The sequence below is a fragment of the Numida meleagris genome, chromosome 3, assembly GCF_002078875.1.
Source record: "Numida meleagris isolate 19003 breed g44 Domestic line chromosome 3, NumMel1.0, whole genome shotgun sequence".
Lineage (NCBI taxonomy): Eukaryota > Metazoa > Chordata > Aves > Galliformes > Numididae > Numida > Numida meleagris.
The window spans coordinates 66,386,521-66,457,691 of NC_034411.1; the positions used below are offsets into that span (position 1 = coordinate 66,386,521).

General features: G+C 42.7%; 3 protein-coding genes across 4 annotated transcripts in view; all 3 read left to right on the top strand.

The window, feature by feature from the left end:
- Window positions 8,738-46,655, top strand: SLC22A16 (solute carrier family 22 member 16). 2 transcript variants are annotated; one of them, XM_021392568.1, is made up of 9 exons: window positions 8,777-8,853; window positions 11,879-11,965; window positions 28,777-29,253; window positions 31,297-31,414; window positions 33,265-33,814; window positions 35,352-35,479; window positions 35,843-35,952; window positions 36,440-36,539; window positions 41,549-46,655. In XM_021392568.1, exons 2-9 carry the CDS (start codon window positions 11,901-11,903, stop codon window positions 41,759-41,761), a joined length of 1,761 nt encoding a protein of 586 aa, XP_021248243.1. In that variant the 5' UTR covers window positions 8,777-8,853; window positions 11,879-11,900; the 3' UTR covers window positions 41,762-46,655. The 2 variants fall into 2 exon arrangements, with proteins under 2 accessions (XP_021248244.1, XP_021248243.1); XM_021392569.1 differs by lacking the exon at window positions 11,879-11,965 and having other exon boundaries at window positions 8,738-8,853; window positions 41,549-46,654.
- On the top strand, window positions 47,088-59,559 carry DDO (D-aspartate oxidase). The gene is made up of 6 exons (XM_021392032.1): window positions 47,088-48,401; window positions 48,911-49,144; window positions 50,582-50,787; window positions 50,925-51,033; window positions 52,067-52,243; window positions 53,797-59,559. Exons 3-6 carry the CDS (start codon window positions 50,613-50,615, stop codon window positions 54,362-54,364), a joined length of 1,029 nt encoding a protein of 342 aa, XP_021247707.1. The 5' UTR covers window positions 47,088-48,401; window positions 48,911-49,144; window positions 50,582-50,612; the 3' UTR covers window positions 54,365-59,559.
- The window catches only part of METTL24 (methyltransferase like 24), a 44,635-nt gene continuing 39,285 nt past the window's right edge, over window positions 65,822-71,171 (top strand). Inside the window, exon 1 of the mRNA XM_021392033.1 lies at window positions 65,822-66,082. Coding sequence (XP_021247708.1) covers window positions 65,822-66,082 — 261 coding nt within the window. The remainder of the gene's footprint in view (window positions 66,083-71,171) is intronic.

The following is a 71,171-nucleotide window of genomic DNA, read 5'->3' on the forward strand; positions in this document are numbered from 1 at the left end:
TGTGTTTGCACTGGGAAATCTCAGAGAAGCATGAGATGTGCTTTAAGTGCACAAAATCACTGGTCTTGTTTCCTGACTTGCTTGTATTACAGTTGTCAAAATACCAGGTGGTTTGGTTTAGTTTTGCAATCAAGCGCTTATGTTAAGACTTGTGTGTTTTGATGGTGTGCTTTGGAAAATTCATTTGTGTACCCTCCGTGATTTGTTCTGAACAGAAACAACATTTAGCATCTTAAAATAATTGTATTGGAAGGACTGGAAGTCCCTGAGCGTGGGCAGACCTAGTTCAGTCCCTCTCAATCATCCAAACAAATTCAGAAGTAACAGTGGCAGCATGCTAAGTAATTCCTGCTTTCTGCTGGAAATCTCACATAGGCCAGCGTGACGGGCTGTAGGAGGAATACTAAATAAACTGTTAATCCTAAAGGCTTGGCAAGGGCTCTCTGAGCATACCTGCCTCACTGTGGTCTTGCAGCTTATTGCAGGCATCAGCAGAACCAATGAAAGACAAACTGGGTCAACTGGGAGAAAAGCAATTGCAAAAAAAATCAGTGTAAGCCAGGTCATTTCCACTGCAAGATTTAAGAGGCAAGCATATGAAAGAGAGAATGAAATACACACATAAAGACAGCAGAAATGCTGTAAGGATATCGGCTTTGCTAGCATGTTGTCAAAGTTCATGTATTTTCACAGCAACATTTGTCCAAAGATCAACAGGACTCCACAGACATTGAAGAATCTGATGTACCCATCTCAAAAGTGAAAGGAGAGACAGCTTCAGCTGCTGCTGTGTTAAACCAGTGCTGGTTATTGACAGCTTGCCTAAGTGAAAGCAGACACTGCAAATGCATACTTTTTTTGGTGCAGGGTGTGTACTGCAGAATGCCAAAAGCAATCTGTTGTGGGATTCTCTGCGTAGACACAGATTACCTCATACAGGAAACCGAAGAGTTACAGTTAAGTGCACAATACCCCAATTACTAGCAAACTGTGACAAAGTGTGTCATTTTTCCTGCCTCTGCTGTCTGAGAGAGGACTGTTTCTTGGTAGGACTTCCCCTGGAAGTCCTTGCTCTGGTGTTGTCATCTGTGCTGCATGGTTTTAGAACTGTCTTCACTGGCTCCTGCTTCCCTTGCACCACTTACGTGTGGGAAACCCCTCTGGAGTATTACTTGATGAGAGAGGCTGCTCTCTATCTCTTCAGAAATGACACCTGTGGCAACAGGACTTTGTATGAGGTTTTCTATGGGGCTGTAGAGTTTAGAATTTGGTTTTGTTTTCCATCTATTTGTGAATTTTACCTGGCTCAGTGTTGCAGTAGTCTTTAAAGACTTAAAGTGTTTACTTGGCCAACGCCAGCCTGAGGTTAGATTTCCAGGCATGAGGGATGCCTGGATGTGTCTTTTGACATTCACCTGAACAAGCCTCTGTTTTCTTCGGCTCTTCACAACAATCTAAATGCAATCAGTGCAGTGAGTACAAACTTACCAGTGGCATTTAGTACTCTGAATTGGTGTGCAGTGTGGGAATGATTGTATAATTGTCTGTAGCCACATCTTTTGAGTCTGCTGACGAAGCTACCTTACATTTCCACCTCTGAATGAGAATTCTTGATGAGAGCACCTAATATTACCTGGACACATACCTGATTTTTGTCAAACACAAGCAAAATATGCCTCTCGTTTCTAGTACATTTCTTCTAGGAAGGAATTATTTTTCTCAAACCATTACACTTCACTGCTCTTCATGACTGTATTTAGATAATCTTACATTGGAAAATGAATGGCTTTTACTGGTGTACAGTGTGTAATTTCTGCTTTTCTGCTCTATTGGCCTGGGTGCTGTTTCTCAGCATACAGTACATACAGTATGTATTCCAGATCCTCGAGGCGCTTATGCTTGGCGGCCTTCCTGCTCTGAAATGCATGCTGCCACATCCTCAGTGCTGCAGACCACCAACAGACAGGATCTGGCAATCCAAAATGCAGTCGTTTAAGAAATTACTAGCCCTCAGATCCAACCCACCTTTCTGCCAGCACAGACAGACCAGCTAATAGGAGCTCTGTACCTCAGGCAGCCTGTTTCACAGGCCATATATTCACGGAGGCAGCAAGCAGGGGGCTGCGAAGCAGACAGCTGGTATTGGTGTCATCTTCAGTCCTAAATCTGTCAGATTGCTCCTGACTGAGTCCTTGGTTATTCATGCTAAATAGCTGAAGCTAACATGATATGCTGCCGTGTTTGATTTGCACTGTCAAGAAACCACAACGCTTGCTGGTGAGGTCTCAGAGGGACTCCAGGTTTCAGAGAAAGCTTCATATATTGGCATTGCAGCAGCAGTAGGAATTCTGTCATTGCCAGCGAGGTTTAACTAATTAGTTGCAACAAAGGATTTCTCTCATCAGTTTTCTCACTGCACACATTTTAAGGGCTCTATTTGCACACCTGTGAAGGATATAGACTTTCAACTTGTTTTAGTACTAACTCATATGACAAACCTCTCTGTGTAAAAGAATATCCGTATGTAAGAGAAGATGTATGAATATGAGAATGACTGTCTCTATCTACAGAAATATCCCATTTGATGATGTTTGATAGAAAATTTCAAGGGGTGGAGAATCCAAACATTCCTTTGGTTCATGGTTCCAATAATTACTTACACTTCCTGCCATTGTCATGGACCGTTTTTCTCATTTCAATAAATCTGGCTTTACGTTTCAACTTTTGGCTTATATTATCTCTGTCTTTGACACTACTTGACATCTGTATATATATCTGTATATTTTCCTTATTCAAGATTAATGCGGCAGAAATTCTACTCGCCTCTTAATTTAACCTCTAACAAGATCGCAGAATTAAACTGTGAGTTCCCTTCCCCTCTTTGATGCATTATCCTCTCAGTATCTTTTATTTCTGTCCTTCTGCAATACAGAAAACTGAGAAATATGAACCATCAAAACATAGCAAGTACAAAGAGCAGGGTATTCTAGATACTGCATATTCTAAAGCTGTCTTGTCTGTTCCCCAGTTAAATGTGGATTGGCATGGAGCAATGTTACAACCTTGCCAACAGTGCTGCTACAATCTTGTGTGCTGCTGTCTCGAAGGTGTTCTGTGCAGCTCACAAAGCAGAGCTGTCACTCTTCTGGTCACTTCAAAGTTGGGAAGTTCTGCTGGAAACCTCAGAGCACATGGAGCTGGAGAAAATACTGCCCAGAGCCAGCTAGGAGTCTTAGCTAGTATGTGATCACTCTTCCCATGGAATGAGAGGAAATATATTACAAGAATTATAACTGAAACAAAATTAAAGACTTGGGATTTTAACTGTACTGTGTTATGCTTAATTAGAGCTCTCTTTGAATTAAGCTTTTGCTAAAAGATGTATTCTTAAGATGTCTATCAAATTTATCTGATTTTTATAAGGCATCCATGGAGAAATCTGTCTTAACAGGGAGTTTAGCTTTTGCTTTCCATAAAAGACAAAGTCTGCATGGATGACTGGTAGGCGTAGTCCAAAACTGAAACAGTATTCAGATAAATTCTCATTACCATCTTGCTTCTGAACTAACGGGTTTCTGATTCAAGCTCTCGCACTGTTTTCCTGCCCATTCAACTTGCTTTTCTGAATTTCTAAATTATTTTTAGATTATTCAAGAAGGCCATGTAGTCGTGTTGGACTAGTGAAATTTCCATGATGAAGTACATTTTTCATATGAATCATATGCCTTCATCTGCACAGCTGGAGTAACTCCAGACAAAAAGGTACAGTGGAAGAAGTGTCCTAGAAAATATGAAGCTGAAGTAGCACACTCTGGAAGGACACAGTTAAATGGATCCTTGCAGAAGTCCACAATACAACTAGAAGTCGCTTGCTTGACTTTCATTGGAAGGGAACAGAGGCAGGTAACTTCCAAACAGGAGATGAGAAGGTTATGTTCAAGCTATCTTATGGATGGTTTTAGTGGTTTTTTTGCTTGACACAGCTGCAGTTCCAGCACTCCCTGTAATAATTGCTCCTCACCTGTGGGTTACAAGCCATGTCAAAAGGAGTGGGAAACAGATGGGTCAGAAATTAGGTAATCAGTTCTTAAATGGAGCCATGAAAAAGTGTTGGTGATGGTATCAGTGATCTACTTTGTTATTTAGGGTTCAGCTGTAATTCGAAGCTCAGCATGTGTGTATGTATGCATCAGAACACGTACAGAAATTCACATCAGAAGCACGTTCCTTGTACACGTCTCATATGTTGGTGACACTGTAATTTGACTTACCTGAAGGGAAGGACAGGAACACTCTGCACCAGTTGACACTGGATTTTTCCTAGTGGGAATGACAAACCAAAGGAGATCATTCTATAAGCCATCTCTTCTCCCATTACAAGTCATTAAGATCACTTCTTCCAAGGATTCAAGGACTGTGCAACATTGAATGCCTCTGTTGAGCACCAACTTATCTGTGAATGCCGGAAATGAGGTTAAGTGTGTAACTAAAGCTTTTTTGAGATGTGGCTCTGAATATTTCCTTTAATCCCTTGTGGGATTAAAAGACCAACACTTGAAACCTCTGGTATATCCTGGAAAAGCATGTTGAACACTCTGAATCTTCCCATCCCAGTGGTTTCTAAAGATTTTATAAGAAAGGAATCACAAAGTCCCTTCAGTTCCTTCTGCTAAAAAAAAAAAAACCCTAAAATTCTACACTGGGTAGAGCACGGATGTGGATGGTCTCATTTTGACACGCTGTAATTAGAGATATCTTCCACTTCTTCTTCAGATGTTGCTTGTATTTGCTGTAGCACAAGTTTATCATGCTGCAGGAAGCTAAAGTGAGCTGTGTACTGTCTGTGAACAAAGTCACCGAAGGACCTCTATGTTTTTAGGTCACTCTGATGAAAAACAGCTCTGTGAGGAATAACTGAGTAAAAGCATAGTTCCTGCTTCATGTAGAATTGCTGTAACAGGATAGGAGGAAGTCAGGCTTAAAGCATGCAGTGCATCTTCTGAGGCTTGAAAGAAAGAAGGTGAATCTGTGATCGCTGAATGTTTAAGAAAGCTGACATGGTGGACATTACATTAATAATGTTTGTAAACATAGACGTGAGAGTTTGGTATTAAGTTCAGTAGGAGCGGGTGCACATTTTCTATTTTTATTCTCATATGGGCAGTAAATCATATAATTATAGACTCATAGAATCATAGCATCAGAGAATCACAGAATGCCTTGGGTTAGAAGGGACATGAAAGCCCACTCAGTCCCACTCCTGCTGTGAGCGGGGCTGCCACCCCCGAGCTCAGGCTGCCCAGGGCCCCCATCCAACCTGGCCTTGTGCGCTTCCAGGGATGGGGCACCCACAGCTTCTCTGGGCAGCCTGTGCCACTGCCTCACTGCCCTCTGAATGAAAAATTTCCTCCTAACGTCTAATCTAAATCTCTCCTCCTTTAGTTTGAAAAAATTCCCCTTGTCCTATCACCATGTAAAGAGTCAGTCTCCCTCCATAGAAGCATGATATTATCAAAGATGCAGACATAGAGTTTAATATGTGCAAGAATGTTCCTGAGAGATCCTGCAAAGCGACAACTATGGATCTTTTTAGGTTTAAAAAATGGACTGAAAGGGACTTTGGTATTTCCTGCTTGATGTTTACACCAAAATCAGATCTTCCCAATACCTTAATGCTGTAGAAACCTAATGAGTTTACTTGGTGTAGAAGGCAAGACACAAAAAACAGGCAAAGGAGCAGGAAGGCATTATGTAGCCAGAGTGTTTACTATTCATTGCTGTTTGTTTTTGCAAACAACTATTTAACTAGAGCGGCTCTTGCGAAAAAGAAATGCTTTGTGAATATACCAGTGGTGTCTTCAAGCACCACTTAAACTTGAAAAACATGCTCCAGAAAAAAACAAGGTTGATTCAAATGAATGCTGACATTTTAAGGCAAAAACCAAGTTGTATATATATATATACATAAAGTAAACAAGTAAGTCCCTTAGACTTACTAGTTCACATACCCTAAGAAAGTAACAAAAACAAGCTTCAGACTTGGTGTTAAAAAAATCCTATGCAGATGTGGAAAGACAACTGTTGAGCTTTCTCAAACAGCAAAGCCTTCCAAAAGAGTATGAGATGAGGGGCGTAGCACCACAGTAGCTGTGAGAAGGAATCCATTGCTGGACCCGATCCTCAGATTCCTCGCAGTGCAACGTGCTGTTTGCTCATGACCAAGAAGTCTGACAAGCATCTGTTTTTTCCAGGTCTGCACTGGAACAGATTGTCACTGCACTGCATGAACATCTGCTCTGCACGGAGGTGCAGTTGTGCACTCGGTTGGTGCCAGAGCCTCTTAAAGACATACCTCCCTGCAAAAGTGGGGAAGCTGGCAGGGAAAGTGCTGTTAGAAGCGTTTAGGTCACATTTTGGAAAAGGAAGGCTGACTTTAGTGGATTAATAGGAAATGTCTGAGGGTTATTTCATGCAGCGTGCTGGAAATGTGCCTTCCATCACAGCATCACAGGATGGTTTGGGGTGGAAGGAAGCTTTGGAGTAGATCTGGTCCATCTCCATCTCTGGGGAGACCTGATAGTAGCCCTTCAGTATCTAAGTGGGGCTATAAGAAAGAAGGGAACAGACTCTTTAGCAGAGCCTGTTGTGATAGGACAAGGGGAAAATGGTTTCAAACTAAACGAAAGGAGATTTAGATTGGATTAAGGAAGTTTTTTACAATAAGGGTGATGAGGCACTGGAACTGATTGCCCGGAGAGGTGGTGGATGCCCCATCCTTGGATACATTCAAGGTCAGGCTGGGTGGGGCTCTGAGTACCCTGATGTAGCTGTGGTGTCCCTGTTCATAGCAGGGGAGTTGGACTAGGTGGCCTTTAAGGGTCCCTTCCAACTCAAATGATTCTATGGTTCTATGATCTCCTCACACAGTGTAAGAATGGCTTTGGACTTGGAGGAGGAGGAGGGAAACCTTAAACCTGAGGGTTGTACCAGCCACAGCTCTTCTCCATACCTTTCCTAATCGTCACACGGGAGTGACTGGTTGGCTAGAGTGTGTCTGTACAGCAAAGCCTGCTAGTGACTACCACAAAGGTCTCCTACTGTAACTTGTTCTGCTCATTCTCCAACAGCTTCAGATAGGTTATCTCATCCAAGCTGAGTTGTGCAACTGATACAATAGGAGGAAGAGATGCCATCCAAAGGGACCCAGACAAATACAAAAGGTGGGCCTGTGTAAACCTCATGAGGTTCAACAAAGCCCAGTGCAAAGTGTTACACTTGGGTCGGGGCAATCCCAGATATGTATACAGACTGGGTGAAAAACTCCTTCAGGGTAGTCTTGCAGAGAAGGACTTGGAGGTCCTGGTAGATGAAAAATACTTGTCATGAGCCAGCAATGTGTGCTTGCAGCCCTGAAGGCCAGCGGTACCCTTGGTTGCTTCAGAAGAGCCAGCACGGTGAGAGAGGTGATTGTCCCCATCTACTCTGCCCTTGTGAGGCCCCATCTGAAGTACTGCATCCAGGTCTGGGGCCCCCTGCACAAGAAAGATATTGAGCTTTTGGAGAGGGATCAGAGTAGGGCCACAATGATGATCAGAAGGCTGGAGCTCCTCTACTGAGGACAGGCTGACGTAGCTGGGCTTGTTCAGTCTGGAGAAGGCTCTGGGGAGACCTCATTATGGCCTTCAAATATTTAAAGGGAGATTATAAACAAGAGGGAAATCAACTTTACATGAGTAGATAGTGATAAGACAAGGAGGAATGATTTTAAGCTAGAGAAGGGGAGATTTAGATATCAGGAGGAAATTCTTTACTCAGTGGTGGTAAGGCCCTGGCACAGGCTGCCCAGAGAAGCTGTGAGAGGCGCTCAAGGCCAGGTTGGATGGGGCCCTGGGCAGCCTGAGCTGTGGGGTGGCAGCCCTGCCCACAGCAGGGGGTGGGACTGGGTGGGCTTTGAGGTCCCAAGCCATTCTATGATTCTATGATTCTATAATTCTATGATCTTGGCCTGCTCTGGGGAAGGCAGAAAATTAAGTCCAAATATAATTAAGGCTCAATGATAAATTAGAGTACTAATGAGTGATGCTGTATGGCATATGTTACATATTTTACATCTAGTGAATGATAATGCTATTTTACATTATGTGCCAAAATTTTGGGGAAAAAGAAATGATCATGTTACTCATTACAACATAATATAGCCCAATAACAGAACAGATCATAAGGCAACTAACAGTAACTCTCGTTAACGTTTAGATAATGTCCTGGGGGAAAAAAGTTTATACCCTCTTTTAATTGAAAATATCTGTACAAAGCACACTGGAGCCTGAAACAGTGGATCATTATTGATTGCCACAGGAGGACTGAAGCACATAATTGCTTTCTTTAATTTAATTTGGGGGGGGGGGGGGGAAAGCTGCCTGATGGGACAGGCAGAGCCCAGCCCTTCTGCGGTGAGACAGAGGCACACGGTCTGTGTGAGGGATGTGACCATCCTCAGGTCCGGATGAGGGACGGAACCGTCCCCACAGCAGCAGCACCGAGACCGCGACCCCCCGCACAGTGCCCACACGGCCGCTTTTCCGCTCCCCTGGCCGCCTGAAGCCCCCCTCCCCGGGCTCCGTGGAACGATGTGCGGGGGCTTCCCCTCGCCCCGCGCACGGCCTGGGCGCGGCGGGACGGGCCCCGCGGGGAGCCCCGGGCCGCGGGACGGGGCGGAGCGGGCCGCAGGGGGCGGGGGGCCGGGCCGGGCCGGTGGCTCTTCCCCGCAGCGCCGGGACGGCGGCACTGAGGCTGCGGTCGCGCCATGGCTCCCGGCTCCGAGCAGCTCTTCGACTCCCTGGGTCACTTCGGCAGGTAGTGGGGCGGCTGCGGCCCGTCCGGACACACGCACACACGGAGAGTGACAGCGCACAGTGCCGTGCATCGCACGTACACGCAGCATTCGCGTATAGCACGGGCTTCTCAGGGGCACTGCTCACACTGCCCACACCGCTCGCACCGCACCTCTAGGGTGTGAGCTCAGCACGCGGTGACACGAGTGTGTTCGGCGGCTTTGCTGATATTGGGCGTACTGTGTGCGATACATGGGTATGAGTGTGTGCATGTGCATCGATGGCCAAGGGCTTCCTATGGTCAATGGTGTGATGCACGTGACAGCGGTGTGGGGTGTGACTGAGTGTGTGCGTACTGCCCTGGGTTGGTAAGACGGGGTGCCTGGTTGTGAGTGGGATGTGTATGGCTGCTGGCTGGTGTGCAGTGTGTGGGGGTGAGCGTCTGGTTGCACGTGGAATGGAGCAGAGGTGGTGGGTGAGGAAGTGGAACTTTAGGATTTGTAAGATGAAAAGGTGCACGTCCTCTTGGCGTGTTCTGTTGTGAGCTCTGTTGGTGCGCTAATCCGCATGGAGTTTGCAGTGCATACTGCTCAGAGTAGGTGTCCAGGGCAGACCCTTGTGTCACAGTTTGGGTACAAGTTTATGGGTTGGATCACAGCATTGTGCTTTCTAGCACAGTCACTGGAGGGCTAACCTAAAGCGCTGTGTGGGCCTTCCCCCACTGGGACATTCTGAGCAAATCCCTGGAGATCCTTTTAATGGTAGAAGTGCACACTTGCACTGTGCAGCGGGATGGACTCTTAATCATAGAATCTTAGAGTGGCTTACGTTGGAAGTGATCTTAAAGATCCTATGATCTTAGAATGGTTTGGGTTGGAAGGGACCTTAGAGGTCATCTTTTCCAACCCCCCTGGCAAGGACCCCTCCCACTAGACCAGGTTGCTCTAGGCCCCATCCAGCCTGGCCTTGAGTGCCCCCAGGGAGGAGGCACCATGGGGGGATTCCAACCCCCAGTGTCCTGGGCAAGCAGTACTGGTATCGAGAACTGCTGCAGTTGTTGAGCATGGAAAGGCTTTTTCTTTGCTTAACTGGGATGTTCGCTTAAAATGAAATCTGCCAAGTTGTGACTTACACACATATCCATCTGGACAGTTTCTCATTCATTATCAGTTCTGGGCCAGCAACAAAAATATTTTGTTCTGTGTGTACTAGGAGGGAATTCCTAGCAAACATTATTTTGTTGTTGCTGTCACTCTTCTGCCTTACGCTGTTTGTGAAAAATGAGCATTTGACACTGAGTACTGAAATGAATGAAGCAGTTTTCCCAGTAGAGAACATTTATCAGTACTTCAGTGATAGTTTTCAAATATTTTTTGCAATTATAGGGAGAATAATTGTACAGCGATAACCTCACATCTGGGGGCCAGATTATACGAGGTACTGTTCATAGGAGTTGTCTTGGGTTTAGAGCCTTTTGGTTAGCTGCAGACTGCTGGAATGTACATGGTAAATGAACATACTACCTATAAAAAGTTGTCTGCTCCATATATGCTTGTTATTCTGAAGTAAGTTCTGATTTGTTTGTGCATCACTGTGATACTGACAGATAATATTTTCTTCGGTTCATGCAATTCTTACAATGCCGTATAAACCATGCACCGTGCATGGATTTATTAGGTCTGCCACAGCCAGACTTAGTGGTGCAAGCATGACTGTTACTACTTGGGGACTGTTCTGATTATCTTACGCTCTGACAGATGCAGTAAAGAATGGCCAGCTGTTTGTATGTGTGTAAATATATTTATGGAGAGAGTATACACACATTATATATACGCTATTTATAACACACTGTAAAATATATTATGTATATAATGATTCACATAGAATGTATGAAACTTTCACTTTAAGATAGCGTTGCAGAACTGACATTCACATGCGTGCTGCCAATATTTTGTTTTCCATTGGACTCTCCTTCGAAAGTCTCACTGATGCTGTAGTTCTTAGTGGAGTCTTGAGACATGCATGAGCAGCCATAAAAATGTATCAGCTGTTCTTTCCTGTGCACCTGAAGGCAGACTTTGTGCCTTCATGGTGGGTTGACCTTGGCTGGCTGCCGAGTGCCCACCAGCCTGCTCTCTTGCTCTCTCTGCACAGCAAGGCACTGGGAGAAGATCAGATGGAAAGCTGCTGGGCCGAGATAAAGGCAGGGAGATCACTCACTGATGACTGCACAGGCAAAACAGACTCTGCTTGGGGAAGATTAATTTGTTGCAATTGAAAACAGAGTGGCATAGTGAGAAACAAAGCCAAAAACACCTTCCTCCAACCCACTCCCTTCTTCTCAGGCTCAGCTTCACGTCCAAATCTTCTACCTCCTCCTCACTGACAGACACAGAGGAACAGGGAATGGGGGCAGTGGCCGATCTGTAACGCTTTGTCTCTGCTGCTCCTTTATGGTCGCTCTCTGTCCCTGCTCCACTGTGGGCTCCTCCATGGCTGGACATGGAGATCTACTCTGCACGGTGCCCAAGGGCTGCAAGAGTACAGCCTGCTCCTCCGCACCTGGAACACCTCCTGCCCTCCTTCTGCACTTACCTTGGTACCTGCAGGGCTGCTTCTTTCATATATCTCACTCCTCTTTCCCAGCTGCTGTTGCGCAGCAGTTTTTCCCTTTCTTTAACCTGCTCTCCGAGAGCTGCACCCAGCATCACTCATGGCTCAGCTCTGGTAGCAGCAGGTTCCTTTTGGAGCAGCTGGAGCTGGCTCTGATCTGATGAGGCGCAGTTCTGGACTTTGCTCAGAGAGGCAACCCCTGTCTTTGAATTTGGGCACGTGTAGCATTTGTGGCCCATCAATTCAAGAAGGTTGTTTTAAACATCGTTTTCAAGTCTGTTTCTGGTATATAAGATCACTGCTCACCATTGTAAAGGTGAATGAAAAAAAAATCCACAAGTCTTGTATGCCTCAGAAGGCCTTATTTCTAATGAGCTGCCATGCCTTAAAGCTCCCAATTTACCTACATTGAACTGCATCCTTCTTTCATGCAGCACTTCCTGACGGACTGTCCCTATGGACTCTCCCTCTCTGCCCAACTACTCTGAGTGCAGTAACCCAAGTGCAGGGAAAGGGGAAAGGTAAGTGACAGGCCTAAGGCTGGTGACTCAACTTGCTGTGCCCTGGTAGGTCTTTCAAGAAGCTTGGTGATTTTAGTCTACCTGCAGGACACAGACCTGACTTACCTGGTTGAGTGTGACCAGCAGTCTGTGTGTTTTGTAGCTCTGATCTACACCATCACAAAGTGCTGAATGGAGACAAGTGTAATAAGAAACAGAGGCCCTGGAGAGTGTCCAGAGAAGGGCAATGAAGCTGGTGAGGGGTCTGGAGCACAAGTCTTATGAGGAGCGGCCGAGGGAGCTGGGGTTGTTCAGTCTGGAGGAGTCTCAGGGGAGACATTATCACTGTCTACAACTCTCTGAAAGGAGGTTTTGGTGAGGTGGGGGTCAGCCTCTTTTCCCAGGTAACAACAATAGGATGAGTTGCGCCAGGGGAGGTTCAGGCTGGATATTAGGGAAAATTTCTTCTCTGAAGGAGTGGTGAGGTATCAGAACAGGCTGCCTGGGGAGGTGGTTGAGTCACCATTCCTGGAGGTGTTCAAGAAATGTTTAGATGTTGTACTAAGGGACATGATTTAGTGGGGAAATATTGGTGGTAGGTGGATGTTTGGACTAGATGGTCTTGGAGGTCTTTTCCAGTCATGGTGATTCTGTGATTCTGTGTCCTGATTAAAACTGAGTGCCTGTGCCTGTTAGTGTGGATGAAAGTGAGGTGTTGATTTCCCAGCTGGCACATCCAGGAGCTATGAGGTGCAGTCTGCATGGTGCATAGAGCTTTCTCCATGATTTTTTGTCCCTGGAGGTGTTCAAGAAGCATTTAGATACGGTGTTGAGAGACATGGTTTAGTGAGGTTATTGGTGGTAGGTGGGTGGTTGGACTGGATGATCTTGTAGGTCTTTTCTAACCTAGCTAATTCTATGATTCTATGATTCTATTTACAGTTTTCAGATCTTGGCTTATACTTTAGCTAAATGTGGGTGGTGGAAATTGTCAGGGAGACAGGACAGTTGGGTGTCGCTGATACTATTTCCAGGTTTTATAATGAAATATTTCTAGATTCTTGTAAAAGATTTTCTGTTCTTTTAAACTGTCCCGTGGGTTTGGTTTGCTTTTGCTTTTGTTCTTTTTTTTTTTTTTCCAAATAAACATAGCCAGATTTTCAAATGTTAGTTTTGTAAGTGAAGTATTGTACTAACTGTTGGACTGTTTAACAAATTGGCAATGACTGTTTTTTATCTTTATTGAAATGTTTGTGTATTTATTCAGCTTTTTTAACATCTTCATGTTGCTTTACACGAGCTTGTTGCCTTATGAATGGGGCTGCTACAGTGGGGACTTCAGAAACAGCCCTGACCAGGATTAGCAGTGGCCTATGGGAAGAGGAGAGAGGCAGGACGGGGTGACCACTGGGACACGATACTCACCTGTTGCACCCAGACTTGGGCTCTAGGAGAGATTACCACATTTTTCAACAGTTTCAGTGCTTTCTGTTAACTGCCCCAACACTTTCCTAGGGGCCACAAATAGATCAGACACTATACTCAGCTTGTAAAAGACGGACCTTGCTTTAGGAGAGGTTCTTCCAGTGGATGTTTGCAATGCAGTCCCTGCCGCTCAGTGCCATAAAAGCAGTATTTGAACACTCAGTGCTAGGATCATTTCTCTTCTCTCAACATTCTAGGGCTCTTGGTTCATTTCTAAGGCCTGCACCAAACCATCCATCTTCTTTTCACTTCTCCGAACTTTTCCAGGCTCCTATTTTCATGCTGATGCCTTTATTACCTCTCTTGTTTCATAGCTTCCAGCTCTTCTTGAGATCTGATTACATCTTCTGCAAACCATGGTGCATACATGATACTACCAGGAATTTTCCAGGAATTTTTGGATATGTATCAAATAACAAAGAGTCTCAAGTATCTCAAAGAACACGTTCACCCATTTCTTTTCATTAAAAAGATAATAAGAATACTTTCAAGCAGTGTTTTTTCAAACTCATATTTTACAGATGGCTTGAGTAATTCTTCCCCAACAGGAATAGATTTTTCAAGCAAGTGTACTTGCAGGACATGAAAAAGGGTTTTTTTCTTTTCCACGCTAGTATGAAAAAGCAGGTAATGATGTTCAGCATTTGCACTTATGATTAGCTTTTACTTTAAAAACAGAAGCATTACAAGCATTTTCTGAAATATTAATATATTTAGTGGTTAGTACATCCTACACAAAATTAATATGTAAACAAAATAAAATGAATTCCTGTTTAAAATTTGACATTTCCCAAAGATGAGCAAAATGCTGTGGTTTAGAGATTGCTTCTAGAAAACCTTTGTTTTTCTCCTGTATGCTAGCTACTTTATACAATGGACAAGTTCATAGCAATGTATCTGTCGTTCACTTTTGGAAATGTGTCAGTGGACAGCTGTTTGCATTTACTGGAATGTGCCAGAGAGAAGAATCTCAAATCTAAGTCCTCCTTTGGCTCCTAGTCAGGGGTGATGTCTGGCAGAAATGCTTGATATATTCTTCAGCTTTATAACTCTACTATGTTATAACATCTGAATCAGCCTATGCTCATGTCAGGTGCCCACAGGCTAAAATAAGAGGAATTAGCTGTGTTTCAGGAATAACTGCTTTTTTTTTTTTTTTTTTTTTTTTTTTACGAGTGCCCTGATATTTTGTAAAGAGCATTTGATCCCACTGGTGGAATAGCATCATAATAGCCTCAGAGAAGTGAGACAAGCCATGTGTTTTCACAGAGCAGACTCCAGCAGCTTCAACAAAGCTCTTATTATATATGCCTGACTAGGCAAAAGTAGAAATATTTTCAGGGCTCAGAACCAAACATGGATACTGGCAAGTGCTCCTGGATACTGGGGACGAGGCACTAGCAGTACTGTCTGCAAGAGATACTCACTACAGTTGCTGGGATTCAGGTCATGCTGCAGGCAGTCTAGCACAGGATCTGCACAAACAAAATTGTACTGCATCAGAATGTGCTGGCAACTTCACTCTGCCTCCTTCTGGAGGGAATAAGTAGATTGTAACAGTAGATCACAAAGTGTGTTCCCTGTAATTTGGTGCCTGGTATATCACTCCTGTGAAAGCTCTGTCAATAATTTTCTAATGATGGTCATGATTTTCTACAGTACAAAAGTTCCCCCAAGTTGGAAAGAAATGTTTTATAAAATGGGCTTGCTAATGAAAATCTTGACCAGTATATTGCAGGAAGTGAAATGATTCAAGTACAATATACTATTAGATTTAAAGAATTCTTTAAAGGTCCCAGAAACCTTCAGCACATGCTATAAAAATTTCTCTGCTAACATGTTGCTGTATGCAACAAGAGTGGAACTGAAGTATGTACGCAGCTGACATTTTATTTCAGGTAGCTTGAGGTATTAAGCTGTAGCATCTGAGCAAGAACATGGTATTATCAACTTATCAGAAATACAGAAAAATTAACAATACATAGAAAATTTAAACTGAGGTCTCCATTACAAAGGGCAAGACTAGAAACAGCATGGTGACAAACTGTACAGGACAGTGACTTAAAAGTGCTAATAATGGTTGATCTGACAGATAGTGCATATATCTTGGGGAGAAATCCCATCTCTCTGAAAATACTGGAACTACCTAGAAAGTTAATATATGGGTTAGTATCATGCACTGATAGTCAAACTGTAATGCTCAGCTCACTCAGACCAGATGTTCTCTGAAGATCATGTGCAATGAAAAGGTGGTTTGTGGAATCTAGATGCACCATCAGTTGGATCAGAGACTGAGCTCTTTCCTCAATAAAATGTTTTCACGAAGAGGAGAAGCTGGGATTCCTCTTCCCATTATCTGGAGGCATTACTATAATCTAGCAGCATCAGAAGTGCCACCTCAGCAGTGATGCTGAGATGGGAATAAAGGCCACAGCCTGGAGAGTAGATGGAAAGGGCCAATAAGGCAGCAAGAAGAAGAATACAAATGATGGAAAGATGATTCAGAAAACTGGTCTATAAAAAAACTAACTGGTCTATATTGCTCTGTAAAAAGTAGCCAGCACCACACTTGGATGGAGCACAGTACCATCTCAGTGTGTTGTGTCTTTGGTGGCCTGGTCTTTTCCACCGATGTAGCAACCTCTTCTCCTGTCTAAGCTGTGAAAAAGATTTGGAAGGCTCTAGTTACCCATTTGATCCGTCTGTGTAAGTCTCTGCTAGCTCTGTGGGGAAGTTGCCTGTCCAAATCAAGGCTCATCAGAGCAAATAAAGAAATAAAGATGAGCTCACTAACATTACAGGCTTATAGTATAAACTTCAGGCACCTTCCTTAGTCACCTTGTCAGAGAGGAGAACGAGACTCTTTAAAGGCACAATTCATCTGCCTTATTTTCAATGAGTGCTGCAGGACAGGATGAAGGAGGCACCTATATTTGTCTGTGCTTCTGCATTGAGTGAAAAGGGAATCTAGAGAAATCTGAATGTATATGGATGCATACTGTATACAATATATTGCATTGAAATGTACAGTATACATCCAGAATCTTTACTTTCAACTTATTTAACTAGTTAAGGCTTAGCTAGGAGGTTGAGATACATGAGATACTTCCAGCAGCATACCTTCTGTGTCACAGCACTTACCAGCATCTTTCTCTCAAGACAACACAAAGCAGGTACCCCAGTGTTTGCACTGCTCTGCTTTATGTCAGACATAAGAAAAATTGTCAAGTATGCAGCAACACTACTGTTACAATGCTTGATACCTTGGTGGCTTTCTATCAGCAGTACTTGCTGTCAGTTCCTTGAATACAGGTAATACGAGGAAAGATGGATTTTGGCCAGCTGTTGAAATGAGACCATTAAGATCAGAGAGAAGGAATCAAGGCTGTTCTGGAAACACAGAAATCCCAAAAGTATGGATAGTAAGTGAACAAACCACCAACTGACATTCTGGGACAGAAAACAGGAAGATTATGTAGTCATTTAGCGCTTACAAAGTAGGCAAAAGCACGTGGGTTTTTTAGCCTTTAAATTGCAGGCATAGATCTTTGTGTTCTTGGTGAAAAATTAGAAAGTGGTACTTTTCATCTACTCTTCAGATAGCCTTTGCCCTATAGATAAATATTACTATATCTGTAACATAATTCTTCATTTGAATGTCTGTCAAGTACTAGAGAGAATGTCAAATATGAAAGGTGAAAAATAAGCAATAGATCAGCAATATTCAAAAGCATATTCTGACATAAAGCTACTGAATTTACAGTGAAATCATACTGATGAGACCACATTTCACTTAAATAACTCCTATTTGTGTCTCAGACTCCAAAACAAATCGCTGTTTGGATATTTTCTGGTGTTTGGATCTTTGGATCTGGTTTATATCAGGAGAGCTGGGAAATGGCAACAAACTTCTTTCAACTCCACCCTTCTAAGACAAAATTATTTTTTGGTCCAGGGTTAGAGCACTTGGAACCTCCTGTCACTGACACTTGTTTTTTAGGCTTCTTGGAAGGCTGCAGTCCTTAGTAGTTCAAGGTAGCTGATCTTTGTTCTGTCTCTTATCCATTGAGAATGGGTGCAGACAGTACAAAAACAGATCTAAGAAGAAGAGTCCTGGCAGGTCTGAGCAGAATCCAGTTTCTTTGTTGGATTCTTGTGGAGAACGGAACACTCCGTATTTCTTGTAAATACTTATGTAATGTTAGAAAACAGCAATATTCCAGTTCATTCCCTTATACCATAAGAGAAAGACTCAAGGAAAGCACATGACATTGCTGTGGAAGAATAACAAGGTAAAAGAACATTACAGAACATGTTAATAAGATGTTAAAATGCATTCTTGACCTTGGAAACAGTGAAATATGTGATTTGTATTTCTTTGTTTTTAATTTAAATTACTTTAAATGTTAACTGTAGTGAAATAATTTTCCTTGAATGATAAGAAATTGAAAGTTGTCTGCTTTTCACTAGGAAATCAAGAACAATATGAAATAACTCTTGTTTTTTTGGTGATGAAAGAGATAAATAACCAGGTTGTAAAAAGGCTCTTTTTCTAATTAAAATGAAAGGCACTATTTTAAATACCCAAGATCAATTAAATCAATTCTCAACATTTTATTCTATTGTATGTACTAAACAATGCGTAAATTTTTTTGGTGGCCTTCTGTGATGGAGAGATGGCATCGGTGGAGAAAGGAAGGGCAACTGATGTCATCTATCTGGACTTGTGCAAGGTCTTTTACATGATCCCACACCACATCACTGTCTCTTACTTGGAGACATATGAATTTGAAAGGTAGACTATTTTATGGAAAAAGAATTGGTTGGTGGTTGCAGGCAGAGGCTTGTGGTCAACAGTTCTATCCGGTCATGAGTGGTTTCCCCCAGGGTTCAGTCTTGGGACTGGCACTCTTCATCTTTATCAGTGGCATAGACGGTGGGATTGAGTGCACCCTCAGCAAGTTTGTTGATGAAACTAAGCTGAGTGGTGCAATTGATAAAATGGAAGGGATGCCATCCAAAGGGACCTGGACAAGCTTGAGAAGTGGGCCCGCATGAACCTAATGAGATGAATAACGCCAAGTGCGAAGTGTCACACTTCAGTTGGGGCAATCCCAAGATACGGGAGAATAACTCATTGAGAGCAGCCATGCAGAGAATGACTTGAAGGTTCTGGTGGATGAAAAGCTTGACATGAGCCAGCAGTGTCCACTTGCAGCCCTGAAGGCCAGCAGTATCCTGGGCTGCATCAAAAGAAGTGTGTGGCCAGCAGGGAGAGGGAGGTGATTGTCCCCTTCTACTCTGCCTTCCTGAGGCTCTATCTGGAGTACTGCATCCAGAGTGGGGGCTCCCAGTGCAAGAAAGATGTGGAGCTTTTGGAGTGGGTCAAGAGGAGGGCTGCGAAGGTGATCAGAGAGCTGGAGCACCTCTCCTATGAAGAAAGGCTGAGGTAGCTGGGTGTATTTAACCTGGACAAGAGAACGCTCTGGGGATACCTCACTGCAGCCTTCCAGTACTTGAAGGGAGCTTATGAACAGGAGGGAGACTAACATTTTATACAATCTGTAGATTTTATACAATCTGATAGGACAAGGGGAAATGATTTTAAACTAAAGGAGGGGAGATTGAGATTAGGTATTAGGAGGAAATTCTTTACTCAGAGGTGGTTAGGTTCTGGCACAGGCTGCTCAGAGAAGCTGTGGATGCCCCATTCCTGGAGGGCGCTGCGCAGCCTGAGCTGGGGGGTGGCAGCCCTGCCCATGGCTGGGGCATTGGAACTAGAGGATCTTTAAGGTCTCTTCTAACCCAAGACATTCTATGTTTCTATGATTCTTCTTAGAGGAGAGAATACAAAAATATATTTATATTCTTTTCCTGTGAAGACACAGTTATATTAGCAGATCAATATCCAACAGTGAAACTGGAAGGGGTGTAAATAAACAAAAACTGGACAGAAGATAATGCCCAGGCTGCTAAGCAATGCAAAACTAACTGAAAAGCTCTGAAATAGGATTTAATCATTTAGAAAGGTCTTATGGGGCAGATTCACCATTGAAGGAGAAGGAACTGAGGACTTCTATCCAGAGTGGGCTATACATTTGCAGTGAAGAGGGGCAGTTTGGAGGAAAGGTGAGCTGTGAACCTGCAAAAGAAGCTCAGAGTCTTCTTGTGCTCGGCAATCTTCTTAAACATTGGTGTAGAGATAACTTGCTTTGTCTTGGAGGAAATAGCCAGCTGGGGACACTAAACTGGCTAAGGAGACTGAACATGAGTGGGACAGACCATCTGACCTTGAAAGAGCCAAGAGAAAAGTTAAATAAGAGACAATACATAAACTCACTGTGCATTGAATCTCCATGAATATGTGGAGAATTGCAACTTGTTTGACAGCAAAGAATCTCTGGCTGAAACAGAGTTGCTTTTCTGTGACGTGTATGTTGACCCTGTCTCAAATTTTAGAAGACACAGTATTATCTGACATTTAATTCCCTCAGTGTAACTTATTACATCTGAAATTATTCTTTTTATTTCTGAAATATTCCTAAAAAGATACTAAACAAATGTATCTGCTTTAGCTCTTCTGTTTTGCTCTTAATGAAGAATCATCATTGTACTGAAAGAATTAACACAAGAACAAGAGTTGTAAACGGAGCCAGGGAGAGTAAAATGGCCCATTATACAGGTGATACCACACTTTATGTTGAGCATCTTAATCATATTCCTGGCTGCATAAGTAATGCTATGAATAAAATAATTGCTTATGTTAAGGAAGGAAGAAATGGGAGCAGTTTAAAATTGATTTGATTCATAGATCTAATATTCTGTATTACATTTTGACTGAAAACTTACAAGGTACTAGGATGTGCAAGAATGGTTATAAACATTTGCCAGGAAAGTGACATCCAGTGTACTTGAATTGATTAGTGTTACTTGTTTTAGTTTTTCAGAGGAGATCTTTCAAAAACTAATGAAGAATGAGAAGTTTTATAAACATTTTCCTAGCAGGGAATAATTAGATTTCTGATCTAGAAGTTTATAGCCTTTATTGCTTAACAATATCTGGCATGGCCAAAAAAAAAAAAAAAAGAATTCAAACTGAAAATGAGCTGTTTACATCTAAATTTCCTTAGGCATTGTTATGAATAGGGATTGGAAAAAACAGTTCCTTTTAATTACTACAACAGCAAGGCTTAATTATTTTGTAAAATAGAAAACATGTTGGCCTGGCCTTTGAGTGTTTTATATTTCAGCCATTGTGGGTTCGTGAGAGCTGCAGGAGCAGGTCTGGATGTAGGCAGTGAAACATGGAACCCCTGCCCAGGAAACGTACTGGGGTTGTGCCTTACACCTACATTGTCATGTCTTAGTATTAGAAAGGGTGGTCAGGAATTGGTTGGTCTTCATGATGTGTGAGGTTACAGGGATGTTCAGCAATTCGATCCAGTTGTAACTATACTCTACAGAGAGGAGGCAAACAGGCCATTATAAAGGTATTAAAAGTGTCTGAATAAAAAAGGGGATTGGAACAAAAAGCAGTCCCTAATACATTTTTGGGTATTGTGTAATTAATAATGGAATACATTCAGTTAGCCAAAATCAATTAATGCAGTACAAAACAACTGAAAGCAGCCTTGATTTTCCTTAAATTTCAGACTTAGAGGTATATAGAAAAAACATATAAAATCAAAATTGGGTGGAGAGTTCAAGAGAGGCAAAAAACTGTCAGAGTTAGTAATTACTGGAATCTTCTGATGATTGACATGTGCTTGCTGCAGTGGAAAATGAAAACAAATATTAGCAATATATTTGTAATATGGCAAAAAGAGAAATTTCGATTCCTCTCTTTGGTAAAGGTTAAAGATTTTTAGAAGAAAATATCTTTTTTCCAGCATTAAAAATTATTATTTTTTTAACCATACCTTTGCTTGTTTCTCAGGATATAAAAAATTGAATTAATTTAATTACACTGGAATTTACAGACAAAGCTTTTGTTGTTTGCTTTGATTTAAGGAAAGTTTTCTTCCTGTCCTTGTTCTCATGTTGAGTTATTTACACAGACACTCCAATACAAAGGACTTGCCATAGTTGCTGCAAAAGGTAAACATTTCCAAAAGATAATATAAAAATTAATGGTATTCTTCTTGCAGTACTGGAGATATATCTCATATACCACTTTTTTATGGTAGCTGACAACAGTGTCTTTTTAATGACTCTTCCAGATAATGTTAAAATGATGCATGTAAAGTACAGGAGAAAAGGTTGCTTGCTGGGATTCCTTTACTTTGACCATGTTTGCTCTTCTGATGCTCAGATTCAGATCCATAATGAAATGATAGTTGGGATAGAAGTATAATCCTTGGCACGATCGGTTTTAAAATATTGAAAGAATGATTTGGTGTCTGCTGTTCAATGAATGCATGTTGCTGCACATATTGTCACCAATGATGGTGTGCCCTCTTGATTTCTATAGGCTTTCTTATTCCCACAGCACCTGTACTGTTGGTACATTTACCTGCATCCAGCACAGTGTCTTCTCCCTCTGAATACGGATTCTGGAAATGACCACCTTGCTAATGTGTGCTGAGACTATTTGCATAGTTTAAACCGTCTAAACTCTTGACTCTGTCAGGCAAGTAAGGCCACGTCTGTTGTATATTTAAGACTGGTTCCAAATCTGCAACTCTGTACCACAGCAAAAATACCTCTCCTGTGTCTCACTGAGCTCCTATCAAAAAATAAATGTGTAAATGCAAGTAATCACAGCTTGTTGGTTTAGAGTGGAAAGAATAATGAATGGCTTTTCTCACATTAAAAAAAAAAGAGTGGAATACAGAACCGAAAATAGTCACTAAACACAAATTCTTTCAGAAGTGGTAAATATCTGGAAATTTCATTTCACTGAAGCCATGCTGTTGAGTGTATGCTGCACAACAGCAGCATGCTGTGTTTTCTGACTAAGCGGTTTGCTGACAAGGTGGTTGAAAAGGCAAACAGTAAAAATAGTTCTCGTAAAATCTGTGGAATAGTACAGGACTTTTGCTAATCATAGAAAAGCCTTGTGACTCTATCCTACACTGGAAGGATTTTTAAAGTTTTATACTAGCTTTTGAGGAGTACCTAATAGATTTGCCATCAGTTCCCCCTCTCCTCTCTTTGATGGATAGACAAGAAAACAAGTACTATCTGGAAAATATTTTGTTTTACATAAAATTATTGTCTAACAACACATTTTGTCCCAGGTGTGCACTGCAATAACTGGCAATAGTAAAAGTTCTCTGAGGTAGGGATTTGTCCTCTAACATACACGCGGCAATGTCTACTTCAGATATTGCCTCCCAGATGAACCACCTTGCAATTAGACTGCTACTGACTGCTTGCATGGATGCAATGTAGATTAGATCAAGCAACTGATCTGGCTTGTTTGCTTTTTAAAATCATCTATTTTGACTTTTTTTTTCCAAGTTAGATCATTTACCCAGATAAAATTCACAGCTGGTCCACATAAAAAGTACCACCACAACTGAGGGATCACTATGTCTCAGGGAATAAATAAACTGTGGGAAAGGAGAAGGGAAGAAATATCTTACAAGGACAGTGCCACAGGGTATGTTGTGTCATGAGACTACAGCCACAGTGACAGTAGTCTGGGATCTAGTTCATTATCCTTAAAGTGTTTCTTCAATTCGGGTACTGAAATTATGATACTGAAATTTGCTTTTCTTAGATCATAAAACCTATGCAGAAGGATAAGAAAATGTGAAAGTCTTTACTGTAAGCTGTAAACTGAAAAAAGAATAACTGGGGATAAATTTCACAAAAATATTTTAAGAGGGACTGGCACACTTTCATGCTGTGTCTTGCTCAAACTTTTATGAAGACAGTTTTATGCTCATTTGACTTCTGGCATTCATTAAGTGCCTCTGCGTTGGAGCAGTAACCTACAAAGTCTTCCTGACTTCTATATTTGACACTGCTGGCAAGAGTGACAAAATGTACTTGCCAAATAATTATCTGTTGTGGCAAGACACTGAAGAGATGGAAAAATACTGTGAAGAGACAGAGATTATCATAGTTTTTAGGACAGTCTTCATGATCACAGATCTTAAAAACTGCAAAAAAATAATTTTTTAAAATAAAACACATATAAGGTGTTATTGAAAATTACTGCTTGCAACAATATAATTTACCTAATCTGATATGTGTAAATGAAGGTAACTGGCATATAAAATATCCACTCCTGCAACTGCCTTGAGTTCAGTAGAAGAAAACAGATGATAGAATTTGCTGAGAGAAGCCTTGCCTTCTTTTGGTGAATGCTGATTGTATTTATTTCTACTGCAGTGCAATTTTCTTAACATTTCGGTGCATGAGCAGCAGTATCTCTTATGTCAGGGAAATTTAACTTTCAAAATGGAGTTTGGTGAGGTTGCTAAAAGGATTACATTACATGGTTGCCTGCAGTTGAGAGATTTAAGCTTAGTAATAGCGGAGTTTCTTATCTGTCCAGTGTTCTTAACTCAAGAATTAGGGAAAGAGTTAATCATTTACAGCAGATAGCAAAGACAGCATAGACTTTAACCAGGGTCAGCGAAGTGCAGGGGTTCTGCTGTCACCTCCTGCCCCAGCACAGCCTGCTGCAGGGAGTGCCCCAGGGCCCCCAGTCTGCGGGCTGTCCTCCCACAACGAGGAGATGCTGCCTGAGTGCACGCCAAGAAACAGACCCAGGATTTTAAGGCTGGGAAGAGCAGTGACATGGCCTGGGACACCCAGCTGTCCACAGGGAGGGGGCCCGGCTAGCAATGGAGCAGGGAGCATCTCTGTGTGCCTCCTTGCTCAGCACTGTCTGCTGTTCTAGCAAACCTGTGTCTGCCATGTGGCTGGACTCATGGATTTCTCTGCTTTTGTCAATCTGCAGCTGCTCTGGCAAGGGAAGTTCAGTGTGTCTATAGTACTTTTCCATCCCATATGTCATCCTCCTTACATACTTTTCATGCTTTTTATATGTTGTCACTGATGGCCTAATTAACTCCTTTTTGGTAACTATGCAAGTTGTCCAATTTCCTGACCTCTGTGCATTCAGGCTTTCTGGAAACAAAGCTCTTCGTACCCACAGGAGAAACTCAGCAGTTCACAGGGTTGAGCTTTTCAATCCGGCATTGGTGGGGATTCCGTCACGATGCTACTTTAATCAGCAGTGAATTTTGCCTTCACAGCAAAGGTGGGCTTTAACGTTTGGGGGTTGTATATATTTTCAGAGAGAACTCTAGCCAGCCCATTGTGGAATTTTACTGGGGGGAACAGTAGGGAACTTTTACAGACGGAAAAGCAGCCTGCGGAGGCAGGGCTGCGGGATGCCTTCAGACACTGGTGCTGCCAAACACTTCTGTAGCTTCTCATCCAGCCGTATTCTCTCCTATTCCCACTTCCTCTGCCTGCTCCTTGGCTTTTTTATTGAGCTCTGAGAGGTTAAAAACTGCAGTGCAGTCCGTCCTTCGGGATTCAGCAATAGCTTGACTATTGTATTGTAAAAACACACGTTTTCATACACTAGTTAGAAATGGCATAAATTATGTCTGTTACCACCTCTCTGGCATTCTATTTGACTTTTGGTGTTTGCTTAGCATAGGTGCTACAAATGAGGTAAGAAAAATAATTACATTGTAGAGCAGATTTCTTTCTCGGAGCTGAATAAGAATTTTGTAATGCTGAAAACTGAAGAACATTTTTACAAGAACCAGTTATATCTAGTTCTAAGTTAAGCCCTTGAAAGATGGGAGAAATATAGCATGACACAGATATTTCTGTAAAATAAATCCTTCATTGCTTTTTGTAGAGGTGGACACTGTTCAATAGGACACAAAGGAAAAATGAGGAAGGGGTAAGGGATTGTAATTTATATAGTTATACAAAGCAGCTAGAGGGGGAAATCTGATAATTCTCTATGAAGAAATGATAAAAGACAAGGAAGATTTATTCAAGGTTGCACAAGGATGTTTTATAAGCAGCTAATAGTCTCGCACTAAAGAAGGGGACATGGAGATTAGATGTAATGAGAAATTTTCCAGCAATGCTTTGACAGTGGAGCAGTCTGTCAAAATGGTTACTGAAGCACGATCATAAGAGATATTCAGGAAGAGATAAGGTGAAACTCTCAAGGGAGAAGTTAGTGCAGAGATTAGCTAGAACTGATCAGAATTACGGCCCTGGTTATGCTCTTGGGATTTAGGTTTTACAAAAATGATACAGTGCATTTGTTCCTGCCATCTTCTCAGCGTTTGTTCCTGCCATCTTCTCAGCCTATATCCTTACAGGTTGTTATCTTCCTTCAAACCTCTCCAGCAAGAAACAGCATAAATGTATTTTTCTTGCTCACTTTTACTGAGCAGAAGAGAGATGATGAACCTGATGTTTCTTATATGGGAGAGCTAATTAGGAAGCTCAAGATGAATGGATGGGAGTCTGAAATTACTTTGTTTTTCCTGTGTCTGGGAAATACCAACTGGGCTGTCTGACACTACAATTTCTTGGTGCATAATGACAGATATTGCAAACGCTGGGCATCCTGGTTTGAGGTATGCCACTCTTTATTAGCTAGTAAAAGATGTAGTTGCCCAGCTTCTAGGGCTTTAATTTGCTGATCTGCCACAGGTCATCTAGTCCTGATTTCATCCAATTTTGCATCCTGCAGTAGTAGCCCAAGTTTCTGAATTTGGTCTTGCTCTGATACTTTTAAAATCAGTTTTTCTCCTTTGTTGAGAACAGTTGCACTTAAAATAAGTAAGTTTAGCACTGAAGATAAACTAATAAATTTTGCTAACCGTATTTCTCTGCATTAACAGGGGGACAAAGGATAACTTTTGCTTTTTGGGTGGTCGAAGATAGTTCAAAAGCCTTTCAGAGCAGTTTCATTCTTGCTTTGGATTATGGCTAGCTACCTAGTTCTTCAGAAGCTGTTCTGACGGAGGATTGATAGGGTTAAGGGTTGCTGTGGCTATGTCAAATTTCTCTTGACCGTCTCTCTCACAAGGTGTAATGGGAAAGAGCACAACATTTGTGAGAGTCTTCAAGAGGGAAGTGGAGCCCAGCTTATTGAGCTGCAACTGTGAGTTTAGCCATCTGGCCCTCTCTTTGGACTGCTGTGGAAAAATCAATAGAGCTGTTGTCAAGACAAGGAGCGATAAAAAGTGCTGCTTCTGAACAGCAACAATGCCATTGGAAAGACAGGAATGGCAAGCTGGTTTACATTTACCAAAGGAAGAATTAAGGATCAGGAGGCTAAGGACAGAGGAGATCGCCCTTGGTCTAAGAAGGCCCTTGCTGCTAAGAAGGCTAATGGTATTCTTGGCTGCATTAGGCAAAGTATTGCCAGCAGGCTGGGAGAGGTAATCTTTCCCCCCTGCTCAACGTTGGTTAGGTTGCACCTGGAGCACCATGTCCAGTTCTGAGTCCCCCAGTACAGGAGAGACCTGGACTGGAAAACATCCAATGGAGGGCCACCAACATGGTGAAGAAACTGGAGCACCTTTCCTGAGACGAGAGGCTTTTCAGTCTGGAGAGGGAGAGGCTTGGGGAGATTTCAACGGTGCATACAAGTACCTGAAGGGAGGGTGCAAAGAAGATGGAACTGTGCTCTTTTCAGTAGTGTCCAGTGCCAGGACCAGAGGCAGTGGGCACAAACTACAACACAGAAGGTTCTGTCTGAACAGCAGGCAGCACTGCTGTGCTGTGTGGGTGACAGAGCTTCCCAAAGAGGCTGTGGAGTCTTCTCCTTGGAGATCTTCAAAAACCTGCTTTTGAAAAGCCTGCTCTGGGTGTCCCTGCTGGAGCAGGGATTGTGCTGGCTGGACCCAGAGGTCCCTGTCAACCTCAGCCATCTACTGATTCTGTGAGGTGGGGATGGTGAGAGGAGTTAGAACTTTTCCATTGAAAAGATTAATTGGACAGTCGGACACCGTACCCAGCAAAATGTATTTAAATACTTTGGCTCTGAATAGTTCAGAAATTCGTTAGAAATTATGATGACAGATGATTAAAAGTCCTAGGCTAGGTTGTGTTTTAAACCTTATCAGAAGAATTCAAGGCTAGATTGCATACACATTAGTAGGGGGTGATCTGGAGGTTGCATTTGTTACGGGCACACAACATTTCAAGGCAATTGTTTTTTAGGCATAAATTCAGCAGAGACAGCCTCTGATTATGTTTAAAAAAACTGTTTTTTGTTTCCCACTATCCAGGCCCAGCGTATGCTGCATTAAGGATATATGTATAGAAACTCACCCGATGCTTCTTCAAGTTAGTGCAGATGGTTGGTTTCCAGTAAATAGAAAAGGGAAAGAAGGGGAAACCAAAGCTCTATTGTTGTTGTTGTTGTTGTTGTTGCTTTTCTGAACAAATGTTTTACTAATTCTGTGTGTAATTTTAATAGTTAATTGAGGAAAGGACTCCTTATGTTTAGACTATCAGAATCTCCTAGAATTTACAGTGAGTGATACTAGAGTTTACTGCAAGTCTTTTGACATTCAGAATATGTGTGCATTGTATACACAAAGACTTGCTTGTATCTCAGGCATATTTTAAAAGCTGTTAAAATGCCAAACTTCAGGCTATGCATAAAACATTCTTTTACCATGTTTGTTTTATGATACCATCTTTAATACATAACTGCACACTCTGCTTAAGCCAGAACACCCCCAGATTTACAGCTATGTTTTGTTACAAAGCATTTCACCCATCAGATTCTATCTTCCTCTACACATGTCTACATGTATTATCTCTTTGTCTTTCTGAGGCAATAAAGCAAGGTGGAAGATAGATGGAGTAAAGATACATGGATACAATTAGGTGAAATGAAGGGCATAATGTGTTTGCTTTGTTTTATTTGATGTGCATATCTCTATCCCTAAGAAGCCAAGGTTGCAACATCCTGATTTCTCTGACCATTCTTGTAACCTCAGGTCTTCTTCGGAGAGATTTTGATAGGATGAGATTGGAGGTGGGGGTTTACTTCCAACTTCACGCTTTAGGTCAGAATTGATTATTTTTAAATGGTCTTCTCTGTGCAGCCATACACATAGCTAAGAGCAGCATTGATTTTTTGACAAAAGAGATATCTGATATTTCCTGAGGACAGATGGCTTCTGCTGTGCATCTTTTCTCATTGTTGTTTTCTTGCAAGGCTTAGCTTATTTTGAAGCCACACTACATAACAAACCACTAGACAATAAATAATGCCTCCATTTACAACTTTGCCACAATCACTGGGCTGATCCTAGCAAAATAATTGTGTTGATGGTTTTGTGTTTATAAAAGGCTTTTCTTCAGTAAACCTTTTTTACTTCCCTTTGCAGATTTCAAGCATGTGTGTATTTTGCATCTGTCTTTCAAGCTATGTCATGTGGCATCCATTACTTAGCATCTGTGTTCATGGCTGTTACTCCTAACTTTGTATGTGGGATCCCTGGAAATGTGAGTGGCATTCTCTTCTACAACTCCTCTAAAGCAAGTCTAGAGGACATCTGGACAATGTGGACATCATCAGAAAATTACATTGTAGCCCAGCTGGAAAATGGAGAAATCTGGGAACTTAATCAATGCAGCAAGTCCAAACGAGAAGTCAGTTTTGATCTAGCATATGAATACAAAGGCAACAAGTCCATATTTTCTTGTTCTGATGGATTTCTCTATGATGATACAAAATGGAAGAGCACTGTTGTTACACAGTGGGATCTGGTCTGTGACCGAGAATGGCTGGCAAAATTAATCCAGCCTACGTTCATGCTTGGAGTCTTGGTTGGAGCGGTGGCTTTTGGTGACATTGCTGACAGGTAAACTGCCGTTCTCTGAACATTGTACTTTTAGACTGCAGTAACTCCATTCATATCTATCTGTTTTGTTGTTTTCATTCATTGTGTACGAATTCCGGAGGTTTCAATGTTGTTTATTCACAGATATATTTAACTTGATTTCTTTTTCATACAGCAAGTACTAATTTTCCAATGTCTTTGCTAATCATTTGCTTTTGGAATTTATTTCCTACTTTATATCATCCACTGTTCTAGACTTGGTCCCTCAAATTGCCCTGTGCAGCTAGCATTTTGCCCCAAGATTCTTTTTTTTTTTCCCTAGAATAGTAATAGTAGAAATATCAAGAGTAAAACCTAAGAATAGGTGTTCACCTTGTTTTCCATGAGGAGAGATTCCTTATGATAGCGTACATTTGTTTCTGGATGTAAACAGCTTGAAGACTACAGGGGCGTTGAAACCCATGTATATTAAAATAAAAAATTTCCTAACCTCTATCATGAATACAGCTCTCGGGGACTGATGCAAAGGCTTTGAAGGATTGAGCAAGCCCCTTTTTTCACCTTGCTGCCTGATTGCAATTTTTGCCTGAAAGATGAGCTTAAACTTCTGCCTTGAGAAGGCTAGTCCAGACAGAAGGAAAAAGGGTTGTCACTGTGCTTTGCTGTGGTTCCACCTATTTACTGGTATGACCAGAGTTCTGCCTGAGCCAAAGGAGCATCACTCAGCTCAGGGCCCCCGCCTGAGTGTGCCAAGGCTGTCCTTCAGTTGGCTCCTATGGCTCTGCCTCCCCTGCTGTTTTCTGAGCTCGTGCACTGAGAGCCAGCTTCCCAGACAGGCTCAGAAGCGGCAGTGAGATCCAGGATGCCTGTCTGTGCCTGTTTGTCCATATGACATTCAGTTTCCTAAGCTACATTGTACTGTCCCAGGCAGTTTATGTACTTGTATTTTGATTTGAAGACTCCTTTAGTGTTATGCAGCCCTTTCTCTAGAGGAGCTTGTTAGTTAGCAGCTCTGTTAGGTGGAGGGTGAGGATATGTTCCACACCAAACACTATGAGGAGGAAAAGGAGACCAAGCACATTGTTCTCTGGTTTTCCTTCATTAGCACAGCATTATGGTGTGACAGCGTGGGAATGCAAAAGCAAAGATGATCTTCCTTTAGTTTGTCTTCTGGAAAACATGGAATTGATCCTCCCTCCCAGTTCAAGTCTTTGTAAAACCATATTTAATACAAAACCAGAATGTAATGCCAACATTTGTTCTGTGACTCTTAAATAATTCATAGCTTTATTAATTAATACCCAGACATGATTTATGAAGTTAGGATCGTATTGTTCTCATTTCAATTAATTTAAGCCATGAACAGTCTGTTGAGATAATACACACGTCCTGAGTCGCAGATTTACAACCATGGATTTTACAGCTGAAAGTTATTATTTTCTGACACATTCTGGCTGGTGAGAAATAAGTTTGTGGGTTACTCCCATTCCCAATTAACAGATTTCCCAACAGAAGAGCCTGCTGGGACTCACTGGGATCTCTTCTGGCGGGGGTCAGAAACCAGATGTGTGTAATGACCCTTTCCTCATACATCTTCCAGGTCAGGACTAGTGAAAGATGGGAGGGTGCTGGAAAGAACTGTGAGGTGTTGTTTGCAAATGAATGTCTGGAAAAAGCAAATCTTATGTACTGACTTCATAAATAAGACAGAGTAAATCTGCAGATTAATTATGGGGAAGTTAACTTGACAATGGATGTGAGAAATATAATGCCAATTCTACACTTTACTTCTGGCAAGAATTCTGGAAAAATTCCAGAAAAGAACCTTCTTCCATAGGAGTTTCCATTTTCTGTGAGTTTAGTTGGAATTACTGAAAAAATAGAATTTTTCTTTCTCATGTGGCAAGGAAAATAGAGGAAAGTAATCCAAAGTTTCTTTGGTGAATGAGAGCCTTAGGTGCAGTATTTTCAGACTCACTTCCAGACAGGCTCTCTGAATTTGCAGTTTTATTTTGACAGAATGTTTATGGTTGCTCATCATTTTATTGCTGCTGTGATTTGCAGACTGGGAAGACAGCGCGTTATGTGGTTCACAAGTGCTGGTCAGTTTGTATTTGGCATCGCAGTGGCATTCACGTTTGACTACTACAGCTTCGTGATTGTGCGCTTTCTCCTTGCTATGGTAAGAAAGGAGCTCACCCTGGCTCTTCTATGTGTCTTTTCCTTCCCCTTCTCAGGAAAACCCCTTTTTTTCTTATTCCTCTTCTACTTTGTTATTCTAAAGCCCCGTCTGTTGCACTTATTTCAGCAGAGCAGGGAGAGTCTGAATGTTCTTGGACCACAGCACTTTTCCTCTTTGAATTAATAGAAAGCATCTGTATGAAGCAGTGTTTGGTACCTCCTCCATCCCAACCTCTGCTGGACTGGTAATTAAATACCAAGTGTGAGCAGTGAACTCTGGTTTTTGCATTGCAACTGGCATTGCGTTTCTCCTTGTTGTTACAGATGGAGTATATATTTCTTAACAAATCTATAAGTATGATTTTTATCTCTGCCATTTGCATTGATGGAGGAGAGATGCACTTTTTCTCTTCTGTGCATCTCTTTGGTCTTTTAAACTGCATCTGAAGTACTAAATAAATAGGTGAACATGTTTAGCACTTAGGTGTTTATACTATACTAAAGGCTGTTCCGGTACATGTGTCTATGAATATCTATGCATACATGTATACCTATATATCTAGTATCTATATAAGATATATATGATAACCAATTTTTACATCCAAAAGTATATTTATAGTTTTTCACTGTATAATGCATCAAGACATTAGAAAGCTGTCACAAGAAAAATGATGTAAGTTATTTAAAGAAGGTGGGAAATTTGAAATTAATAATATGAATTAATTTATTCCTGTGGGCAGTCAAGAGAAGACATTGCACCTGGAGTTGCCTTTGCCTGATTAAAGCTCAGAAGGATTTCCCAGCAAGAAAACTGCATGGCATTTCAGCCTTGAACAGTGAGATCACCAGGATTCCCTTCACTGGCTCCCTGGCTGTTGATGACAGGGGCTGTGGTAGTTTATAAAATCAAAAAGCTCTGATCAAACAGAAGCCATAGGTTTTAACTTCCCATTGGGAACTGATTTGAGAGAAGGAGATGTGAAACTCTAATCCTGCACCACTGAGATCAGTGCAGCTTTCCTGTCAGCTTCAGTGAGTTCACAGACAAGAGTTTATTAACTGGAAGATTTGTAATCAGAAAATTGATTTTTTTTAAATTTGATTAATCAAAATAATATACTGGAATATTTGCTAGCCTAGAATTTCTAGCTGTGTTCTGAAATGCTTTGAGTTAAGAAGCGTTTAGAGTGTTACTAGCAAAACTGAAATACATGTAAAATGCATATAAAAATATGTATTCAATGAAAAAATCCTTAAATGAAGAATATGCCAGTAATTCCATTCTGTTAGTGTGGCTGGATCTGTATGAGAACCTGTAACTGTGTAAACGAGCTTCTCTTCCAACACTGTAAAAATTTGATTTAATGACTATTTACAAGAATATGAAAGGTAATTTTCAGTAAATTTGCTGTTCTGTGACATGCAGATTGGTAATAGTCTACTTAAAAGCCAAGGCTGAGATTTTCAGAAGTGGCATTTACTTTGTCGGACTTGATTTTCTTGAGTGTCCAGTTTGTGATGTCATTAAGGACTCGATCTTTGGAGGTGAAGTGACGACAGCAAGTTAGGCTCCTTTTCACGTGTCTCTTGCTGGCTCTGTACACTAAACGGAAGCATCCAAGAGCAATTCATGTCTTTAAACACAGTTCCCAGGTATTTTGAAAGTCTGAGTGAGTTTTTTGTCCAGCTGATTTGTTTTCAGATTTGCCTTTTTTTCTGTCACTGAGCTATGAGTCAGTGCAGTGCCAGTTAAATGTACTCAAATGAGGAACGCTGATATCTGTTGCACAAGAAAAGTAGATACAAACCTCACACTGTTTTTTTGTTTTTTTCTCTTTCTCCATTCCCCAGGTTTCAAGTGGCTATCTGGTTGTGGCTTTTGTTTATGTGACTGAATTTGTTGGCACTAAAGCACGAACCTGGGCTTCTATGCATGTCCATGCTTTTTTTGCTTTGGGAATTATGGTTGTGGCACTCGTGGGATTTTTGGTTCGGACCTGGTGGGTGTATCAGATATTTCTCTCCATAGCAACTCTTCCCTTTGTCTTGTGCTGCTGGATGCTCCCAGAAACACCCTTGTGGCTGCTGTCAGAGAAAAGATATGAAGATGCACAAAAAGTAATCAATATAATGGCAAGATGGAACAAAGTAAGCACTCCCTGCAAAGTTTCTGAACTGTGCTCAGTCCAACAAGATGACCCAGGCACTGACAGAACAAGTGGCAGTGACACATCCTCAACCAAGAAGCACAACATTTTAGATCTGTTTTGTAACTGGTACATTGCGAGAAGGACCATCACGATCTGGCTGGTCTGGTTCACTGGGAGCCTGGGGTACTACGTCTTCTCCCTGAGTTCTGTCAATCTAGGAGGCAATGAATATTTAAATCTGTTTCTCATAGGTAAATAGATTTTCTACATTATTCTTTTCTGACAGAAAAAATTCAGAAATGTCTAGAAATCAGACAGCCAGTTCTTTATTCATCCAACTATGAACCTTGTTTCAAAATTTTCTTGTTGATTGGTCATAAAGCTGATTAATACAGGAAGAAATCTCACTGTTTCTCAAAGGAAAAGAACTGAGAATTTGTTGGTGTACAAAATTCTTCTCTCTTTGTCTTTGTGATTGTAAAACCATATTCTAATTTTCTCCTCTTTGTCCTGCAAGCATCTGGCAGATCCACACAAAACCTAATGGCAGCAGACCAGCAACACAAAATGCGTCTATCATTCTGTTAAAAGCACAAACTAGGAGAACACACAAAAAGTTAAGGCTACAGTCATGTGCAGCCATAATATGCTGAGTTGGTCTGTACAGAAAATAGATTCACAATTCTCAGAACCAGGGGTAATTTTATTATTCCAAAAATGTATTTTTAGTCATGCTATTCTTTTGTTGATCTGACTGTAGTATTCCCGTGGTATATAAGTTGTTTATAAAGTGCATTCAAGGCCTGACCTGAAGTTTGATTGTAAAAATCAGTGGAAATATTCAACTGACTTCAGAAAACTTCAGGTTGGGCACACAGCTCTGAGACAGCAAGGGAATAAATGATGTGCCTTACTTTATGCAACCCAGTGCTCTCAGTGAAATGTGTGGCTGTCCATGTACATCAGTGCACAGAAGGACTGGGGCTCTCATGAGTTGAGTTTGAGTTGTCACATACTGTAGCATATTGGTAGGCTGGAATGGTGAAGAGTGGGTGCTTATGATGGAGCGCAGTAAGTAAATCACTGTGCCCACCTCTTCCAAAAATATTCTAGCAGACTGACATAGTGTGACTGGCTGCAGCCTGCTTTTACTGATACAAACCTCAGCATTTGTTTCCCGATATTATAGGTGCATCAACATAGTACATGTTCTCAGTAGAGAAATGCAACGGATTTGTTCTTATGTTCTTCCCTGACATTACTCTGGACATAACAAGATTCTTCACGAGCAAGTTGGCTTAAAACATGTCCAGAATGGCTTAGGATCAGTATAATTTATCTGGAGGCAAACCATGCTTAAACATGGTTTGTGAACAGTTCTTGCCAAATGCTGGTCCCATATGGCTGTATAAGTTTTTCTCTGGAAAGAGACGTTAAGAAGAGAAAATCTGCCCAGGTCGGTTATTGTAAGCAGCTGCCCTCTCTTTAAAGCAAGCCTTGCTACTTTCTATAATTTTCCACCCCAAAGAGATTTGCAGCTACTCTGTGCTGTAAAACCTGTTCCACTTGTCCTCCTCCATCCCCCACTGCCATATCATAGGCCATGTTTTCCATCATCTATTACGATTTCTGTGACCAAATGAACGAGCCTAACACATCGGTTGTCTCTAGATTTCACATACTCAAGCTAACCTCCTAGATTAAATGAATCCCCATAAAGAGGAAGCTAGAGTTGTAAGATGAATATGTGTAATCATGACTTAAAACCAAATAATTTCATACTGACAGGTGCTGTGGAGTTGCCTTGCTATATCATTGCTTGCATTGGGATGGACAAACTGGGAAGGAGAAACACACTCATTCCGTTCCTTATTTTAAGTGCACTGATCTGTGTTTTAATTATGTTCATACCTCAGGTTAGTCATATATTGTTGAAAGCATTCCTATAGTAGACATTTATTTTATAGATCCTGAAGTCTGTAGATGCAGCTGCTCTTTCCAAATCATATGCTTTTAAAATGCAGCTGCCAATCAAGGATAGATTTCTGTATTTTCAGTACAGACTTCACAGTACTGTTGCTGGAGTCAGATGTAAAATGTTCCCAGGGCTTCAGAGAACCAGGACTGGTAAAAAGTTGTGTGGACACATTACTTGCTTTAAAAAAAAACAAACAAGTAATAAATATTGCTTTCTGTTTAAAGAGGAGTCATGGCTTTAATTTAAGTTTGGAACAGTGATGTTTTCTGGTAATTTATTTATTTGTGATCTCTTTCAATAGGACTTTAATGTGTTAATCATCTTGGCAAATATGGCTGGAAAATTTTCAATAGGTGTGGCATTTGGCCTTATATACCTCTACACAGCAGAACTGTACCCAACAATTGTAAGGTAAGAATTTTTGCCGGAAGGTATTTGTCATTGTTTTGTTGTTATCTGCTTTTCTTTTTCATGCTGTTGGGCCAGAGCCAGCAGCTCTTGACATTAGCAACATCGGTCTAAAAGACAGGATAGGATGAGTTCCCCTGCTGCTTCAGAGTTGTCTAGTATTTGGCTGTACAGTAAAATTTTATTAATTTTTCATTCCCTTGGCCATTGAATGGTTTCACTGAGGAACTAAAAGAATACTCAGTACTTTCCTGTATGTAACATACGCTTTTCTTAAAAGCCCCGGTCCTTCACGCTGTAGTGCATGCTGAACACTAATCTTATTTTTAATCTTCATTTTAGAAGTAGCTGAATTTCACTAAAACATAAATTTATATTGTTGAGGCAATAGCTTTCTAGTATAATTTGAACTCATCCTATGGGTGTTATAATTTCTAATTGTTTGCTGCATCTCCTAGAATTCTTATCAAAACATTTGTTTTATTTATAGATCGCTTGCTGTTGGAAGTGGGAGCATGATGTGTCGTGTAGGCAGTGTGGTTGCTCCTTTCTGTGTGTATCTGAGAAGTGTTTGGATTTTCTTGCCACTTGTAAGTATTTACTTCAATGATAAACGTTTCAGGTTCTGAAAAGTGTGTGTCACTTGTCTTTTCAGGAACTGAAAGTTGAACTTTTCTTTTGAAAAGAATCGAATAAACCATTGTTTCTCTAAATTTTAAATCTCAAAGGTTAGTAACTTCCTATTGTTAAAAGTATGCAGCTAAAGCAGAAGGGAGACTGAGTCACTGAAATCTGAGAATTGTTGTGATGCACAAACATTTGTATGCACTGGATCCTAGTAAAAATTTGATAAATATATTTCCCACAAAATTATACTTTATCTCCCATGTAACATTTGAGAAGTGTCTCAAGTCCATACTTCTTTAGTCTGCAGACCATGCTAATAACTTACTCTTAACCTTTTCCAAAGACAGAGTTTTTTTCCATTTAGGAAATTCACCATAGTGGCTGTTTTTTTATAATATTTTTTTACAATGTACTTCTATTTTTCTATTATTTATAATATTCTTCTATTTTTTTATAATATTCTTCCCTAACCTTTTCCCTGTCTTCCCTGGGACACTGCACCTTTGGAATGGTTCTCCAAAAGATCAAGACTGTCTTAGACTTACTATGCTTGGCCTTCATATCTGTCCCACAGCTCCTGTTTTGTATTTTTCATTTACGTGAACCAAATGAAACAATTCATGAAATGGAAAAAAAAAGAGAAGCTAATGATATATTGAAGATGTTCACGGTGACTTTGACAAGGAACAGAGCCTTGGATTCATTAAGCACACTCTAATGTAGATTATTTCCAGGTCATGCTACTATTGGATCCTTATCTCTAATTGCCCCAGGGGAAGACAGGCGGGGACCATTCCTTCATAGATCTTGGGCATTTTTTCTGTGTTATGTAGCTTCAGTCCCATTTTGAACAAAATATTTTGTTTCTTTCCTGCTCACAATGAATTGTATTTCTTGATTACATTCCTCTTATGAGGCATTTGCTGCTTAAAAATCGTGCAGCGTTTCAATACCTTTTTTTTCTCCTGGAAGGTAATTTATGCTGATGCAAAATTTTAAGTAATTATGAAGTTTATATTAAGGATATAAGTGGACAAGAGCTTATTAACAATTTAAAAATTGTTTGAGTTCTTTCAAAACTCCTTAGAATTTGCTGTGACTAGAACAGCAATGTTGTATGTAAACTATATATGTCAGAAGGTAAAAAAATAATGGGATGTGTCTTCGACCTAGATTCTTACTCTAATTTGCTCTACCACACTGGAATTTCCTGCAAAAATGGCATTGTGTCCTTTTGATTTTGCAACAAAAAAAAACCCCTTAAATTATAGATGCTAGAGATCAGTCTGAGAGAATTCTTGGGAATTTGTTTCATGATTTAAATTAATTACATTCAATTGTTTTGGATGAAAACAAAGAGGATGAAGCAGACCACAAAATAATTTATTCCCTCATGCTCCTAAAAACTGTTTTCTTTCTTAGTAATGACCCCAAACTAACCAATATAGCATCTCAGAAAAGTCATAGAAAACATTTGCTCAACAGAGTGGCCATGAGGGAACATTCTCTTTCTCTGGTCAGTGTTTTACCTTTACTAGCTGAGATAAGCTTTATCTGTGCAGAAGTGCTGCAGTCAAACCACAGATGATGAATGCTCAGGTATGCTGGAGAACAGTGCAAATGGCAGTGTGAACAGAGGAATTATTTCAGCTATGAGCAACTCTCAGTGTGCAAAAAGTCCCCACAGTATTTGTAGAGCTGTGTAGTAGTTAACTGTGAATATGTTGTCATTGTTAGCTCCTACTATAAAGCAATTGTCAGTTTATTAAATAGGCTTGTCTTAGCATGGAGCATAGCTTGCCAAGTCTTAGGTAAAGTAAGTGTTTTGGAATGAAAGGGAAATTAAATGGATTACATTTCTGAGTAAACTGATATACATCATGTTGACCTATTGTATACACCATGCACTGTCAAGCAGTTAATACCGCTATTTGTTTGACAGTCTGCCTCACATACAGTTATGCCACCTGTGAGCAATGCAAACACATCATTTGAATGCCTATAAATCTTGAATAACTTGCTAAATGTGTTTTTTTATGTGACAACTTTCAAGAAAAATTGTAGTAAAGGTTCTGCTCTTTGTATATCCTGTTTATGTTTCTCAGTGGTTCAGAATCATGTTACATTAGTCCTTTAAGAGGACCTTGATTTTTCTGTCAAATATATTACAAGGTACAAACAAAAATAACTCCATTGAGGTCAGTGAAGTTAAATGAATGAAATTCCCATGTTTTAAACATTTTCCATTGTTGTTGAAGTAGGGATTTTGCAAATAAGATTACATTTTTAGATTGGTTCCAAGCAATCAGTTATAAATATATTTGATTGGCAGACTAGAAGAATTACTTGTTCTCAAAAGTAAAAGTGTTATTTTGTGGGGATAGTTAATGCAAGTCCTCTTTCTACTTCAAGTCTACTATGTCCCAGCCTTATACCAGTGTGAAATTAAATTCGTTGCTTGAGGTAGGGAGGAAGACTTAAAAAATGGCAGCACATCTTTTTGAAGTTATTCATGGTAGCTGTTAGAAAGTGCTGGATGTACTGAAGTACAGTCACATCTCAAATTAAGAGCCTGAAAAAGCAGTGACTTAAACATACACAGCTGCCACATTAATTTCAGTGGAGCTTAAACAAACTTAAATATTTTGCACAATAGTACACTTCAATCCATAAACATTTAACTCATTGGCTATATCAGAAAAACATTTTCCGGTGCTGAATTAAATATGGACAATGTTACAGACATAATATACACATTTGTTAGGAACACACAAAGGGCTAGATCCTGGCAGATGCCTCATGAAGAATGATGTCAAGTTTGCTAAAGGCTTGTTTTGACTGAATGTAACTTCATCGATAAGTTTGGATACTGGCCCTGAAAAAAAATAGATGATGTTTGAAAAGGCATTTCATTAATATACTGTGATTTAATTGTTTCATATTCTGTCTTTCATAGGAAGCATTGGAAAATGCCTTGCAGGGTTAGGTAGAAGGGAAACGCAGGGAATTAGCCTGGGGTGCAGCAGCTTTCACACTGGAAAAAAAGAGACACGCAGTGATGGAATAGAGTAAAGAGAACTGAGATTAAAGGCAGAAAAGGTGGTGTTGTGCAGCTGTCTAGGTCAGTGGGAATTTGCAGCAGATAAGAGGTAGGTTCATGAGGAAGGGAAACACTAGATGAAAGTGTCTGAAAGACCAACTGAAACAGAGAAGACATATATCCTCAAAGCACAGTGTTGCTTTAACCTTGCTGTCAGACATCAGTAGTGACCCTGTTCTCATAAACTCTGAATGTATGGATATCCAAAGAGATTAGTAGTCTGTAAGCTTCATTGTCCTCAGTATCCCTTAGTATTCTCAACTGTAAACATATGACAGCCTAAGAAAATGCGTAAGAAAGGAATTACTGTGGAATATCTGCCATTTTGCAATTAATCCTGTCTTGCAGGAAATAGCTTTTAATAGTAGAGGAGAGTTTTGTCACTCAGAAATCAGTGTGTTCTCTGTTTCAGTTGATCTATCAGGCACTTCGTATTCTTCTCACTCAATACCATTTCCTGTGGTCCTATTACTGCTAGGATTTTTTTTTGTAATTTCTCATGGTGAGGGAATGAGTATTTTATTTTCACTGTCACTTGTACTATTAAACAGTATTTTGCAGAAAGAAGAGTGTATGCAACTGTTTGAATTTTGCTTCTCAAAAACTTGCTTGAGACAAGCCATCCTCTTAACACAAGAGAAAGGAAAAGCAGCACAGTGTATTTGCATGAAAACAGTTCCATTCAAGGTCACAGTGGAGAACTCCAGTTTTAAAGCTTCGTTCTGATTTGAGGAGAAAGTCTCACTTAGATGCAGATGGTAGCGGGCCAGTTCTTGTCTCCAGCACTGTGTGAGGGACAAAGGTGTAGTACTTCCAAATGTCCCTTCTCACACTTGTAGGGCAAGTATTAAACAGGACAAACCTGAGAATCAGCACAGGGCCAGATAAAGATAATACGGTATCAAAGAACACAGTCATGAAATGGAAAAACTCTGAGGCCAGGCATGATGTACTGTGCAGAAGCATTTGAATCAAGAGAGATTTGGATTATTTATAACCTAACATTGGAAGAATGTCAAGGTTTTAATGCCTGTTCTGTACTTCAAAGGAGGAACGTGGAAACTGTTCTCACTGAGCAAAGTGCAGAAATGAAGGGAAAGAAGAGATGCTCAAGGAGCGTATGTGTGCCTCTGCATCTACCCAGCATGGTCCTGGTCCTTGCTCCTTGGCACTGAAGCATGCTGTTACAGTAGCATGTATCCCACAAACAAATCCAAGATGTGACCACGGTGCACATGTCAGTAAATGCCCGCACCCCTACTGGATCTTGAATGGAAGTTCAGCAAAATATTCCTGTTGAGAGTTGCATTTTCAGCTGAAGTGCTCTCCTGAGCAGGGATGCACACTTCTGTGGTTCCAGGCCAACAGCCTGTACCTAGAAATTGTGGTCTGGCTGCACACAGGAGGAGCAGGGATGCAGGTATGGGAGGAGAGGTTCAGGAGATAGAGCGTGGATTGAGGTTATAGGTGGCAGGGAAGTTACAGCTTTGTGAACATGCATGTAAAATAAATGTATACAGTCCTATAATCTGTTCTTAAATACATGCATGGTAGTAGACATACCAGATGAAGATATATGTACTCTCTTTTCTCAACATAATTATTCCTCCTTGCACTGTATTGATCCCTTCTGGAAAAAAACACTTCACTTGTTCTTCGTTAATTCTACACTTCATTAAATTCTGCTGCATGAGCTTTCATTTACACAATAAAAAAGCAGATCTTTTATACAGTCAGCATTTAGGACTTATGGTATTTCCTTTACATCACAGCTCCTTGAATTTTATTTCAAGCGTACTCTCAAGCAAGACCAAAGATTTGCGTACCTTGAGAAACATTTCTTCCCTTACAGCTACTTTTTATTTCTTCTAGTTGCTTGTTGGAATCATGGCTCTTCTGAGTGGAATATTAACATTAATGCTCCCAGAGACACTTGGAAAACCTTTGACTAATACTTTGGAGGAAGCTACAGAAATGGGAAGGAACAAGGAAAACTGCTCAGGAAAGACTCCTCCAGCAGACAGTGGTCCAGCATTAGAAAAGATAGAGATGTTTGGTCAAGAAACAGTCAGCACTGAGAAATAAAGCAAGAGCAAATGGCTGCTCCCAGTTTTAATAATTATATAACTTATAGATCATTTTATTCAAGAAAAGACTGTTCTATAATATCTGTGCCTTTTAATTTGTAACACATCTTTCCTTTTTGGTAGAGCAAGTATATGAAACCGTCACATGACTGAGGTACTGCAGAAAATTTGATGAGATTTCTAGATCCCTTCTCAAACTTACTTTGCCTTTAGAAAACCTGTCTGACTTGCTGTGACCAGTTGGAATGAGCACTGTAAATCATGTAACCTACTTGATTACACATATGTAAAAAAGTGCCAATTCTTACTTTGGATTTTCTGCAGTTAGACTTGTAAACCCACCACAATGTGCCTTGTCCTTTTGCAGTTGTCAGTTACAGACTTGAGATTTCAATGCATTGTGAAGTCAAACACACAGTTATAATTCAAGAGAGAAGCCTTCACATTTCATGAGGTCATACTAATAATATCAAACTTAAACCAATTTTTTTTTTCAAAACTGATTCCAGAAAAGCTGTCATTTCTAACAAAAGTATTCTGTGGAATAGCTTCTGACTGAAAAAATAATATTAATTTTGCAAAATGTGCAAATAGTTTGTATGCTATTCATTCTGTTGAATGGTAAATGTATTTTTATTAGTAGCTTAGAAAAAATTGTTCACTGGATCTACTGCTGTCTTTGTAAATTCTTTTTTAGAGAAATCTGCCTGATGCCTTTTAAAGCATTTTTCATTCCAGATCATTATTTCAGTGCACCCTTCTCAATGTGTTCAGCTCAGATTTAGCCTCAGATTCTTCTAATGCTTCAGAGCAACACCAGCAACTTTGCCAGACACCTCCATGGAGGCTGAGCCCTTCTTAGTCCTCAGAGGAACAGAACAAGTGGCACATGGGCCTTAGTCAGGCTCTCTGCAGAGGTGGACTTAGTTATTTAAGAAATAGACATGGTATCTAGACACCATTTGTATCAGACTCCATAGACTCTTGTGGACTCTGTAGCTCCATTTTTTCCTTACAGTACACAAAATCAGTTACAAAAGTATAAATTAAAAAATGATAGCTAGAGGACAGTGATTTGCCAGTTATTCTGGTATTTTTCATCAAAGTGTTTGTAGGTGTCATTTAGATCTTTTATGAGCATCAGTGCTCATTTACTGGTGCAGTGACTGTGCCTTGTGACTGTGGACCATAGAAAACTTAGGAAAACTTAGGAAAAAAAAATCTAGCTGCTCATTTATGGCTTTCTGTCCCAGCTCTCTTTTTTCATTCTGCCTCCAGTCCCAGAGGTTTCTTCCTTGCCTGTGAGTCTGTATCCTCTCAGCTACCCTTGTTTGTGTGGGCTGGCATGGGAAGCTTCTGTACATCCCTTGTCTGGGCTGTGTGAGCCCTGCCATCTCTGGTGTGAAATCACAATTCTTCTCACCTAAGGCACCTACTCACAGGCTAACTGCCACAATCTCATTAAAACAAGTTTTTCCATGTTAACTTCCTTGACACATACCCCAAAATCAGACATCTAAATTATTGTAGATAGATAAATATTTGATATGTTGTAGAGTCTGTCATGTTTTTCTATTATATCTGCACAGCCGTATTAGTTTTAGTGAATTCTGAAACCAGAATAATTGTTTATATCCCCCTATAAAATACTTTTTCTTCACTGCACTGTCCTAGAGTGCCAAGTAGGACTTTGGTTCTGGGCATAGGATTCAGTCATGTCCTATATGACAACTAACATGCTTTGAAGGCAAGCAAAAATCAGTAAGTTTAAGTTTAGGGTGATAATTAAAGCAGAAAGAGGTCTTTGTTCTCCCTTCTGTTATGTGGGTGTCCCAGTGTTTGCAGAGAAAACCTCTGAAGAGAACTGCATGGATTACTATGGCTTCCATCAAGATATAATTTGCTCGGCAAAAGTATGTGCTTTTAACCTTACCCATGTGAGTAATCCCATCATTATTCAGAGGAGCACTTGAATACATACTTTGATGACTAAAGATAGGATTACTCACATGCTGTGGCTTTCTGTTTCGCTGAGGAACAGACCCAGTATTCTTCCACTGCCTTCAGATCCCCCTGTCCCGGTTTCCAGAGCAGAACAACTGCCCTTATCTGCAGGATCTGTTGCTAAACCCCAAGTGCCCCACCTTAAACAAGGACTTAACCACACTAAAGAAGAAAATATCATAACATAGTTCTAACGGGCAGTTAAACTGATACGGTCTGACTTCACTGCCACTCTCCCCATCACAGAGCTCTAAATAATTGCATTATTTTGGTGTTCCTTCACATGATACTTTTTTTTCATATATAGTCCTATCTTAAACACTTCCACCTTCAGTGCATGGGACAGTACAGTATGTTCTAACAAGGTAATAAAAAACATTTTAAAATTAATTTTTTCTGCTTTCTTATCTGCAGAATAACTGATTTGGATGTTACCCTGCTTTAAACAGTCAGTGCATGTTATGTGTTCCTTTGACTCGAAGGATTCAGGACCAGGCCATCTGTAATTGGTATATGTACGGCAGAGAAAATAAGAAAAAAAGCAAAGACTTAAATGCACAATGATAGTGAGCAATCCTTGCAGGCTACAGTTTTAATCTTTGCTCTGAAACACAATGCAGCCTGATGACTTTTAACCCTTAAAGCCAGTTCTTCCTATCCCTGAGGTCAATTAGTGTTTGGTCTTTGATTCAAGTGAGAATTGAACTTCCCTGAACCAATTAGGCTATTTTTTTTCCTAGAAATAAAATGTTAATTAATCAATAGGTACACCTTTTGAGATTTCATGCATGAGTAGCTCTGAGGATGCTCTGCGGCCTTCTGTCCATTTAGCTGAGGATGCACATTACTGTAAAAAAGGAAATAGCATTTCTGAATTTCTATCTATAGAATTTCTGTTTGTTTCCTTTTCCATGTGGAGAAAAATATGTTTAACACTAGTTCTATGTTATAAACATAGCATAGATGGGATGAGTTGATTTCTTCTTCTTAAATATTCATAGATTATCTAAATCCTCTTGAAAGAGAAGACTGAGTTTGAGAACAAATGCTTCTAAATTCCTCTGGGGCATGTTTTCCTCTCATTGCTAATAAAAACTATTCCTTTTCATACTTTTTATCTGAGTCCTTCAGTTCTTTTAAGTTTATGTTTGTCATCTCCATCTGTGTGTGAATTTATTGTGCTGAGCAATGGCTCTGGAGATACGTGATGGTTTTCTGAGGTATTGGATTAGAATTCGTATCTGTCTTAATTGCTGCTGGTCATTGTTGCACAATGATAATTTCTTCTGTCCTAAAATTGATACAGTATTTTATTGAACAGTCATACTGTTTGTTAGGGACATACTTTCTTGGTTCAGTGAAGGAATTTTCAGTAGTTCAGTATTAACTAAAGAAGATCAGTAAGTAAATGTGTTTGATATTTTTAATCTGTATTTTTAAAAATATGTGAAGAGATGCATTTTCTACTTTTATAGCTCACTTCAATTTATGAAAATTTCTGTTCCCTGGAAAACACTGTAGAAAAAAAGCTGTGCAAATGGTATGACTCTGTGTCAGATGCTTTGGGCTGTGCCCTGAGTGAATGAGGGAGAGAATCCTGCCTTCAGGATTCAGGCAGAGGAGTTCTGTATGACAGCTCTGTGGAAACAGAAGATGGTGTGACACCTCAGCTGTGGGTGAAAAGGGGTGGAGGACTCAGTGGCATTCTCCTGCGTCTTTCACAGTTTATTTTTACCAGCTCCTTACGTGCAGTCGCTTAGGAAGCCTCTGTAGCATGGGGCTCAGCAACATGCAAGTTCTTTGTGTGTGCCTTTCACAAGAGCTCACAAAATGCAAGGTCATTTGAACTGTGGGGACATGGTGCCAGAAAGGCATTTGTGACTGCTAAAAGGAGGGTGTGGATCCATCCTGTACACTTGTAAATACATCTGAAAGGTGCTTGCCTGAATCCCACAGCAGAATTGTAGGGAACAAATTAAACGCAAAGATAATGGTGAATAAAGACAAAAGAACAAGTTTATGCAATCAAAAAAAGCCCCAACCAGACAATCCAGTGACTTCAGTCAAGCCGTATCTGCACTGCTTGAGTGCAGTTAAGATAAGTTAAAGCACAGCTGTGTATTCACAACCTAACCATTTTGTGCATGATTGTGAGCCAGGTGAAATGTGCGTTTTGGAAACATGAAGGAAGTACGTGTTCTTGGGAAGGAGTTTATTTGCCCAGAATATGGCTTTAATACAATCTATGTGAATAATGTTTTTTTGAACATGCATGTAACTGCAGATAATAAATACAAGAATAAAGCTAATCACATTATCTAATCTCTACACCTTTATGTAATGTAAGGAACTCCGAACGCTCAGGAGCTCTGTTTGGTGCATGCTTCTTGCAGGAGCTGGGCTGCTGCTCCGGCATTTCCTGCAGATCCCTCCTGCAGTAAAATATGAGTGATACCTTCCGCGTGGTTTGGGCTGGCAGCTGTCACATGTTGGTCTGTTTCCTGTTTTCATATGCAGATGTAAACTGATATTTGTATAATACATTATGTGGTGACCTGTTTTGCATTTTAGTTGCAGGAAAAATATGATCCTTGTTTGCCAATATTTGTATAAGCTGGCTGGAGCAGTAATCCCTAGGTCAAACTTAGTAGTGACAAAAATAGCTATGGATATTGAAAAACAATAGGAATTGATCAAAAAAGAGAGTAGGTGACTATAGGGATGACAAAACAATACAATTCATATCCATTTGGTGTTCAGTGGATTTGAAAACTAAATGTAACTTCATGCAGGAATTGAGCTCACAGATGGCATAAGGAAAATGAGAATTGCAGCTATCTATAGCCCTATTCTTTTTTATTTGTCCTCTTAGCTCTTCTCAGGAACCTACTTATTTTCCACTTCTCTTAACTCTCAAATTAGTGCAAGTTGTGCCATGCATCCTTTGTTAATCTTGTTTATTCTGATCAAGTTACACCCATCATTTGGCTTCATCTTTCATGTTTTTAATGGCTTTATATGTCCTTGATAGGTAATTCAGGTTCTTCCCTGAAGGTAACCATAGTGAGTAGTTTTGTTAAGAGAAATGTTATGCAGGAAATGATGAAAAAGAAAGAACGAAAGCCTATTAAATTTTTTTTTTTTTGCTAATGGTAAGAAATCTGAATAATCTGATACTGATTTTGAGAGCACTGAGTTCAATGAAGCTGAGAAAAATCAAGCCTAAAAAGCTGATACCTCAAATAGGAAAGTATTGCTTTCTTAATATATCTGACATATTAATATGATTGCAAAAAGATTTGGACACAAAAACAGCTCTTTCAAATAAATCACTAGCCTAGGTTTATGAACAATCAGAAGTAATGGGGAATTGCTTCCCCGTCTAGTGACAGATGAACTCCTCTCCTCCTGCATTCCTGTCTGACACAGGCTTGGATATCACTTGGGTGCTTGTTGCAGGGGAGTAGGACCCAGCCATAAGCCTGGATCACGGGCCTCTAGTTATTCATGTTGCCTTCTAATGTTTCACGTGGGGAGAAAGATGACTTGCACAGGATGGGAAAAACAGCACCACGAGGCAATTCTTACAAAGATTCTCTCCGTGGTTTCATTGCCACTGATGAGAATGAAGATTAGTTTTCACTGAGGTGATCATGAATATAGCAAAAGAACCAAGGATAAGTAGGTATTCTCTGATTAGTACTTCACAAAGATTTTCAATATGGAAGTCAGTATTGCCAGTATCTTTCTGATATTAAGAGATTTCTTCCTGTCTTACACAATTCTCTGTTCTTCTCAAAACTTTCAGAGAAAATCAAGCTATATACTATCATTTTGGCAAAATTATTCCTTGTTCTTTTCACCACTGAAGGAAAAAGTGCATCTAAAAAGGTCAGTGATTATGTACGTGTACTATATATAATGTTTTTACTTGTATGGTTTCAGAGCAGCTCTGTGGGGAGGAGAGGTAGGTGCTACGCACAGTCTGTGCTGTTTGCCCTGCTGTTGTGCTCCCAGGCCCCTTGGGGGCTGCCTGCTCTGTACTGAGGCAGCTGTGGGGGAAAGACTGCTGCCAGGAGGATTCATGGCAAATGCTGCTCCAGGAGGATGAGGGTAGCTGCACTGCTGAGCCTCTGAGCTCAGGCCATCAGTCAGCCAAAATGCCACGCCACCACCACATGCCCTGCAGCGAGACACCCTGCTGTACAATGTTATCAGGACCCTGGGGATCCTGCAGGCAGGTGTGCTTCCGGCAAAGTTGCATTTTCCTGATGACAACATAAATGCTTGCAGGCTTGGTTGGCTGGGCCTGAGCAGGGGCTCGTTCTTACTGACCATGCTGACTGACATTGCCATGTGTGTTATCACCACCCTGACTGCCTGCTGGAATCTTACAGCAAGCTCAGGGCAACTTCAGAAACACCCAGTGCGCAGCTAACTGCTAATAAGGGAGGTAAAGTGGGACGGAGGGGCCCGGGAGCTTCCTCTCTGCGCAGTGAGCCAAGGCCTGGCAGCTGAGGAGTGGGGCTTGGCCGTGCCCGGGCTCGGAGCCAGTGCTGGGCCAGACACACGCAGCCTGCAGCAGCAGTGAGATTGGGGCAGTTCTCAGGGCCCACCCAGCCTCACTTCTCCAGGTATTTCTCTCTCTCCACTCTTGTTTACTTCTGTTTCCATTTGTTTTTTTTGTCAGCCAGGATGGTGCTCAGTGGGGAGGGGAGGGAGGCAGTGGCCTGCTCAGGCAGTGGCAGGGAGCACTGCAGGCCTCAGAGGCTCACAGAGGTGGGACTGCACTTGGGTATGGCGGGAGATGGGTCAAAAAGACTCTGCCTGCACTGCAGGGAGACAAAACTGACAGCTTTCCTCCGGCCCGGCCATTTGTTCTGGCCATAGAGGAGCAGGAGGGTGGCAGGGGCACTGTGTCTCCTTACCAGCCACACTGGGTAAAAATAGCCTGTCCTTGTGACACCTCCCAGGTGGGTGCAGGCAGGAGTGCGTGTAATCCTTCTGCTCATTGCATCAGCAGCTTTGCCGAGCCCAGGCTGTGCTTGCTGCTGGGAGCGGCGTGGCCTTTAGACTCTGCTTTGCACTATGTTATTTTTTGGCACATTAGCACATTAAGTCCTGATGTGCTCCTGTTTTGCAGCAGTCAGTGCTGGAACGACAGCTTGACAACTGTCCACTGTAGCTGGGCTCCTGTGGGCTGCAGCGGCGCTGGCAGCCCCCTCCTGCTCACACTCCTGACAGCTTTTGCAGTGCTGAGATCAGCCGACATTGAACCAGCTCGCCTGTGAAAATCCCATCTGAACCGGGCAAGTTTGCAGTGAAACCCAAACCAATACTGAGCTGCAGTTCCCCTTTCTTCTCCGGTCACAGAGAGGTCAGTTGGGAAATTCAATCCTCATCTTAGTCCAGGCCTTGGGGTGGTGGAAGGGCTGAGGGGTGCAGCTCATGTTCAGAGCAGAATTTCTTCAGATTGGGTTCATAGTGACAGCGATATGGGTTGACGGTGCTGGTTCAGGGTTCATCTTTACTCCTGCACTGTGTTCTCTTTCCTTGCTGTGTGGGCACTTTCGTGGTTGCCTTGTGAAAGGATATGTAATAATTGACAGGAAAAAGTTAAGCATCATCCCAGAAGAGGAAGAGGGGTTGCAACAACCCTGGGCTGTGGTGCTGAAAGAATGCAATGCTGAGCAGCAGTGCTGGTCCCCCCTTCCCTTACCATGCTTAATGGACATGATGGTGGTGAGCTGACGGTTGAACTAGATGATTTTAGTGGTCTTTTCCAACCTTAATGGTTCTATGATTCTATGACATCAAACTTCATGTAGTTCTGCAGGGAATGTGGAAAGCTATGAAGCATTGTGAGCAAGGACCTTGTAAATATATGTAAACTCACACAGTTTGTCTTGTCTAAACTTACATCAAATATGCCAAAAGCCACAGAAATTTGGGAGGGAAATCAGCATTTCCCTTACAACTCCAGGTGCTGTTTTCCAGAAAAGGTTCTCAGAGAGCAATTGGTGAGGCTGAATTCTGCAGTCAAGGATGAGTGAGTCCTCTAGGACACATGAGGAGAACAAAACTAAAACTGTAGAGAGCAAGACCAAAGGCCCATGTCACCCAGCACCCTCTCCAAGAGCCAGTATTGGCAATACTTCAGGAAGGTTTCATGAGAGCTGTAGGCAAAGGAGACTTTTCCCCATCGTGCACCCTCAGCTTTTGGCAGAAATCTCCAAAGGAATGCAGATGCATCTCAACTCACGTATTTAATAAAAGTTTAATAATAATTTAATACAATAATTAAAGATAAATCTGAAGGATTTATCACCTCTGCTTTTGTCCAGTCTCCTCTTGTTCCATCTATTCTGTGGCCTTATCGAGTTCGCAGATGCTGATGTCCAAATAACAGTGTTCCTCTTAGTGGCTAGAGACCAATTTTCCCAGAACTCCAAGGGGCACTTCTGTCCTCCTGACCCCTCAGGAATATTGATGGGTGCCTCACTCCCTGGGTGTCACTGAAAAAGCCTTGCCCCAGATAGCTAAACCGACGCACTATGCGCTGACCTCTCTCTTGCTCTGTGCTGTGGATGGGGCAGGGACTGTCAGAGTTGGGACACTTCTCAAACATGGGTTGTCACGCTGAGGGGTAATGAGGCTCATCCTCACCTTTGTGCAGTGGCTAGTCTTCATTTAGCTGCCAGGGGTTATGCTGTGTCCTGTGCGGGTCTTTAAGAGGTGAGGATGCTGTCTGGCAGGATGCTGTGCACACTGCAGCCAGGACATGTTACCTATACACCATCTCAAATGCCCGTAGGTGCCTGTATCTGCCAGTCCCCACCCCAGAGATGGCAGTCCCCAGGGTGGCAGTGGTGGGAGCGGGGCTCATCGGCCTGTCCACAGCATTGCATATGTCTGAGGTGATCCCCAGCTGCTGCTCCATCACCCTCCTTTCAGAGCAATTCAGCCCCAACACAACGAGTGACGTGGCAGCTGGCATGCTCATCCCTCACACCTACCCAGGTACGTGCGAGCTGATGTGCCAGCATTTTGAGAAAACTCCCTTCGCTTCCACCTGTCCTAACTCCTCACTGCTGGCTTGTGTACTTTCCCTCTTTGTCTTTTCACCCTCCTGTGTGTTTGGTTGTATTTGCATGCAGGCACACCAATCCACGTGCAGAAGCAGTGGTTCAAAGAGACCTTCATTTACCTTTTTGACATCAGCAACTCAGCTGAGGCATCAGAGGCTGGCATTCACCTGGTCTCTGGGTAAGAGCAGCCCCAGGGCAGCCTTTGGTACACATCCACTGTGTGCTGCAGCAGGCAGAGGCTTTTCTTTCTGAAGCTCAAGTGCATGCCTCCCTCTCATAGGGTTGCTCTTGTGACTATATTCCCAAGAAACTGCACTGTAGCTGCTTGGATAGAACATACTTTCAAGCAAAGTTCATGCATAGGTATGCACAGAGAAACCATGTGATACTGGCCTACCCCAAACTATTTTTTATAATGGATATTCTCCATGCTGTCACCAACCAGCTGCTTGCAGCAGGGGTGATCTCCAGAGACATGGGACTGCAGGATACTCCAGCTTCAGCAAGTTGGTATGGGAGTGCAGTGGGTGTATGCAGGGATGCTTCATGCTGCCTGTGATGTACATTGAAATCTCTTGGGAGTGCTGGGGCTGGGCTTTATGGACACACAAAAACATGTGACCACGCGTGCAAGTGGCCTCACAGAAAAGTCCAGCTGAGGTGGCCACAGCCATTGTGGAAACACTGTATGAGGAGACTTCCTTGTATTTTCACAGCTGCTGTAGAACTGCTATGCAAGCTGTCCACAAAGCAGAGCCCTTCTCTCTCAGGAGGCCTGGACTGTAGCTCCCAAGCTCCTGTGCACTTCGATAAATTCACTGCAGCCAGCCCCTGGCTGGAGAGCAGGCAGGATGCAGGAGGGTAGAAGTGGCACAGAGTATAGGTTAGAGATCTTCTCTCCAGTCCCTCCGCAACCCCAGCCGCAGCCTTTTGTGATCATACTATTTTCTTCAGTTCTTGGCATTTGACAAGTTTCAGTCTGGACCCTGAGCCTCTCTCCGGTTTATTTGCTCCAGGGTGTCACACTCAGGCCTTCTGCCTGCGTGCCAGGGCATGTGCTGGGGTAGCAGGCAGAAGTGATTGCCCTTTGCAGAGCTGTATAGGTCAATGGGAACAGACTACTGAATCCTTGGGTTTGTGCTAAGATTGCAGCAATAGGGCATAGCAATAGCAGCTATGTTTTGCAGCTTTTTTTGCCCATGTTCTTTCAGCTGGCAGATCTTTAAAAACCCACAGGAAGCCGAGGTGCCTTTCTGGTCTGACATTGTCCTGGGGTTCCGACCGATGTCTGCAGCAGAACTGCAGAAGTTCCCACAGCACAGCCATGGCCAGGCCTTTACAACGCTGAAGTGTGACTGCCCCCCTTACCTGCTGTGGCTGGAGAAAAGGTTGGTTTGGGGCAGGATGGGCATGTTGAAAAAAGCCCATGTGGGGAGGCTGGAAGGGGCACACTAGGCATGGATGAAATTGGAGAAGGGAAAATGCAGCAAGCTGGCGCGCACATTTAGCCCATGTAAGTACTTCTAAAATGAAATGATTGTTTCCTCTTGAGAGAGATAGGCTGCAGGCTGATTTCAGGTTAAGTGAAGAGACGTGTACCGATGCTGTAGTACAAATTGCCAGCTGAGCTGATGGCTTGGATGCCTTTCATCTCTCTGCAACATGGGAGAAAATGCTTCATGTTCCAGCAGCCAGCCCGGGAGGGAGTGCTGCAGAGCTGCAGGAGCGCTGCGCTGCCCGCTCTGTGCATACACTCTGTCATGTTCCATTGCAAACCAAGTTGGAGATTTCTGCTGAAGCAAAAGCAAGTTGTTAAACTCACTTAGTATCTGCCACGTGGTATCTGGTCTCACCTTAATCCCTAGTATAGCACTCTCATTCATCAAAGGATATAGTCTAATGAGATGATCAAGCTTTTTTTTTCTCTCTCTTCTCCCTGGTGATGAGAAACAAAGACATACTAGACATGGGGAGATTTGATATACATCGCCAGGGGAGATTTAGGCTGGACATTAGGAAGTACTACTTTTCTGAAAGAGTGGGCAGGCGCTGGAACGGGCTGCCCAGGGAGGTGGTGGAGTCACCGTCCCTGGAGGTGTTCAAGAAACGTTTAGATATAGCGCTGGGAGACATAGTTTAGTGGGGTTGGTGGTGGTAGGTGGATGGTTGGACTAGGTGATCTTGTAGGTCTTTTCCAACCTAGCTCATTCTATGATTCTATGATTCTATGTAACTAATTCTCAAAACCCTGGTGATGTGAGCAGTGTTTGTAGACCGTTCTCTTGGCAAGCTACAAGGAAAACTGGTTTTGTGCTCACCTTGCTGGTCCAGTAGTGGATTTCAGGATTTTTTCCCACTCGTTTGCTTGAATCCAGGAGTTTCAGCAGCTTTTTATTGGTGTCACAGTGACAAAGCTTAGGAGCTTTCCCAGCATTTTGCTGAGCCAGGGTGGCTGCATGAGACCTCCTTAGGTCCCACAGCATCCCCCTTGGACCCAGACCCCCTGGTGTCAGCAGCTGAGTTGGGAATGGATGTGGAATATTGAAAGTGCAATAATGATGGCACTGGCATAAGTGGTTGGTGATAAAACTGATGTTTTCAGCTTGCCTGAGCTGTTAAAGCTTGGGAGTCCTACAGACAAGAGTTTCTGAGACCATGAGGATCTATCTACCTAGGGTCATATGCCAGACCGTTCCATGTAACACTGTACCTTTTCCAGCCCAACCAAGTTAAAAAATAGCTTTGATCAAGCCAAATCAGTCATATCACAAACAGAAGCCCCATGTTGTTTTCTTTACTTTTTGTCCCATCTGCTGTCCCATTTTGTTTTTAATCTGTATGTTAAAGCCAAACTCATGTATTAATATGCGTAATAATTACATGTGGGTCTAAGCAAGTACTTTTCTGCCTCAGTTCTGCTTTTTTGTTTGTTTGTTTACAGGTTGAAAGCAAATGGTGTCCAGATACACACCAGAAAAGTTGCAGATTTATGGGAGCTGCACAGCGAGTATGACATTGTTGTCAACTGCGCGGGCATCGGAGCCCGCCAGCTTGTGGGGGACCAGCAGCTGTTCCCCATCAGGGGACAAGTGCTCAAGGTTCATGCTCCTTGGGTGAAAAACTTCATCCGGGATGGGGACGGCTTAACCTACATCTACCCAGGGATACACAGTGTAACTCTTGGGGGAACCAGGGAAAAGGAGAGCTGGCATCTCTCCCCTGACCCTAGCACTACCAAAGACATCTTTGACAGATGTTGCTCTCTTGAGCCCTCACTGCAGCAAGCTCAGGATATCAAGGTGAAAGTGGGCCTGAGGCCATCCAGATCATGTGTGAGACTGCAGAGAGAGGTTCTGAGTCAGGGAGGAGCAAAGCTGCTGGTGGTTCACAACTATGGGCATGGGGGAGGTGGCTTTTCAGTGCACAGAGGCACAGCCAAGGAGGCCGCTCACCTGGTGAGAGAGTGCATTGCTGCTCTGCAGGGTTCCTCATCCACGGCCAAGCTTTGAATCCCTGAACCTCCTTTTCCATTTATGACAGGCTAATGCAGCATCTCCTTGTAGAACCTTTGGACTTCTATTTCATTGCTGGAGAGAAGGAAGCTAAAACAACTTGTGCCATTGCAGGCACTTGGTGGTATCTCACCCGGCTTCCAGCAGCCACCTTGGAAAGCTGTGATGGGTCCATCCAGGCGTTAGTCCAGCTCTCCATCTCCTCCATCTGGTATCATTACTGCCCTGATGATTTCTTCTAGCTTTGTGCTTGGGAGGCTACAAGATACATAAATATCCTTCACATAGCAAAAATCACTGCTTCAGTATAGTACAAATAACATAAATCAAGCATTTAGTCATCTGCATCTAAAAAGCATACTGGATGCACTAGATTCAGTAAAAACTAGTTCTCTGCTGTTGTGCCAGATCTAATCTTGTATTGTCCTTACTCTGCCACCTTGCTAACAAACTTTGCCATTGCCTTTATGAGTTACAGTAAAAGTAAAACTCTGCCCAGGGGTGTGGACAGTGCTCCGGGTCTACTCTTGCAGAAAGCAGCGGCAGGGACAGGAACCCTGTCACATGCAGGGACCAGACAAGTATGATTTCAGGAGCAGGTTACATATTTCACCTTGCGTGACTTAATACAAAATTTCTGTGAGAGGAAGTTGCCCTGTATGGACTACAAGTTTGTGCATCACCTTTCGTGCTTTATTACAAATATCTTCTATTCCGAGTCCCTCCGATTTTGCTCTCAGACATAAGCTGATTTTTCCCAAATAGCAGCATTGACATGGCCCATCTGCCTGTATGCTATGAAAAAGAATTTATCAGGGTGGGCTTAGGAGTGCAAAAATTTCTACTTCTCTTCAGCACTTGCAGCTTTCCTTGCAAAAGTGTATATAAATAAACAAGTGACAAACCAACAAAGATCTTAGCACCAACTTCAGTTGTGTAAGGGAGAAACAAGCCATGTAAATCTAGATAAACACTGTAAAGAGAAATTTGAGCTTGCTGTCAAAGTACAAGATGAATGTCTGACTGTTAGTGATTAAACTGCTCATTAGACTGGAAATGGCTTAAGTGTTAGCATCCACTTTTGACTTGTTCTTTGTCCTTAAGTTTACAAACCAAACCAAAATCCTTCAAGAAATAACATGATTACATTTGATAAATACAATTCTAACAGAAGGGCAAAGGTCACCCATGTGGTGTTTTCTTTCATAAACGAGGGATTTTCTCTCATTCAGAGAGGCCTGGCAGAGCCAAGAAGGGCCCTTGTGTAACATCACATTCAGAAGCATTTGCCAACTCCTGCTACTGGCACGAGGAAAGAGGACAGTTATCCTTCACAAGGGACAGCTGTTGAAAAGGCAATCATCTAAATTAAACTTCAGGTCAGTTAGTGCTTGGGACCAACGTAAGCCAGCCCTGCCTTCAGCCAACTTGCCTTCTTCTTCTCAGCTCTGGCTGCTAATTTTGTGCCTCCCCCTCAATTATTTGTCTTTTTGAAAGGGCAGAGCTGCTGCTTTTGGCAGCAGTGTTGGTATTGTGCTTGTCAAAGCACAGCTTTGTCCTCAGATAACACAGAACAAAAAAATGCATGGCTTAAACCCATGAGAATGGGTTATTTTTTTCCTAGTCTTGATTTTAATCTTAAAAAAAACCCCAAGTTTAGCTTAAGCTTTAGCTACAAAAACTAATAATACCCATAGCATTAGTTCATACATGACATCCTGCACTTATGTAATTCCCAACATTGTGTGATGACATGGGTTTTGTAAAGGGAATTCTTTTGCCCGCTTCGCATGCCATTGCACTGCTGGGCTCGTGAGGTGGTTTTGCAGCTCCTTGCACTTTACTACCTTGGAGAAGACGGTCCCATCAGCAGTCTGAGCCACTCCACCACTTATCAGTACATGGATTAGCACTGGCCCTGCTTTCCCTGTAGGATGCCATTGGTGACTTCCCTCCTGTGTGAAAATGGGTGAGTAATGCTTTCATCGCCTCTCTGTCCTGTGACCAGGAGCTAACTCACGAGAGGATCTTCCCTCCTACCCCATGCTAGATCAGCCTCTACCAAGTCTTTGGTGACAGTTTATGAAGACTTCCCAGAACATGAGCAGATTGTATTGACTAGGATTATTCCTGTCTGCAGCCTCATTGTTCTGTCTGAAGCTGTAAGGCGAGGGTGAAGCTTTGTTGCTCCTCACTGCAAGGCTCTGCTGATTCTTCCCTTAGGCCACATACACCTCAGAACTATTCTATTACTATGGTTTTAACCACTTGCTTGCTAGGAGTGTCAGACTTACTGCATTTCTCGAGGTCCCTCGGAGCACTTAAAGGCAACCAGTGTCACATGCCATTGTTTTTTTTTTTTTGGCTGTTTTAAGTAAAAGGTTATGCACTGTCCCTTAACAGCACGGCTACGTCACATTAGTGTTCCCCCCGAGCGACTAACATCTGCTTCTCATGAATTTGTTACTATCTGTTTCATCTGTTTCTTCTAAAACCTAATCTAATGGCTCTTCAATCTAAGGCAGATTCTCTGCATTATCCCCTTAACAAATGGTTCTGTGGTGGGAATTTCACTAAGCTCTTGTGTGCTGAGTGCAGATACAGTAATCTATTTAGCTGTTCTCTCAGGGCTTGTGTTCCCCCAGACCCCTTTGATACCCTGACCACTTGCTGTCTGTGTACCTGGTCACCAGCAGCCCCTCCGGCAGGGCCCCTGCCACTGATGGGTGAGAGAAAGATTTTGGTCCATTAGCAAACTATTTTTTCAAAATATTTTTTAGTCTCCCTATCTGTTTCTGTTTTTAATGTGACAGAGTTCATGTGCTTTTCCATTTCCTCATCTGAACATGATTTATTTTGGTTCCTTCCCACTTAATTTTTATCAGGGTATTACAATGAGCCAGTAGTTGTATTTCTTCTGGAAAGTCTCTGATGTTTCTGTTGGGTCAATATTCTTATAAAAACCAAGCATTTTAGTCTCACATCCTATTTTTAGACTGAAAGCAAACAGAAGCATGCATGCATCCATCCTGACTGCTTCAATTTCTATGCCCTGTTAAAAGGGGCTTTATTTGCCTGAGTTGCACCTTGCCATTTCCTGCTTAATTGTTATTATAAAGATATTAAAATGGCACCTGTAAGGTGCCATCAACCCCTGCTCCTCTCTGCCTAGTTACTTTCTCCCAGTCTGTAGTTTGAAATTCTCTTTAAGTCTTACTCTTTCACACAGAGGCTTTCTGCCCTGCTAAGGTCTTGTCACATAAAAGGCTGACCATCTGAAGTTCGTTGAGATGAGTTCTTCCTTGCTTGCTCAGTCCTTGGGGTCAGTCTGTGGTAATATCTCATCAGTCACCCCTGAGTGTCTGCTCCTCAGCCAAGGACCCTGCCAGAAGCAGAAGCAAAGATGAGGCCAGTGTGAATCCTTCAGCTCCAGCTGAAGATGAGTTGTCATCCCAGCAATATGCAAAACTCCATTTTGATTCTGTCTGTGCTGTTGAATCAGCTCTCTTGTCTTCATCTGGAAATGCCATGTCAAGGGAACAGCCACACATGGGAATGCATTGATAATGGAAGGTCATTAAGCCTCCTTGACTTTGCATGGTGATGAAGAGTCATGAAAGAATGTCAGTTAGCTGTCACCTGTGGAAAAGTACAAACTTCTTTCCTTCCTCCCATCAGCCTCAGGGCTCACTCAATGCATGGTACAATGTCTCCTGCCTTTTCCTCATAACATCCCCACCTCCTAGGGAAGGATCCTTCCCTCATCCATCTGAAATTCCTGGGAGTGATAATTAGGTTTCAGCCTGGCTCCGGGAGCCATCCTTGTGCTGCTCCCAAGCCCCTGATTGTCCACACATAAGCTAAATGGACCGTACTGGAGTATTGCCTTCCTACCCACACTTTCTAATTGACATTGAATAGCACTTCTGGCAGATGGCAACCAATCTGTCATGCTCATGATGAACATCAAAGATGCAATTATGGCATAGGAAAGGAATAATTATATTTTCAGACATTTTTATCAATCCTTACGATGGCAGACAGCAGATGGGCTGTGTGATGGATTTCAGAAATTGAGCACAAAATAATAGTTTTCTGCAAGAGGGAGTTTTGTTGGTTTTCTTTGCAAAAACAAAGCCATAAAGACGTAGTGTCTTGATAAAGGCTTTTGCCTACATTTAAAACAAATTTGCAAGATTTCTGAAAAATACAGGAAAATTCGTGTTCACCATTCTTTGTAACTCTTTTTAAGTCGAATACAGCTTGAAATAACCTTTGTTGTGATACATTCAAATTTATTTGGACTAAATGTAGTAATTAAAAGGAAAATCATGGCCTAGACCGAGATTTATATTGTTTTTACAGCCACTGTAAATAACAGCATATGCTGTACACTGGTTTATTCCATCCTGCTCTATTCCCTGTTTTCCACCAGAGGGTGATGTTGGATCGAGCAGTTCGTGAGACAAAATCACAAGCTCCACAGCAAAGGCTGAATTAAGTGGTGCTGAACTCAGATAGTGGAAGTGTGGGTGCCTGTGGAGATCCCACATACCTGTAAGGCACTGGTGGCTTGGAGAACTTGTGTGCTGCAGAGCATAAGAATAATCATGTTCTGAATCTTATGGGAAAGCTTAAAAAAAAGAGCATTGAAGAAACAGAAATGTGAAGGGAGCAGCACACCAGAAGCTGTTGTTAATAAAAATAATAGATTATAATTCTAAACCAAGCCACTGCTATTACATGACCTCTCAGAGATTTTATCCCACAGAAGACTGCAGGCGAAACCACTGCTTTGGGCAGCGAGGTGTCTTCATGTGGCAGGGACAAAACAACCCCTGGCTCCATCCCTATGGGGCTGCAGCTTGGCCAGCTCCCAACAGGCATTTTATCTCACATGTGACATTTGGGTGCTTAGGTACCACTAACTGTCATTGTTTTATGGGTGATCAGAAATAGTCTGTTTTGCTTCTGAGAATTTCCCCCTCAAATGCCTGTTTTCCTCAAAAAAGAAGCCAAAGTTAATGTTTTTTTTTTTGTTTTTTTGTTTTTTTTTTTTGAGAAAGAAAGGTGAGGATGAGTTAAAATTCAGCTGTATGAAGAGGGAGTGGTTGAAGTAAAAAGATAGTGGGAAGAAACTTTCTGAAAATGAGCTTCACGGAAATGGCATTGTGCATCGCATGCTGTCTTCTTGTCCTTGTCCTATGAAGAACTCCTCATTGCCAGCTCAGCCACAGCCATGTCCTGGACAACACTGGTTATCTGCTGTGGCAGAACTCCTGGGTTAATCACTGTCCTTGCCTCAGCTGACAGTTTGGATAAAGAAAAGGCTTGGGAAAAAAGGCCTGCCCTCAGGGGAGGGTGCAGCCGAAGAGAGAGCCCCTGCTTTCCTCCCTATGCAGTGCAGGACTGGGCTCCAAGGGATAGGGCTTCTCTTCCCTGTGCGGCCTGCAGCCTGATGAGTAGAGCAGTGGGACAACTAGTCTCCCTTGGGCGTGCAAAGAGTGGTGTTTGGGTTTCTCGTGCACAAGACATATCTCTGAAATAAATATCTCTGGATTAAAAAAAAAAATGTAATTCCTACTCTGAGGTGTAATTTGAATGAAAAAGCTGCTCTTGACTTTTGAAGGAAAGGGACTTAAGCATCTGAGGTCTGGGAAGTGACACAGAGCTAGAACTTCTTGCAGCACAGGATGTGGGGAGGTCTCTCAGTCATTCAGCTTCCTCTTTCTTATCAATGCTGCAATGAGCCAAGCTTTGGAAACATGCTGAAGGCCTCAGGCTCCCAGGAGCAACACATAACTTTACAGAGGTGAGGTGTCAGGGAGATGCTTTGAGGAGCACTGATGACCCTGTTTTTGAGAATCCCCCCAGTGCCCAATATGTCTTTTGGCCGTGTTGTGAATTTGCCTGCACAACATCAGAATTCCAGCAATAATCACAGAGAAAACTGCTATTGAGATTTGCAGTGGGGTAATTGCCTCAAACAGAAGGATGAATACCTTTTTTTTTCCTGGCATTTAATGGGCCTCTTAAGTGAATGGCAATAAACTCTAGGAGAACAGATGTTTTCCCTCTTTTTTTTGTTCCCTTGCATCTCATACATAATTATGCGCTAAAATGTTCTTGCCTGGGTTTCTGAGAGCAATCTTACTGCTGTTTGTCTTAGTGCTATAAGGCTGAGCAGTCCGGCACGAGGACTGAGCAAGAAGCCCTTGATTTCCATAGGAGGCCACAGGCAAAATGTGGAACACAGGAGGCTCTCTCTGAGCACCAGGCAACGCTGCTGTGCTGTGCGGGTGATGGAGCACTGGCACAGGCTGCCCAGAGGCTGTGGGGTCTCCTCCTTGGAGATCTTCAGAAGCTGCCTGGACGTGGGCCTGGGCACCCTGCACTGAGTGTCCCTGCTTGGGCAGGGGTTGGAGCAGGTGGACCCAGAGGTTCCTTCCCACCTCAGCCATACTGTGATGCTGTAGGAAAATTTGCCTTCCAGCTGCTGTGGTGCAGGTTTCAGTGCTGGGTTTGCTCCCTGCTTGCTGCAGTGCCCTGCCCAGGTGGTTTCTTGCCATGAACCCAGGGTGGCTTGGGGTGGCTGCTCCTCCTCTGCCTTGTGGGGCAGGTAGGAGCCCTGTGAAATGTTTCTCCCTGTGCAGTGTCAACTAGGTCACCCTGCAGAGGTACTAAATCTTCACAAACTCACCTCATCCTCCCCAGAATCCCTTCAAGGCATGTGGCTGACCTCTGCTTTCTGTGTCCATGATTGAGGATGGAGGTGAACATGCTGTGGGCAAACACCTGCCAAAACTACGTCCCCTGCGGTAACACCTAACCTAGATACAAACCCTCGGCTAAGGAGGTTATTCCTCTTCAAACCAGCAGCAATATCCCTGCACCACTGGAGCTACTCCGCATAGCATGGAGGGCAGGCTGCCTGCTTTTCCTGCCTGCAGGAGCAGTGCAAGCTTTCATCCTCCCCTCCTGATCGTGGCTGCGCAGGCAGCATGCTGGCCAGGCCATTTATCTCCTCATCACTAGGATTTTGATAAATTATTTAAAATGCAGCCAGCAGGAGGGGAGATCTGGCTGACCGCATGGTTATATTTCAGAAAAGCAAGCTTTTTGTTATGCATAAAGGCAGAGGTATGGAATTTAGTGTCCTGGATACACGCAACACATTCCAGACATGGGTGAGACCTTTATGAAAGGTGGATATGTATTTTTAAACCGGCATGCTGCTGCTCATGGACATTTTTGCATGCCTCCTCTCTGCAGAACCTCACTGCTTTTCACCCATCAGATCCATCAGGGATGCTGCCAGCCTCTCCCAGCTTCTATTTTATCCTATTGCCTTTAATGAGGCATAAATAGTACTGACACACACCAGTGTATCAAACAACATCGCCAGACAGAAAAAGCACACAGCACATCAGTCATGGCTCTTAATTTGTTTGTGGAACTGCTGCCTGGTTCTCTGCTGCAGCCCCAGGGCTGCACCTTGCAGTCCTTCTTCCTCAGAGAGCTCTTCCCTGGGTGTGCAGATGGGAGTCCCTCCATGATCGAGGTTTGGATGTTCAGCACTGCCACCATCCCCAGTATAAATACTTTGGCACTTGCACATAGCGTAAGCCCATTCAAAGCATGTCGTAAAAAGGCTTAAATGAGTTCTTAAAGCCATAAGTTTTACTTCAGCTCTGAAGCATTGCAGAATTCTGACCATTATGGATTTATCCCTTTCCCAAATTACATTTTTTTTTAATGAGAGATTCATCCTCAAGCTCGGAAGTGCTAAAATGCCTGTAAAATGAATTGCATCAAAGGTAAATAAATAAATAAATAAAAAGAGAGAGAAAGATGCACCAGAGTACATACCCAGAGTACCACCATTGTAATCCTTAAAGCATACTGAGAAGTGGAGTTTGTAGTAGGAATTTGGGATAATTTTTAAGCAAAGCTGGACATCTGACTGGGACTGCAGTATAGATAGAGGGGGAATGCAAACAACAAACTAATATCACAGAACTATTTCTGCAATAGCATGTGAACTGCATATGAGATATCCCTACATAATTCCTCTAAACTGAAATGTCTTTTAAAAAAAAACAAACAGCAATACATGTTTTCAACGTGTAGATTGGAACCTGTTCGATGAAATTGTCAGCCTTTGCTGCTGCTGCAAAGCAGTTTTGCTCACTCAGAATGATTAGACAATTTAGTAACAGGCAGACGGTAAAATCCCTGTTGTTCCTTTCCGGGAGCGAAATACTGATTGCTGGAGGCAATGGCCTCATTGTGGACAGCACAAGGCTGAGATATGAGTAAACAAAGGTAAGGGCTGGGGACAGCAGAGCTGCAGGAGATCTCTCTGAAGAGCCTCCTGGTTGCCTTCAGCATGAACATGGGCACACACACAGGTATGGATAGCTGCGAGCAGGGATGCCCCAGAGCGCTGCTCAGAGGTAAGCCTTGATCTCAAATCCCCTTTTTGAACCATTAGTTATCAAATATCCCTTTCATCATGTTTGAAATTCATGGCCATGTTGTTTGGCTCTCTGTTGTGAGAGAGGAGAAAGCGCTTCTTCCTGTGTCCCTGGCACAGAGATACTTCTGCAGAGTTGTAAGTGGGATTTAGAGCACAGGGCTCTAAGCAGAGCCCCTGCAAAGGTCTGACACCTTGTGCATGGATGACTACAACCAGCATTTCCAGCACAAGCCAGGAGTGTAGGAGAGAGGAGAGGAAAAGGGTGTCCTTTGCTCTGTCCTGTAGATTTTGGCAAGTGGCTCATACCAAATGGGGTTGTTAAGCCAAGCAGAAAAGAGCATTTTTATTCATTCACTTGTTTTATAGGAGGAATATTTTACTTCCATTAGCAGCCCTTGGAGAATCCAGTGAACTCCCGGTGGTGTTTTTCCTGCCTGGAGTTTAGCTCTGCCTGGAGAGCTGGGCAGACAGTCATGATGCTGAGCCAGAAGGCAGATGCAGGCTGTGAGGCTGGGTGGGGGCAGAAGACGGATGGCGGAAAGTACAGGGTTTGAGCTGAGAATGGCCATAAGGGAGGTTAGCATTTAAGGACTGCGGCAAGGGAGTTGGCAAGGGAAAGCTGAAGGAATTTGACTTTATCTTGCCTTTCTTGTTATGTTCACAAATCCACAGCCCTGTGGCCTCTCTACTTTTCAGGTTTTCTTATCCCCAGCACAAAATCAACCTTCTCCTTTAGCTGGCTGCAGCTGGCTTCAGCCTCTGGGTCCTCTGGAGCAAGAAGAGCCTCTCCTGGACTCCTCTGGATGAGCCCAACCAACCAGCCCCAGAAAACTGATGCTGATGCTGGTGGTGGTATTCAGCCCAGTGTGTACTTGCTTCACATGGACCTTTAGGACTCTTTGAACTACGATATGATCTGCTGATGTTTGCTGTGTGTGTAATGGAGAACTCACCAGTGTCAGCAGAGATTTTACTACATAACAATATCCCAGATGAGATCTGAGTTCTGAGCAAAAGACAGGACTGGAACAATGAACTCCCACTGCTGCTAAACTTCTCCCTTCCAGAAGTTTAATGCTCTCTTGCTAGGACAATTTGTAAATTCTGGAGGAATGTTATATATTTAAAGACTTCTGGAGAAATGAAGTGAGCTGCAGCAAATATGTGCTATCTATACAGAAGGTAAACAGAGCAGGACTCGTGTTTGATTCCAGTTATAAAAAAACAGAATCGTAGAATGCTTTAGGTTGGAAAGGACCTCAAAGATCATCCAGTTCTAACTCGTGGGAAGGGTCACCAACTACTAAATCAGGTACTAGATCTGGTGGCCCAGGCCCCTCCAACCTGGCCTTCAACAACCACTCTGGGCAGACTTCCAACACCCTCTCAGTGAAAACTTTCCCCCTAACGTCCAATCTAAATCCCCTCTCTTTAAAACCATTCCCCCTTATCCTATTACTATCTGCTCATGTAGATAAAGGCATAATGCTCCCTGCTCTCAGTAGGAATTCCATGCTCAAAGCCAATGTTTCTATTACTCTTTGCAATATGTTCTCTGTTGGATCCAGCACAATGTATTTTCCCCTAAGACTATCCATCTTGTTGGGGGACAACAGGGAGGGGAAGCCATTTGCTGCCTGTCCCAAAGAGTGTGCATTTTGCAGAAGCTCTGGAACTTTGCTTGGCTCTGTTTCCCAAAAACTGTCTCAAAAGGGCTGAGATGATTCTCCCAGCCAAACTGGAGCTGAAAACATTATGCTGGAATTTTAATTTGCTTCTCTTCTTAACAGGAATTGCTCAGTCAGGTGTCTTTGCAGCTGATTCCTGGGGGAAGAAATTAGTTCATAACTCACTTGTCAAAACTGAGAGGATGCTGGAGAGGTGCAACGCTGGAGAGGTGCAACTGATGAAGGTACCACCTTAATTCCCATTGATTCTTTTGCTAGCCCAGATAAGGCTTCCCGTTGTTCCCAATATTTCCTGAGATCTTCCTCTATCACTTTTCTCTATCCTCTATCCCTTTTCTCTGTCTCCAGAATCCCCATTTGGGTCTTAACAGACAGACGTGCATTTAAAAGAGACGGGGGAGAGCAACGAAACGTTCAATAGCTGGTTAAAATACAAAAGCAAGAAGAAAACATCAAGTAGAATTCACAGTGTTCTTTATCAGGGTGGCTTTCAGCAGCATCCTCCCAAAGTGCATTAACCAGCGCTGTAGGAGGGGAATCGTAGAACTGTAGAATCACCAAGGTTGGAAAAGACCTCCAGGATCATCTAGTCCGACTGTCCACCTGTCACCAATATTTCCCCACTAACCCACGTCCGTTAGTACAACATCTAAATGTCTCTTGAACAGAGATGGTGACTCCACCACCTCCCTGGGCAGCCTGTTCCAGTACCTGACCACTCTTCTGGAAAAGAAATTTTTCCTAATATCCAACCTGAACCTCTCCTGAGACCTGCGCAAGGCAAGCACTGCAGTCAGAGCTCGGTGGTGACAAGGGGCTGGATTCAGGGCTGGAGCTTTCTGTCCAAGCTGTACAACCACACCAGAACAGCAAACGAACCTTTGACACTAGATACAGGAAAGCCTTTTGTTTTCTGTCCGGATTTATTTATTTGAATACACTTTCTTCAAGCTTCAAAGTCCCAATTTCTCAAGGTTTAAACTCTGACAGAGTTTTAAAGTCGGTTCGGGATCTCCCCACTCTTCGAGCCTTGCCCTTCACGCTCCTGTCCTTAAGACAGCCGTACCGCCTGTCTTCCAGCCCCGCTCCCGGCCCCTCGCACCCGCTGTGCTGCCACCCGCCCCCGCCCGGCCCGCAGCCGCCGGCCCCTTCCTCCGACGGGCCGCGGCGCGCGGGGGGCAGCGCGGCCCCTCCCCGGCCGGCCCTGCTCGGGGCGGGGTTTCCACACTTTTCAGGCCGGCCGCGGGCGCGGCCCGCCGGCGGCATGAGCCCTGCGGCGGGGCCGCGATGCCCAAGGAGCGGCCGCTGTGGCGGGGCGCGGCCTTTCGCCTCTGCGTGCTTTCGGCCGCGCTGCTGCTCTGCCTGCAGCTGGGCATGCGGCGCTCCTGGTGCTCGGAGGAGAAGCCCCGGCTACCCGCCGTGGCGGCGTCGGGGCGAGGGGTGCCCCCGCCCCGCGGCACAGCGGTGGCCCCGGGGCGGCGGCGGGTGACCTACGTGCGAAGCGGGCGGCGGGGCGGCCGGCCCGGCTGCTGCCCCCCGGGCAGGAAGGTAGGGCTGGGCCGGGCGGGGGGCCTGGGGCAGCCCCGGCTCACAGGTGCGGCGCCTGGTTTCTGGCAGGAGCGAGAGGATTGGGATGCTTGTTATGGGGTGTTCTTGGCAGCCTTGCTGTCAGGGGTGATGCTTTGTGTGGAGCTGTGTGCTTAGGGAAGGTGGAACGGCCCTGTGGGAATCCCACTGCTTTTCCCTAGAGCTGGGACCTGGGCAGAGTGAATAGCTGCTGCTGCTACCTTAACAAGTCTAAAGCCACAGACTTCTGTGGAGTGGGCCATGCGTGGTGCTATTGTTGAACTGAAGCTTATTTAAAGCTGAGGTGATCACTGAGATGTGAGATGGTTTGAATTCAGAATTTCTCTTGTTTTGCCTCATCCTTCATGGGGAGCTGTGTTGGAAGGGGCAAACTGCTGGTTCTGCCCCAGCTTTCCTGGAAGATTTGGGAGGTGAAATGATTGAATGCCATATTCCTCCAGTGCTGGCAGCGATGATGAAGATGTTGTCATGGGGTGACATTGTTTGAGGCTCAGGGGAGACCTTATTGCTCTCTACAGCTCCCTGAAGGGAAGTTGTGGCGAGTGGGAGTCAGCCTCTTCTCCTGGGTAACAGTGATAAGACAAGAAGAAATGACATCAAGTTACGCCAGAGTAGCTTCAGGTTGGGTGTTAGGAAAAATTTCTTCTTCAAAAGAATGGTGAGGCACTGGCACAGGCTGCTCAGGGAGGTGGCGGAGTCACCATCCCTGGAGGTGTTCAACAAATGTGGAGATGTGGCACTGAGGGATGTGGTTAGTGGGCATGATGGGAATGGGCTGATGGTTGGACTAGATGGTCTTAGTCTTTTCCAGCCTTAACGATTCTGTGATTCTGTAAGGACTGCTGGCTTCGCAGTGTGCTGTGGTGTTGACACCTGGTTGAAGCACCTGGGTCTTGCAGCGTCAGTTCTTCTGATTTTGTGGTCGAGGCTGAGTTACTTGATATTCCCGCAACATCTAGCTTTTGAGTGATTTTAATTCCAGAGAAGCTGTTGGTGCCTCATCCCTGGAGGCACTCCAGGCCAGGTTGGATGGGGGCCCTGGGCAGCCTGAGCTGGGGGGTGGCAGCCCTGCCCACTGCAGGGGGTTGGGGCTGGGTGGGCTTTGAGGTCCCTTCTAACCTGAGCTGTTCTGTGATTCTAATTACGGAATGACTTCAGCATTCGTTTGAAAAACAATTGTGGTCATGTGAATTCGGGTAGTTTCTTGAAAACATGCACTAAGCATGGCATCGAACGCAGGAGACCAAAGTAAAGCGTACCCTAAACCGACGTTACTATTTTTTGAGGAAATCCTGAGGGAGAACCAGCAATATGAGAGTGCTCATCACGTGGCTGTTCACATCAGCATCCTTCCAGCCATGCAGAAAGACACCTGGCCAGGACACAGAGATTTGGGCCAGGGAAGAGGGATGGAGCCCCAAGCGCAAGGGCCAGGCAGCTCAGCTGTGCCAGGGTGGGATTGCATTTTACTACAGGTTTTAGATGCTTTTGTGTCTTCTGTCTGTCCACAAAGCACTGTCAGTCCATTTCTAAAGTCTGCAGAGGCTTTCAGGAGTGTTCTTCCTCCACTGGTGGTTTTGTTGCTGTTGTTGGAATATGTTGTGTTGTGTGAGCCAGCAGGATGGCAGTAATAAAAAATCAGCAAGAGCCAGCTTTGCTCTGTTTCCTCAGAGCCGTTTCATTATAACTCTGCTTCCACTTACGTCTCTGGCATAAAACAAAACACCAATGAACAGAATGTTTCCATAGGTCTAGTTGAATATTTTATTTTCTGCCCATATAAAAGAAATTGTAGTGATGTACAGAGAAATTATTTGTTGACTACTTGGAAGCATGTTAAAGCTTTCTGCAGCAGAACTGTAGTCAAGCAAACAGCACCAAAAGGGAGGAAAACCGTTCCCAGGTAGGGTGGGAAGGATGGGAATTTGCCTGTAAAATGGTCCTTGTGTCTGCAGGAAATGGCTGGTATAAATGTGCTTTATTTGTGATCACTGATAAATTTGTGTCAGTGGGGAGAGTGACTGCATGGCAGATGGAAGGGTTTTGCCATCGAGGTTACGTGTGTCTGTTCCTTAGCACCTGGCGTGCACATATGAAAAATGCTAATTGAAAGCCACGGGGAATAAGGTCACCGAAAACCAGATGCTGTTGGTCTTGCTGGCAACTGGTAGTCAAAAATTGATAGAGTAAGGGGGAATTGCTTTTAAACTAGAAGAGCAGAGATCTAGGTTAGATGATAGGAAGAAATTCTTTACTCAGAAGGTGATGAGGCAGTGGCACAGGCTGCCCAGAGAAGCTGTGGGTGCTCCATCCCTGGAGGCTCTCAAGGCCAGGTTGGATGAGGCCCTGGGCAGCCTGAGCTGGGGGGTGGCAGCCCTGCTCATGGCTGGGGTTGGGGCTGGGTGGGCTTTGAGGTCCCCTCCAACCTGAATCATTCTGTGACATGGTCAGCAGATGATGGTCATCTGAAAAACGGGAAGAATTACATGATGTGCTGCAAATGTAAAGCAAATGGTAGCTTGTAATCCCATTTGTAGTTTGGGCGGAGTGCTTACAACTGTGTTGTTGATAATAAAATGACCAAATATGTTTATAAAATGACTCTGTGTTCTGCTTGTGTTAAATGTTGGTATGGGAATACACGGAGCAGATAGCAAAACTCCAGCTATATGTAAGCAGTTAGAGTTCTGATGTGTACCTGCTCGTGCAGTAGGTATTGGTGAGATCTGCATCCACGTAGTGCTGCAGGCATGGGAGGGAAGTTTTAAAATGTTATTGCTGGCTGTGATAATTAAAAAAATAAAGTATGTGGAATTTTAAATTACTGAAAATTCTTAGCACCGTGGTTGCAGAAATAAGTTATGGTAGGCTCTTGTGTTTTGAAATGGTGGGGTGGAAGAGGGCTTTTCCATGAGTCTGGTTAGGAGGAGTTGGATTTACTTGACTTCTGGGCAGATTTATTTCCGTGTAGGAGGAGAAGAAAAGTAGTTTTGCATGGTGCAGTGCAGTTACGCACAAAAAGCAAACAACAACAACAAAAAACCCATCAGATTTTAGTCTGGGCAGATGTTTTATGTTCCTGCAGTTCTGCTTGCTGAAGCTAGCAGTCTCAGAGTCTCTCTCCTAAAAACTGAAGTTTGACTTGTTGTGTTCTGCCCGGGTTTAGCTGGGTTTTGCAGTCCAGGATTCCCAGAATGTGGGCTTGGTGTAATGCTTCTATCCCTGGGCTGTAGCCATAGGTGTATTTTCTGGAAGTGTGCCTTCTATGAGACTAGAAGCAAAGTACTAAATTTAGTTTCAAAACTGTAGTATTGCCTGTATATTTCTTTGTCTCTTGGAGCTATTTCAAAGGTGGGAAGTACAGGACCTATGTACCCAAGTGAACCTGATGTCATTTTGGATGCTCTTTCACATCGGTGGATATAAAAATATTTGCCTTCAGTGACTGAAATCTCAGAGTTAGGTTTTGCTGCCTGGGACTATGTTCATTTTATTTAGGACTGTAATGTATTTTGAAACATGAAGCATCATTGCCTAAAACAGAACAGTTATGTGAGATGAATTTTTACAGGTATTACTTGTATGCATTTGTATTTTGATTCTTCATAAATGTAGGCTAATTCATTTCTGCTGTTGTCTGTTGGTTTGCTTTTTTTGTTGTTTTCCCCTGTAAATAGAAACTATTTCCCAGAGGCTACTGCTTCTCTGCAGTAACGACTGCTATGGTCTTGTCTTTAATGCAATTTTGTCTGCAAAGTGGTGGGGAATAAGTGGTTTATACGTTGTTTGGTAGTAACTAGTATGGCAGGTTCGAAATGACTTCATGCGATTTAGCATTACATTCATGCTAAAACTTTTCTTTAAAGCTATGTTTTATTTTTACTTTGAAAGAGGTCTTTTCCAACCTTTATGATTCTATAATGCCACTTTCAGTGATTTGTAGGGTTTCCGTAAAGAGTCTTTTTGAATTCTACAAATCTGATAAGCAAATGTATTCAATGTTTTCATGGTCTGCTTGTATGTATATTGTCTTCATGCTGACTTCTTTAAAAATCTATACAACTTTGGATGCTGCTTGAACAGAGAGTTACTCTGCATCTTGATGAGCAAGAGCCAAAAGTCTTGAAGAAAACTTGAGAAACTTCAGAATGAGAAAACTTGTTCCAAAGTCAAATATATCTGTCTGTCAGAGAGTGAATAATGTCTTAGCTTTTACAAATGTGAATCACAGCTATGATTTGGTTACAGAAAAGGAGTGTGATGCTGAAGAGCTGGGTATTATTTATCTTTTGAGCGTGGTTAGTTCTGGACTCTTCCAAGCTGGAGAGAGCCTCAGTGAGAGGGAAGAGATGTGAAGTACAGGAAAGACCTGTAAGGGAAGCCTGAAAGAGCCAGGACTTGCTTTAAACAGGAAAAAAAAAAAAAAAAGTAGGTTACAAGAGGCGTGTGCTAAACTTGTCCAACTGAAAAAGAATCTTTTTTTTTTTTTTGGAAGGGCATAATGACCAATTGTTCTGTAGGTCCACTGCAAGTGGGACAAGAAGTAACTGGTTTCATTTTCAGGCAAGATATTAGGAAAATATTTTAACTTTCCAGCTGGGTAAGCAAAGGAAAGGCTCACAGAAACAGCGTGAACTTTGGTGAGACGTAAGAGCAAAGGTCTTAATTGTGCTGCAAGGCACAGAGGTAGAGCTGAGTCAGTCTCCTGGGGTCGTTTCCACATTTACCTGCTCTGCAATTAGCGAAGCAGTCTGGCAGGCAGAATGTGATTATCCAAACTGGAATTTAGCCTGAACAACCATCTAATGTCAATACAATAAAAAGTGGTAACGGGGTCTTTAAAGACCGTAAGTGGTCATTGCTCTGGCTTAATCCCTCGCTAGAGAGACCAGACTCCACCATAATTGTCCTGCGCTGATTGAGTAGCCCCAGAGGAAGGAACGTTAGTCGACAACTTCTTTCCTCCGGTGCTTGGAGGTCTCTTACCAAAGATAAACTGACCCGAAATTGCTTAGCGTGAGAGATTAGCGCGAAGTAGCGGTTTATGGCT

Coding starts and splice junctions, on each gene's coding strand:
- SLC22A16 (XM_021392568.1), top strand. CDS start 11,901: ATGGACTCTCCCTCTCTGCCCAACTACTCTGAGTGCAGTAACCCAAGT. Junction 11,966..28,776: donor AGTGCAGGGAAAGGGGAAAG/GTAAGTGACAGG, acceptor TTCCCTTTGCAG/ATTTCAAGCATGTGTGTATT. Junction 31,415..33,264: donor TGCGCTTTCTCCTTGCTATG/GTAAGAAAGGAG, acceptor TCCATTCCCCAG/GTTTCAAGTGGCTATCTGGT.
- DDO (XM_021392032.1), top strand. CDS start 50,613: ATGGCAGTCCCCAGGGTGGCAGTGGTGGGAGCGGGGCTCATCGGCCTG. Junction 50,788..50,924: donor CATCCCTCACACCTACCCAG/GTACGTGCGAGC, acceptor ATTTGCATGCAG/GCACACCAATCCACGTGCAG. Junction 52,244..53,796: donor CTGCTGTGGCTGGAGAAAAG/GTTGGTTTGGGG, acceptor GTTTGTTTACAG/GTTGAAAGCAAATGGTGTCC.